The sequence below is a fragment of the Loxodonta africana genome, chromosome 20 (assembly GCF_030014295.1).
Source record: "Loxodonta africana isolate mLoxAfr1 chromosome 20, mLoxAfr1.hap2, whole genome shotgun sequence".
Taxonomy (NCBI): Eukaryota; Metazoa; Chordata; class Mammalia; order Proboscidea; family Elephantidae; genus Loxodonta; species Loxodonta africana.
In genome coordinates this window covers 55,981,353-56,048,943 of record NC_087361.1, presented here as the reverse complement: position 1 = coordinate 56,048,943, position 67,591 = coordinate 55,981,353, and the positions used below count along the sequence as shown (strand labels likewise).

The 67,591-nt window shown below is 45.0% G+C and overlaps 1 protein-coding gene across 2 annotated transcripts; it reads right to left on the bottom strand.

The window, feature by feature from the left end:
* Positions 1 to 34,621: 34,621 nt before the first annotated feature.
* On the bottom strand, positions 34,622 to 66,640 carry IL10RB (interleukin 10 receptor subunit beta). 2 transcript variants are annotated; one of them, XM_010590312.3, is made up of 7 exons: positions 66,511 to 66,640; positions 65,397 to 65,520; positions 56,946 to 57,103; positions 54,344 to 54,510; positions 51,257 to 51,404; positions 48,689 to 48,849; positions 34,622 to 40,015 (listed from the first exon to the last, which is right to left on the bottom strand). In XM_010590312.3, exons 1-7 carry the CDS (start codon positions 66,557 to 66,559, stop codon positions 39,695 to 39,697), a joined length of 1,128 nt encoding a protein of 375 aa, XP_010588614.1. In that variant the 5' UTR covers positions 66,560 to 66,640; the 3' UTR covers positions 34,622 to 39,694. The 2 variants fall into 2 exon arrangements, with proteins under 2 accessions (XP_010588614.1, XP_003410201.1); XM_003410153.4 differs by having other exon boundaries at positions 48,689 to 48,846.
* Between the last annotated feature and the right edge of the window lie 951 nt (positions 66,641 to 67,591).

The following is a 67,591-nucleotide window of genomic DNA, read 5'->3' as shown; positions in this document are numbered from 1 at the left end:
GTAGGCCGCCCAGTCCTCCCAGCCCCCCACCCCGCTAGCGGCGTCCCGAGGGCGCGTCCGAGGCTGGGTCTCAGCCACCGTGGGACAAGGAGGCGGCCCGCCTTCTTTGTGAGTGCTGTGAGCCAAGGCCAGGGGTTTCCAGTGAGCAGCACGCCTCGAGCGTCCGATTTAGGGCGACCTGGCCCAGAGGCACCAAAACCGAACTACCAAACCGGTTGCCGCGGGGTCAGTTCCGACTCATAGCGACCCTATAGGACAGAGTAGACCTGCCTATAGGGTTTCCAAGGAGCGCCTGGTGGATGCCAACTGCGGACCTTTTGGTTAGCAGCTTAGCTCTTAACCACTGCGCCACCAGGGCTCCCCGAGGGCACAGGGGCCCCTTATTTGTAAGTTTGAATGGTTTGTTTTGGTATTCAGTGCCTGCTGCTGAATATGCTGTTTAGTTCCTTGTTAGAGAAAAATTGAGTAAATGTCTTCAGTAAAAGAAAAATACGTATCTCATCTTTAAGTTGACAGCATTTGATTGGTACAAAAGATTGTCAAGGTCTTTCCCCATCTTATAATAAGAGTATTCTAAAAAGATTGGGCTGTGTTTTAATAGAATTTACCACAGGTGTGACAGACACCGTGTAGCACTTTGTGAACTTAGATTTCAACTTACCTTGCTGTAAGAGTTTGTCTATGGTGGTGCCGTTGGTTGCCATCGTGAGTGGGCTCCGACTCCCCAAGCCCCCCGGAGCAGGACAAAAGGTTGCCCAGTCCTGCACCATCCTCAGAGTCCTTGGTGTGTTGGGTTCATTGTTGAGGCCACTGAGCATTTTCAGTTTTTTTTTCCAACCTAGGGGACTCCTCTTCCAGCACTATTATCAGACAGTATTCTGTTGTGATCCATAGGGTTTTCATTGGCTAGTTTTTAGAAGTAGATTGCCAAGCCTTTCTTCCTAGCCTTAGTTTGAAAGTAGATGTCTAGGCCTTTCTTCCTGATCTGTCCTAGTTCTGGACGCCCTGCTGACACCTGCCCATCTTGGGTGACCCTGCTGGTTTTTGAAATACCAGTGGCATAGCTTCCCGCATCATAGCAACTTGTAAGCCACCACAGTAGGACAAACTGACAGATGGGTGGTGGTTGTCTGTGATGGAGAAGATAAATTCACTTTCCATGTGTGGGTGCTAGCTCTGTAACCTTAACTCAAGCCCTCGTTTTTTCCCCTTTGAGTCAAAACGATCCATCAGAGGTTACCCTTAGTTTTTCCATAAAATGTTTTTAAACTTTTTATTTTGATATAATTTCAAATTTTCAGAATAGCTGCAAGAACAGTGAGAGAATTCCTGCATACTCTTTGCCCAAATTTACCAAGTTGTTAACATTTTGCCACGTTTGTACCCACACTCACTCACTTTCTCTTGCTATAGGGACATATATAAACAAAAATCAACTGAACACTTTGCCGTCGAGTCGATTCCAACTCGTACCTACCCCACAGCATTTCCAAGGAGCAGAAATTCAAACTGCTGACCTTTTGGTTAGCAGCCAAACTCTTAACCAGTGTGCCATCGGGGCTCCAGAGAGATGTATGTAGATTATATATGTATATATATTTGTATATATGTATATATATTCCCCCCTCCCCATTTCTTTAATTTTCTTTAATCTGAGCAGTTCTGTGTCTTTCGTGATACTGACATTTTGGGGGAGAAAATACAGGCCAGTTGTTTTATGGAGTGCTTCTCTCTGTGGGCTTGTCTAGTGTTTCCTCATGATTAGATTCAGGTTATGCACTTCTGGCTGGAAGACTATGTAAATAATGTGAAGACCTCAGATATCCTATCTGGAGTGGCGTTGTCAGTCCTTCATCAGTGATGTTAATTTTGAGCACTTGGTCTTCACTGTACAGTTACTGTAGTTTCCCTTGAAACTGGCTGGTGAAGAGACATTCTGAGATCCTGCAAACACGCTGCCGTTAGTCAGACTTCTCCCTCCGGGATTAGTGTCCAACGGTGATTCTTGCCTGAATGAATCTACCACCATGGTTGTGAAATGGTAATTGCTAAGCTGGCTTCTCCTGCTACAAGTCTTAGTCGACATTGGAAGAAAGAGTTTTCCTTGCTTCCCATTTACTGTCAATGTCACTTCCCATTTATGGCAATCTAGAGGCCATACTCTTGGGGTTTCTTCAGTCTCTGTCAAACCAGCAAGCCTGGTCTTTTTTTTATTGTTCTTTAAATGAAGGTTTACAAAGCAAATTAGTTTCACATTAAACACATTAATACACATACTGTTTTGTGACATTGCTTGCCAACCCCGTGACATTGCTTGCCAACCCCGTGACATTGCTTGCCAACCCCGTGACATGTCAACACTCTCCTCTTCTTGACCTTGGGTTCTCAATTACCAGCTTTTCAATATGCTCTTTTAGATACCTATTTTATTGAATTGGTTATATTTCATCACTATCCTTATTTATTTTAATGCTCAAATTGTCCCATATTTGGCCAGTGGGAGCCATTTCAAGCTGGCTCCCTTTCCTTTTCATGTACCCCATAAATTTTTAGAGCTTTTCTTCACATTCTAGTACAAGGTGTTTGTGGCTCATACTTTTCCTGTCCTAGCCCTGAAGCCATTTCTCCAAGGGGCCCTGTTCCTTTTAATGGAGAATATGATTAAGAAACTGAGATCTGGGCACTAAAAACTTTTTTTTTTTTTTAATTAAAGAGGTAAATTACTGTCGAATGTATATTTTATCTTTTGTTCCTTAGTGGCTAACAAAGAAAAGTAGTTCTCATGTATTTCACTTTTGAAAGGGACATGTTAGAAACATCTGCGCTTCATGACACTTCACAAACTTCTCACCTGAAATTAAATTCTTGTCTCTTCAAATCTCCAACTATATTTTCTATATGTCTTCCAATAGGGTTTGCTGACAAAAGAATGTGTTTTAGCTTATCAGACTCTGGCAAGAGCACATGTGTTTCTCTATGACATTTGGGTTTTTATCTTTTGCTATTAAGTAAGGACATCAAAAGAGGCATCTAAATGTTGCCATCAGTTATGCTCAAATCTTGTAAAGGCCCAGAGTGAACAAGTATCTGACTTTAAATACACTTTAAAAGAATTGTAGAGGTTTGCATTTATGGACAATGTCTTCCTAATGTGACCATTTCATATGGTCATTAATTAGTATCTCAAGGCTCAGTATAACCTAGGGGGAGGCAAATGGTTAATGACAGTGGGTGTAAATGCATTTCACGAATTTTTTTTTTTTTTTTTTAACAACTGACTTCTTGAGGAGTCTGATCAGATTGTCATTGTTTTTATGTAGTAATGTGCCAAAGAAATAGCTCAAACAAGCACTAGCAGGAGGTTGAGTTCTGCATGGTGTCATACTCACTTGTGCTTTGATAGTATTACCTTTAATTCCCAATTTATTTGCAGGAATCTGGTCACATCCATTTTGTGAGCATTCGTTTGGTTAAAACTAGATAACACAATCTGTACGCATATTTCATCAGGCCACGTAGACTGCTGGACATAGTCACAAACTCCACAGGGAGCAAGCCGAAACATCCCTCTGCATTTCTTCCTTGGGGTGGGGGGCCCACTCTGCTGACTCTGACATGTGCTTCCCTGATGCTGGCATTAACTAAAGGTGCTAAATATAGGCCACGTGTCAAATGTCGTTGTTAGGTGCCGTCGAGTTGGTTTGACTCATGGAGACCCTATGTACAACAGAACAAAGCACTGCCCAGTCCTGCACCATCCTCACAATCATATTTATTCTTGAGCCCATTGTTGCAGCCACTGTGTCAATTCATCTCATTGAGGGTCTTCTTCATTTTCACTGACCCTCTACCTTACCAAGCTTGATGGCCTTCTCCAGGGACTGATCCCTCCTTATAACATGTCCAATGTATGTGAGATGCAGTCTCGCCATCCTTGCTTCTAAGGAGCATTCTGGCTGTACTTCTTCCAAGACAGATTTGTTCGTTCTTTTGGCAATCGGTGGTATATTCATGGACCATGTCAAATATTAGTAAAGCTTAACTTATTTCTTATTTAAAATGCAAATAGTTTCATTGCACCCCAGTAGACCCTTTATTTCAAAACAAATCCCAGGCTGGTTGCACCCTACTTTGGAAACCACTGTTCTAGAACCTTCCAGAAGAGTGCATTTACTTCTTTTTGGGCAGAGAGGTTGGTAGAGAGAGCTCAGAGTCAGTAGCTAAGCAGTGCAGACTTTGAGGGTGCACAGACACCAGCTCCAGGCTGGCCAGAGAGGGATCTGAGCAGCCCTGCTCCAGAGTCTCCAGAATCACTTTTCTCCTTGGTGCTTAGTCACTTCTTTTCTCACCCCAGCAGGCAGGCGATTAAGTAAAAAAACAATAAACCAAACAGCAAGAACACTCAACTAGTTTGCTGGTGGGGGGTGTGGATTGTGGCGCATGACCTGGACTAAGAGCTGTTTCTGCGGAGGCCTGCAGTATAAGCAGGAGGTAGCCAGGAGAAGAACCAGGGGAACCGTGTCCCAAGAAAACCCACTGCCAGGGAATCGATTCCGACACGCTATAGGACAGGGTAGAACTGTCCCCATAGGGCTTCCAAGGGCCTCCAAGGTTGTAATCTTTACAGAAGCAGACTGCCACATCTTTTTCCCAAGCAGCAGCTGGTGGATTCGAACCGCTCATCTTTCGGTTAGCAGTTGAGTGCTTAACCTCTGTGACAACAGGGCTCCTTGCTCCAAGCAACCAAAATCAAACCCACTGCCATCAAGTCGATTCTGACTTATAGCACCCCTACAGGACAGAGTAGAACTGCCCCCATAGGGTTTCCAAGGCTGTAAATCTTTACAGAAGCAGACTGCCACGTCTTTCTTCTGAAGAGTAGCTGGTGGATTTGAACTGCCAAACTTTCGGTTACTAGTCCAGTGCTTTAACCACCACACCACCAGGGCTCCTGCTCCAAGCAAAGGGGTCAGCATATTTGAAGTTCTGGGTTCAGTGTAGCTTGAGGGGAGAGTGAGACTTGGCTGCATGCTGACCTTGGACAGGGAAAGAAAGATGTCTGTTTTGAAGTGATGTTGTGGAGGTCAGCCATGGCCCTCCCCAACTGTCAACGAAGTACCTCAGAAACGGAAGGCTGGGTCTGCTGGTTAAAAGTGTGCGCTCTGAAGTTGGCTTGAACTATCCCACTTCCATCACTGTGGGATCTTGGACAAGCCCATCTATCTAATCTAGTTTCCTCATGGGGACCTCTGTAGTGAAAAATTAACCTCACCCAGAGGCCTGGCCTTCACCCTCTGCTACTGAGAGGTGATCTCTAGGCCCCTGGAATGTCCTGCCTGATAAGGGTACCTTTGCTTGCCTGGGGGCTTTGGCTACCAGATAGTCTTAAGGGTATGATTTAGGATGGGGACTTTGAGCCATGCCATATCAGCTCCAATCACTGGAGGAAATGGAAACTAACCGCTTTATTCGGACCTCTAAGAGGGAATAGAGACTAAAGGCCAGTCATGAGGCCAGTATGTGATCAAGCTTCAGTAAAAACTCAGGACACCAAAGGCTGAGTGAGCTTCCTTGGCTGTCACACATTATTGCAAGAAGGAGGTTGCTGTTAGGTGCCATCAAGTCAGTTCTGACTCACAGCAACCCTACGTAAAATAGAACCAAACTGTGCCCAGTCCTGCACCATCCTCATAATCATTGCTATGTTTGAGCCCGTTGTTGCAGCCACTGTGTCAATCCACCTTGTTGAGAGTTTTCCTGGTTTTTTGCCTACCCTCTACCTTACCAAGCATGATATCCTTCTTTAGCGACTGGTCTCTCCTGATAACAGGTCCAAATTTCGTGAGACCAAGTCTCGCCATCCTCACTTCTAAGGAGCATTCTAGCTGTACTTCTTCCAAGACAGATTTGTTTGTTCTTTTGGCAGTCCATGGTATATTCAATATTCTTCACCAACACCATAACTCGAAGGCGTCAATTCTCCTTTATTCGTCGTCCAGCTTTTACATACATAAGGAGGAGGTAATGCTGTCCAAAGTACCATGGGGAGAGGACAGCTAGAAGCTTTGTGTGTGGACTCCTCCATCTCTGAGTACCTCTGTGAATATACCTTATGAAACTCTTCCTTTGGCTGGGCTGGTTCTAATCTGTATGCTTTTACTGTGATCATAAGTGTAGCACTTGCGGTGAGTTCTGTGAGCCATTCTAGCAAATTATGGAACATGAGTGTGGTCCTAGAGACTCCTGACTTTGTAGCCAGCTGGTCTGAAGTAAGGGCAGCCCCAGGGATCCCTAACTTGTGGGTGGTGCCTGGAGCGAGGGCAATCTTATGGGGACTGTTCCCTCTAACTTTGCAGTTTGGCTAACTCATTCGCTGCAGAACCCTAACAGTATGTACCTCTTAGTGGTGTGATGAGCACGTTGTTGTTGATTACAACTCATAGCGACCTTATGTACAACAGAGCAAAAGGTGACATCTTTGCTTTTTAACACTTTAAAGAGGGCTTATGCAACAGATTTCCTCAATGCAGTATGTCAACTGTTTCTTGATTACTGCTTCCTAGGGCGTTGACTGTGGATCGAAATAAAATTAAATCTTTGACAACTTCAATCCTTTCCAGTCGTGAGGCTTTTTGTTTTCTTTATGTTGAGGTATAATGCATACTGAAGGCTGTGGTCTTTGATCTTCATTAGTAAGTGCTTCAAGTCCTCTTCACTTTCAGCAGACAAGGTCGTGTCATCTGCATAAGGCAGGTCTTTAATGAGTCTTCCTCCAATCCTGACGCCCCATTCTTCTTCATGTGGTCCCCCTTATTTGTTTATTTGCTCAGCATACAGGTTGAATATGTATGGTGAAAGGATATAACCCTGGCACACACTTTTCCTGACTTAAACCACAAAATATCCCCTGTTGTTGTTCTTAGGTGCCATCGAGTCGGTTACAACTCAAAGCGACCCTATGCACAACAGAATGAAACTCTGCCTGGTCGTGTGCCATCTTTACAATCCTTGTTATGCTTGAGCCCACTGTTGCAGCCACTGTGTTAACCCACCTTGTTGACCGTCTTCCTCTTTTCCGCTGACTCTGTACTTTACCAAGCATGATGTCCTTCTCCAGGGACTGATCCTTCCTGGCAATATGTCCAACCATCCTTGCTTCTAAGGAGCATTCTAGTTGTACTTCTTCCAAGACAGGCTTGTTTGTTCTTTTGTTTTGTTTTAATAAATATGTTTTTATTTTTGGACACTTTTTTGTCCAATGTTAGGACCATTATTTAATGGTAGCAACTGTTACCATTTACTATTTATTTAATGGTAACGAAGAAAAATTCTTTTTTTTTAAATAATTTTTATTGTGCTTTCAGTGAACGTTTACAAATCAAGTCAGTCTCTCACACGAAAACCCGTATACGCCTTGCTACACACTCCCAATTACTCTCCCCCTAATGAGACAGCCCGCTCTCTCCCTCCCCTCTCTCTTTTCGTGTCCATTTCGCCAGCTTCTAACCCCCTCCATCCTTCATCTCCCCTCCAGGTAGGAGATGCCAACATAGTCTCAAGTGTCCACCTGATCCAAGAAGCTCATTCCTCAACAACATCCCTCTCCAACCCATTGTCCAGTCCAATCCATGTGTGAAGAGCTGGCTTTGGGAATGGTTCCTGTCCTGGGCCAACAGAAGGTCTGGGGGCCATGACCACCGGGGTCCTTCAAGTCTCAGTCAGACCATTAAATCTGGTCTTATGAGAATTTGGGGTCTGCATCCCACTGCTCTCCTGCTCCCTCAGGGGTTCTCTGTTGTGTTTCCTGTCAGGGCAGTCATTGGTTGTAGCCGGGCACCATCTAGTTCTTGTTCGTTCTTTTGGCAGTCCATGGTATATTCAATATTCTTTGCCAACACCACAATTCGAAGGTATCAGTTCTTCAGTCTTCCTTATTCATTGTCCAGCTTTCACATGCATATGATGTGATTGAAAATACCACGGCTTGGGTCAGGCGTACCTTAGTCTTCAAGGTGACATCTTTGCTTTTCAACACTTTAAAGAGGTCCTTTGCAGCAGATTTGCCCAGTGCAATGCATCTTTTGATTTCTTGGCCGCTGCTTCCATGGGTGTTGGTTGTGGATCCAAGTAAAATAAAATCCTTGACAACTTCAATCTTTTCTCTATTTATCATGATGTGGCTTATTGGTCCAGTTGTGAGGATTTTTGTTTTCCTTATGTTGAGGTGCAATCCATACTGAAGGTTATGGTCTTTGATCTTCATTAGTGTTTCAAGTCCTCTTCACTTTCAGCAAGCAAGGTTGTGTCATCTGCATAACACAGGCTATTAGTCAGTCTTGTTCCAATCCTGATGCCCCGTTCTTCTTCGTATAGTCCAGCTTCTTGGGTTATTTACTCAGCATACAGATTGAATCGGTATGGTGAAAGGACACAACCCTCACGCATAACTTTCCCAACTTTAAACCACTCAGTATCCCCTTGTTCTGTCCGAACAACTGCCTCTCGATCTAGGTACAGGTTCCTCATGAGCACACTTAAGTGTTTCGGAATTCCCATTCTTCTCAATGTTATCCATAATTTGTTATGATCCACAAAGTTGAATGCCTTTCCATAGTCGATAAAACACAAATAAACATCCTTCTGGTATTCTTTGCTTTCAGCCGTGATCCATCTGACATCAGCAATGATATCCCTGTTTCCCCATCCTCTTCTGAATCTGCCCTGAATTTCTGGCAGTTCCCTGTCAATATACTGCTGTAGCCACTTTTGAATGATCTTCAGCAAAATTTTGCTTGCCTGTGACATTAATGATATTGTTCAATAATTTCTGCATTTGGTTGGATTACCTTTCTTGGGAATAGGCATAAATATGAATCTCTTCCAGTTGGTTGGCCAGGTAGCAGTCTTCCAAATTTCTTGGCATGGACAAATGAGTACTTCCAGCACTGCATCCATTGTCTCTGTCTCAATTGGTGTTCCGTCAATTGCTGGAACCTTGTTTTTGGCCAATGCCTTCAGTGCAGCTTGGACTTTTTCCTTCAGTACCATCGGTTCCTGATCACATGCTACCTTCTGAAACTGAGGAACATCGACCAGTTCTTTTTGGTACAGTGACTCTGTGTATTCTTTCTGGCTTCTTTTGGTCCATTCCATATGATGAGCATAGTGGTGTGATTAGTGCATGTGAGGAGCATAGTCCAGTGTCTGGCCCATGGTACTCAATAAATATTGGCTTTTTTTTTTTTTCTGACCCGTGTTGCTATTATTTTTTCTACTTCAGAAGGGCTGTAATTTTTTACAGGAATAAGAGATCTAGTTCTAGTTCGGCTAGAAAAAATCTAAAGGGTCACATAGCCCCAAAGATCATAATTTCATAGTCTCCACTACCCTGGTGGTGTAGTGGTTAAGAGCTATGGCTGTTAACCAAAAGATCGGTAGTTTGAATCCACCAGGCGCTCCTTGGAAACCACATGGGGCAGTTCTATTCTGTCCTATAGGGTCGCTCTAAGTTGGAATCAACTCGACGGCAATGGGCTTGGTTTTTGGTTTTAACCTCTACTGGACTGAAATTTAAGAACATCTTCACTCTCCAAATCTTTTCCCCACTACTTATTTTCAACAGATGTTCTCCCCCCCAACACCTGCTTTCTTGGAAAATGGAAGCAATCAACAGATCAGATTTCAGCTGCCTACCACCAAAACCTCAAACCCACCTATACCCATATCCATTTTCTTTTTCCATCTGTTTTTGGGAAAACATCCTTCTTTCTGTCAAAGGATAATCTTGTTATCTGGTCTGCAACCAACCCCTCTGCAGGAATGGCTTTCTATTGATTATTTTTCCACTCTCTTATGATTCATCTTCTCTCGTTGGCTCCTTTCCATTGAGAGTTGAACCTTCTCAAGTCTCGTCCATCTTAAATAAGCATATCCTTGACCCCTCTCCCTCCAGCTGCTACCTTTCATAGCCAAATTTAGGTATATTTATCCACACTTAGGAGCCCCCGTGGCATAGTGGTTAAGAACTTGGCTGCTAACCAAAAGGTTGGCAGTTCGAATCCTTCAGCTGCTCCTTGGAAACTCTATGGGGCAGTTCTTCTCTTTCCTGTAGGGTCGCTATGAGTAGGAATCAACTCAACAGCAATGGATATCCACACTTATCTTTGTCCATTTATTCCTCAGCCCACTAAATCTGAATTTCTGTCCCTCCAGTTGTGTTTAAGCTATTCTCTCCAAGATCACCACCTAATTTCTAGTATTCAGACCCATTAGAGTCTTTATCTTAGTTGATTTCTCAAGTATGCTTGGCACCTATCATTGCCTGTTCCCTTCTTCTCAGGGTCTCATGATTCCACACTAATTGGCTATTCCTTTCCTTTTCCTGGATAGTCCTCTCAATCTCCATTCCTCTGCTTGTGTCTTAAATATTAGTGTCTGTCATTACTTTATCTTAGTCCCCTTCTCTTATTGTTTTAAGTGATCTCCCTCAGTGGTTCCCCCCTGCCCCCCTTTTAAGAGTTCATTGACTGTTGCTTATGGTGATGACTCCTAAAGCTGTCTTGAGCCTGTATCGCTCTACTGATAACCAGACTTTACATCCACCAGGATATTGGAAAGGGGAAGGGACTTTTATTCCCCAGTTATTCTGCCCCCCAGTCAGTGGCTTCTTTCCATTTTAAACACTTGTGTCTCTCTTCAGTTGAAGGACATTGCCTTGTTTTTGAGCTTGGTGTTCTTTGGACTTCTTGCATCTGTGGATTTATAGCTTTCATCAAATTCGGAAAATTACCAAATATTTTTTTCTTTCTTACTCTCTCCTCTCCTTCCAAATGCACATATATTATGCCGCTTGAAGCTGTCCACAGATCACTGATGTTCCATTCATTTTTTTCCCGTCTTTCATTTTGGATGGTTTTTATTGCTATGTCTTAAAGTTCACTGACCTTTTCTTCTGCAGTGTCTAATCTGCTGTTGAACCTAATTCACCATTTTTTTTTTAAATCTCAGACATGGTATTTTTATCTCCAGAAATTCGATTTGTGAGTTTTTAAAATATCTTTAATGACTCTCCTTCACACACTCAGGCTTTCTTCTAACTTCTTGAACATATGAAATATGATTTTTTTTATAATGTTTTAATGTCCTAATCTACTATTTCTATCTACTCTTTGTATTTATTTTTCTTATTATGGTCATGTCATATTTTTCTGCCTTTTTGTATGCCTGGTAATTTTTGATTGGATGCTATTGTTGTTATTCTGTGCTGTTGAGTCAATTCTGACTCATAGCTACCTTATAGGACAAAGTAGAGCTGCCCCATAGGATTTCCTAGGCTGTAATCTTTACAGGAACACGTCACCAGGTATTTTCTCCCAGAAAGCCGCTGGTGGATTTGAACCTCTGACCTTTTGGTTAGCAGCCGAGTGCTTAACCATTGCATCACCAGAACTCCTTGATTGGATACTAGACATTGTAAATTTTATGTTGTTGGATGCTGGATATTTTTATATTCCTATAAACAATGCCGGAGATCACATGATTGAATTTTGTAAGAACGATGACTTCTTCATTGCAAATGCCTTTTTTCACCAACATAAATAGTGACTATACACATGGACCTCACCAGACAGAATACACAGAAATCAAATTGACTACATCTGTGGAAAGAGACGATGGAAAAGCTCAATATCATTGGTCAGAAAAAGGCCAGGGTCCGACTGTGGAACAGATCATCAATTGCTCATATGCAATTTCAAGTTGAAACTGAAGAAAATTAGAACAAGTCGATGAGAGCCAAAGTATGACCTTGAGTATATCCCACCTGAATTTAGAGACCATCTCAAGAAAAATTTGACATCTTGAACACTAATGATCGAAGACCAGACAAGTTGTGGAATAACATCAAGGGCATCACACATGAAGAAAGCAAGAGGTCATTAAAAAGACAGTAGAGAAAGAAAAGACCAAAATGGATGTCAGAAGAGACTCTGAAACTTGCTTTTGAATGTCGAGCAGCTAAGGCAACAGGAAGAAATGACGAAGTAAAAGAATTGAACAGAAGATTTCAAAGGGTATCTCGAGAAGACAAAGTAAGGTATTATAATGACATGTGCAAAGAGCTGGAGATAGAAAACCAAAAGGGAAGATCTCGCTCGGCATTTCTCAAGCTGAAAGAACTGAAGAAAAAATTCAAGCCTCGAGTTGCAATAGTGAAGGATTCTATGGGGAAAATATTGAATGACACAGGGAGCATCAAAAGAAAATGGAAGGAATACAGAGTCACTATACCAAAAAGAATTGGTCCACATTTAACCATTTCACGAGATAGCAAATGATCAGGAACTGATGGTACTGAAGGAAGAAGTCCAAGCTGCACTGAAGGCACTGGCGGAAAAACAAGCCTCCAGGGATTGATAGAATAACAATTGAAATTTTTCAACAAATGGATACAACACTGGAAATGCTCACTCGTCTATGCCAGGAAATTTGGAAGACAGCTACCTGGCCAACTGACTAGAAGAGATCCATATTTATGCCTTTCCCAAGCATGGGAATTATCTCAAATTCAGAAATTATTGAACAATATCATTAATATTACAGGCAAGCAAAATTTTGCTGAAGATCATTCAAAAGCGGCTGCAGCAGTACATCAACAGGGAACTGCCAGAAATTCAGGCTGGATTCAGAAGAGGACGTGAAACCAGGGACATGATTGCTGATGTCAGATGGATCACGGCTGAAAGCAGAGAATACCAGAAGGATGTTTATTTGTGTTTTATCGACTATGGAAAGGCATTCAACTTTGTGGATCATAACAAATTATGGATAACATTGAGAAGAATGGGAATTCCGAAACACTTAAGTGTGCTCATGAGGAACCTGTACCTAGATCAAGAGGCAGTTGTTCGGACAGAACAAGGGGATACTGAGTGGTTTAAAGTCAGGGAAGCTATGCATGAGGGTTGTGTCCTTTCACCATACCTATTCAATCTGTATGTTGAGCAAATAGTCCAAGAAGCTGGACTATACGAAGAAGAACGGGGCATCAGGATTGGAAGAAGACTGACTAATAGCCTGTGTGATGCAGATGACACAACCTTGCTTGCTGAAAGTGAAGAGGACTTGAAGCACTTACTGATGAAGATCAAAGACCACAGCCTTCAGTATGGATTGTACCTCAACATAAAGAAAACAAAAATTCTCACAACTGGACCCATAATTAACATCATGTTAAATGGAGAAAAGATTGAAGTTGTCAAGGATTTTATTTTACTTGGATCCACAATCACACCTGTGGAAGCAGCAGCCAAGAAATCAAAAGATGCATTGCACTGGGCAAATCTGCTGCAAAGGACCTCTTTAAAGTGTTGAAGAGCAAAGATGTCACCTTGAAGACTAAGGTGCACCTGACCCAAGCCATGGTATTTTCAATTGCATCATATGCATGTGAAAGCTGGACAATGAATAAGGAAGACTGAAGAAGAATTGATGCCTCCGAATTGTGGTGTTGGCGAAGAATACTGAATATACCATGGACTGCCAAAAGAATGAACAAATCTGCTTGGAAGAAGTACAACCAGAATGCACCTTAGAAGCAAGGATGGCGAGACTGTCATCATGTCAGGTGGGCCAGATTTTGTCTTAATTGTTTCCGTGATCTGCAGACCCCAGCCTCTAGTTTTTCTTATGTTGGACAGGAATTTGGCCAATTGCCTAAAAAACAGCAGGAGAAACCTCTTAGAAGAGGAGGTGGCTCAATTTGGGGGTTGTTAATGGTGCCCGGAGGCTGGGGTCTTGCGATGTGAATGCAGCGTACAGTAGAGGCAGCAACCTTGACGGGGCAGTTAGACTAAACTCTTACCCCATACATTTTAAGGAGTGCAGAAACCATGTATAAGCAACCCCCAAAGGCCTTGTTTAGAAGAGTAAAGCCGAAGGTGGAATTCCATGACTTTGATTTGAAGATAACGAATTTCATCACGTGCAGGTCAAAGGTTTTTTGGTTTTGTTTTTGCTTTCAAAGGGCACCTAAAATGATTCTTGAGTATCATAACTGATGTCTTATTTATCAGTGTAAGTTGTTTTCAAGGTTGGCGGTAATAAAAGGCTAGGAGCCCCCAGTAGTAAGCTCTCAGACAGCTGAGTGCAACTGCTGAGACCACAGAATTCTGGGCGTGCCTCGTGAGTCAGGAGGCCAAAAAAACAAACACCAAACCCAGTGCAGTCGAGTCAATTCTGACTCATAGCGACCCTATAGGACAGAGCAGAACTGCCCCATAGAGTTTCCAAGGAGCACCTGGCAGATCTGAACTGCCAACCCTTTGGTTAGCACTTAACCACTACACCACCAGGGTTTCCAAAGGTAGTGGAAATTACTGTTTACTCACTTGAGTCTTATCTCATTTTGGTCATTTGCAAAGCTTCTTTGCTGCTTCAGGAATAAACCAAAATAAAACACCCTGCTGGGCAGAGAATGAGCCCTCATTCTCACCAGTCCAAGACCAGGACCAGACATTGTCGTCTGCCCTGACTTATGCTGAGCCATCAGTGATCCATCCCTGATCTTTGGATCCCCTTTACAAGTCCTTGTGCGCCATCCGGCTTCTTCTAATGGCATCTTTGTTGGGTGCAGGCTGGATATGCTTGGGAAGTAGTGTTCCCCTGGGGCTAGCCCTTAACCAATGACTGTTGGCTAAAACAAACAAACCCCAAACCCCTTGCAGAGTTGATTCCCTATAAGACAGAGTAGAACTGCCCCATAGGGTTTCCAAGGAGCGGCTGGTAAATTTGAACTGCTGACCTTTTGGTGAGCAGCCGAGTTCTTAACCACTGGACTACCAGGGCTCCTGATTGATGGCTATAGGAGTACAAATACTCTAGGCCGCTCATCCCTTGGCCATGATAATTCTGAAACACATATTTTATATCATTTCTCAGAGCTTTTTCACGGGATTAAGATTTACCCACTCCCTTTGATAACTGGTTTATTGGATGTCTTCCCTTCCCTGTATCATCTCCTCTCTACTCAGCTGCTGTCCATGAAAACCAGTTGCCATGGAGTTAATTTCTACTCATGGTGACCCCGTGTGTGTCGAAGTAGAACTGTGCTCCATAGGGTTTTCGATGGCTGATTTTCGGAAGTAGATTGCCAGGCCTTTCCTCCAAGGTGTCTCTGGGTGGGCTTGAACTGCCAACCTTTCACTTAAGGAGCACATTTACCATTTATACCACCCAAGGTCCTGCTGTCCATGAACCACCCTGAAACACGACTTGCTGTAAATAATACTTTGAGGATCTCCTCCTTCAGTGGAGATAGATGATGATATGGGCCAAAAGCTGACGCTCCTATCCATATTCTCTTACACCAGAAGCCCCACTCTGCTCCTTCAAAAAGGCCATTAACAGACTCTGGTGATGAGGGGCAAAATTTAACCCCATGCTTTGCTATAATTTGCCCCCTTCTGCTTATGGCAGATTCCTTTCTAAGACTGTTAAACCACAGTGAACACAAACCTGCAAGACCAGTTGGCATGCAGCTTCCACCTGGCTTGAAGACTCTCTCCTGCTGATGTCAGGTTTTCACTTCCCTTTAACTCCACCACAATAGGGTACTTTTTCACTGCTGCAAAAATAGAGTTGCAGTAACACTAAAGCAAAAACCCACTGCCGTCGAGTGGACTCTGACTAACGGTGACCTTATAGGACAGAGTAGAACTGCCCCATAGGGTTTCTTTAGGGAAACAGGCTGTCACATCTTTCTCCCATGGAGTGACTGGTGGGTTCGAATCTTGATTAGCAGCCAAATGCTTAGCCACTGCACCACCAGGGCTATTCTGCAATAACACAGAAATCTGCAAATTTTATACTCAATTAACAAATTATCCATCCTTTAAAGCAGTAGTTCTCAGATTTTTAGAAGCCCTAATGGTGCAGTGGTTAAGGTGCTCAACTACTAACTGAAATGTTGGTGGTTCGAACCAACCAGCATCTCTATGGGAGAAAGATGTGGCAGTCTGCTTCTGTAGAGATTTGCAGCCTTGGAAACCCTATAGGGTCACTCTGAGTTGGAATCGACCCAACAGCAGTGGGTTGGTTGGGTTCTCAAACTTTAGTGGGCAACAGAGTCACCTAAGTTCTTGTTAAAATCATCCCGAGTTTCTGATTCAGTAGGTGTGGGTGGGGCCGGAGAGTTTGCACTTCTAACTAGCTTCCAGGTGCTGGGATGCTGTTGGTCCAGGGACTGTACTTTGAGAACCACAGCTTTAAGGGTGTTTGATGTTCTTCTCAGTCTAGCTTAGATGATCATATCTCTTGCATTCTCTGTTACTTCCACAAGGTCTTCTAATGTGATATACACAGTTTTCCACATCATCGTATTGTATCTAAGGAACCCTGCTAGTGCAAACAGCTAAGCCCCTGTCTGCTAACCGAAAGGTTGGCACTTTGAACCCACCCAGCTGCTCTTGGGGAGAAAGCCCTGGTAATCTGCTGCTGTAAAGATTACAGCCAACAAAACCCTATGGGGCAGTTCTTACTCCATCACATGGGGGTCACTATGAGTCAGAGTTGACTCGACAGCACCGAACTATAACAACAACGTGTTCTATCTAGTAGACTGCCACAGTTTATTAGTGACGGTAGGAGATTCAGAATTTTCTACATATGTAGTTGTACCCTGGCTGTCATACTCCACCTGAGCTGTTCTTTTTCCTAGCATTCAGGGCTGGATGCTGTCCCCACAAACTCCTGCTTACCTGGAGCCTGTGAGTTTGATCTCACACAGAAAGAAAGTCTTTGCAGGTGTGATTATTTATGACGAAAAAATCGTACTAATCCAATATAACAGGTGTCTTTATAAGAAGAGGGAAACTTGGACACAGAGACACAGTCACAGGGGAAGATGGCTGTGTGAAGACAGAAGCTGAGACTGGAGTGATGCTGCCTGCCGCAAGCTAAGGAATGCCTGGGGCCACTGGGAGCTGGGAGGGGCCGGGAAGGAACCTTCCTTATCAGCTTGCTGACACCTTGGTTTCTGACTTCTGGCCTCCAGAACTGTGAAAGAATATAGATTTCTTTTGTTGTAAGCTGCCCAGTTTGTTGTGGCAGCCCTTTGTGAGGGCAGCCCTGGGAAACCAACATACCTGGTGGTGAAATAGTCACTTTATTTAATTCCAAACAATGGTCAGTCTTTTCAGATACAACAATTAATATATCCGTATATACATTTTTTTAAATATATGTTGCATAGTAGTTAAAAGCTCTGATGCTAACCAAAAGGTCAGCAGTTCAAATCCACCAGCCACTCTTTGGAAACCCTATGGGGCAGTTCTACTCTGTCCTATAGGGTCCATAGGAGTCGGAACCGGCTGGATGGCAACGAGTTTGTTTCGGGTTTCTATATACTGCAAATGTATTGCAGCTTCTGTTGAAAGTTGTGCGGTTTGGAATCTTTCAAGCCCCTCCTCACACGTATAAAGCGATGTGCTTTGAAGGAAACATTCCCTTCTCTTTCCCTACTCCAATGCATTTGTGTCGTGTGTCCCAGAATAAAGAACAAGGTTCCCTGAGGTACACGTTGGAGTTCAAGGGCTGCAGTGTTTCTGGGAAGTGGAAAAACCAGTGCCAGACTAGAAAAAAGGGCACCAGGGAAACAAAAAAACCTCAGGGGAGAGGCCATGGCAGGGGTGGCAGGGAGTCCAAACCTTTACCACCTGGGTGGAGGGCCAGAAGGCCCCTGCAGGCCAGAGATGATGAACCTGTAAGCCAGCATGAAGGGGGGGGTGCTGGGGGGCGGCTGGAGAGGAAGGGGAAACTGGAAAGGAAGGGAGTGCTGGAGAGGAGGAGAGGGTGCTAGACAGGAGGGAGTGCTGGAGAGGAAGGGGTTGCTGCAGAGGAGGAGGGGGTGCTGGAGAGGAGGAGAGAGTGCTGGAGAGAAGTGGGTTCTGGAGAGGAGGGGGGTGCTGGAAAGAAGGGGAGTGCTGGAGAGTAGGAGGGGATGCTGGAGAGGAGGAGAGGGTGCTGGAGAGGAGGGGGTGCTGACAAGGAAGGGGGTACTGGAGAGCACACTGGCTTGGAGCAGGGGGTGGTGCTGGTCAGGAAGAGGGGAAAAGCACAAAAACTCACCCGGAGTTGGAAGCAGCAATGACCCAGATCCAGCAATACCTCAGGAACTGTGTCCTGAGCATATGCCACAATTTCATGTAATAAGAAACACTGTGACAGGTGAGGAACATCTCGTAGTTCCATCATGTATGCGAGACTAATGGGCACACCAGCCCAAAAGCAAGAAAGAAGGCCGGAAGGGACAGGAAAACGGGATGAATGGAAACAGGGAACCTGGGGTGGAGAAGGGGAGAGTGTTGACATATCGTGGGGTTGGCAACCAATGTCACAAAACAATTTGTGTATTAACTGTTTAATGAGAAACTAATTTGCTCTGTAAACTTTCACCTAAAGCACAATTAAAAAAAAAAAAGACACACTGTGGCATTCCATTGCTGTGTTTAAGAGCAAGATATGAGAGAAAGAAGATATGAAGAGAAAAACAGAGTGCCGTCAATTCCGAGTCATAGTGACCCTTATGAGCAGGGTAGAACTGCCCCATAGAATTTCCAAGGAGCACCTGGTGGATTCAAACTGCCGACCCTCCCCAAGAGCAGGGTAGAACTGCCCCATAGAATTTCCAAGGAGCACCTGGTGGATTCAAACTGCCGACCCTTTGGTTAGCAGCCGTAGCACTTAACCACTACGCCACCAGGGTTTCTGGTGAAGGATAGCTTATAATATTCTTGGGCCCCTGGAACACGGTTAGCCAAATAGGGCGAGAATCTTCCTAGCTGACACCGTGTAGGCTGTGTTCCGTGTTGTCTTTATTATAAATCATCTCTTTATAGTCACTAATGATTACAAAGAAAAAAATCAAGACTTTTTTGAGAAAAGTGATTCATTTGACACCATATACTTATAAAGGTTGTTTGTTCTAGGAAGATGAATTTGTAAAATATATTGTCAATGGACACACCTGTGATACCCAGCACAGCAACCTGTGCCATAACCTCACCAGTGTTGAGGTGCTTTGCTTAGAAAGCACTAGGATCTAGTCTTAGCTTTACCTTTACACGCCTGCTCAAAAGAATATTGCCTGAAGCAACCCAAATTTCCATCAATGGATGATTGGATTAAAAAAATGGAGTCCCTACACACAATGGAATACTGTTCAGCCACGAAGAGAAATGAAGTCCTGATACATGCTACAATGCAGATGAACCTCGAAAACATGCTAAGTGAAAGAGGCCATATATTGTATAAATTCATAGAGACAAAAAGCAGACCGATGATTGCCAGGAGCTGGGGGAAAGGGAGAATGGGGAGTGACTGTTTCATGGGAACAGGCTTTCCTTTTGGGGTGATGAAAATGGTCTGGGATTTGATACAGGAGGTGATGGCACAACCTTGTGAATGTGTTGTTAGCTGCCACTGAGTTGGCCCCTCACTCATGGTGACCCCATACACAACGGAGCAAAATACTACCATTGTGATTCACAGGGTTTTCATCAGCTGATTTTCAGCAGTAGATTGCCAGGCCTTTTTTCCTAGTCTATCTTAGCCTGGAAGCTCTGCTGAAACCTGTTCAGCGTCCTAGCAACATGCAAGCTTCCACTGACAGATGGGTGGTGGCCACACATGAGGTGCACTGGCTGGGAATTGAATGTGGGCCTACTGCATGGAAGGTGAGAATTCTTCCACTGAGCTACCAATGCCCCCCTAAATGTACTAGATACCATCGAATCGTACTTTAATTAAAATGTAATTTGACTTTAAAATGGTTATCTTATGTGAATTTCATTTCGATAATAAAAAAAAAAAATTGCCTGTGGCATATCAGATTGAAATATAATGTGAAGACTTGTTCTCCGTAGCGGGCCCCCCACTTCTCTGTTCTCAGAGCACCTGAGGATGAGTTAGTTACTCAGAGGTCTCTCCCAGCACAGCGAAGCTCATGATGCGGCGGGAAAGCTGCCTTGTGTAATAAGAACTCAAGTACAAGGCAGAAACTCAGGCGGACTGTCTTCTGATAAAGACAGAAGCAGAGGGACATGGAGGGAGAAAGGAAATGAATAAGGGGTGTAGAATTTCTTTGCCATAAATTCTGTGTTTTAGAATGAATGAGAGAGAATAAATGTGATAGTGCTTAAATTTCCACATGGGAAATAAGGATGCTGTGAAAGCTCTAGTTATGGTTACAGAAATCCACTGCCATGAGTCAGTTCTGACTCATAGCAACCACGTAGGATTTCTGAGGCTGTAACTCTCTACAGAAGCAGACTGCCACAACTTTCTCCATCGGAGCTGCTGGTGGTTTCAAACTGGCAAACTTTCAGTTAGCAGTTGATCGCTTTAACCACTGCACCACCAGGCTCCTTATAGGTACAGAAGGGGTGGTGCAAACGGTTACCACGTTTGGCTGTTAACTGAAAGGCTGGAGGTTTGAGTCCACCCAGAGGCACCTCGGAAGAAAGACTTGGAGATCTACTTCCAAAAGTTCAGCCACTGGAAACTCCTCTCTGGAGCACAGGTCTACTCTGACACGCATGGGGTTGCCATAAACTGGATTCAGCTCGATGGAACTGGTAATGTATTTCTCCCTCTCCATTGCAGGTGTTCAGGGCAGCCCACGGGGGTGGCCCCAGCACAGGGCAGGACCAGGCAGAAAGCAGATACAAGGGGGCTTGTGGCTGCCCAGTATCACCTGTTTTTGCAGTATTGTGCAATCCAGCTTACAGTTTGTCCTGCTCTTGATTTCTTCTGCTTACAGACATTATCCCCATAGGTTTAACCTTCTTGGCATATGTTTAGTCACAAACCAAGGCCAATAAGCCTTCCCATCTGTTTCTGTAGCTCATGAAGTTGTTAGGTGCCGTCGAGTCAGTCCTGACTTGTAGCAACCCCATGTACAATAGAAGGAAACACTGCCTGGTCCTGTGCCATGCTCACAATCTTTACGCTTGAGCCCATTTTTGCAGCCACTGTGTCAGTCCATCTCATTGAGGGTCTTCCTCTTTTTCACTGACCCTCTACTTTACCAAGCATGTTCTCCTCCAAGGACTGATCCCACCTGATAACATGTCCAAACTATGTGAGAGCCATCCTTGCTTCTAAGGAACATCGTGACTCATAAAATACCAGTCTATTACTGAAAAAAAAAAAAAAAAATTTTTTTTTTTTTTTAACTGAGTGGCTGTTTAATTAAGAGTTCTGACCTCAGTGAAAACAAAGGCATTGTTTGGTGTCTGCTTGGTCCAAACACAAGTGGTTTGAATAAGGCTGTGGTGCAGGCATGGGTGTGTGCGTGTGTGCATGTGTGCGTGTGTTAGTTTAGCTCCTGTAATCCGGCACAACCACTGGAGAAAAGATTCAGGGGCGAGCCCCAGGCAGCTAGAAGAAAAAACATGACCTTGACTCAGGGAGAACGCCATACTGAGTCTCTGTTGCATAAGCAGAGTTGTTTTTTTCTTTTGTTTTTCAAGGAAGTGGGTTGGCCTGTGCATTGTCTGAGCTAGAGAACTCAGGTAACAGGGTGGTGAGTCAGCACGCTCGGCCAATCTTTCAGGAAGGCCCCTTGCTGGGAGAAGATAGCATCAGGTTCCCAGACAATGGACTGGGGTAACCTCCTACCTCTTCTTCCTTCCCATTTTAAGCACTGAGAAGAGGGTGTAAGTAGCCAGGATAGAACAACAGAGTCTTTAACTGCTGCGTTCATTTCCTGTGACTGCTGCAACAAAGTACCACATGCTGGGTGACTTAAAACAGCAGAAATGTATCCTCTCACAGTTCTGGGGGCTAGAAGTCCGAAATTAAGGTGTTGACAGGGCCATGCTCTCTCTGAAGGCTCTAGAGGAGGATCTGTACCAGGACTTTCTGGCAGCTTCTGGTATTGCCAGCGATCCTTGGCTTGGAGATGGATTATGCCAATTTCTGCCTCCTTCACGTGGCGTTCTCTGTGTGTATCTGTGTGTGTCTTCTTTGAAGGACACCAGTCATTGGATTAGGACCCATGCTGATCTAGTATGACCTCATTTTAACTTACCTCACAGGTAAGAGGAGCCCTGGTGGTGCAGTGGTTAAGAGCTCAGCCGCTAATCAAAAGGTTGGCAGTTCAAATCCACCAGCCTCTCCTTGGAAACCCTATGGGGCAGCTCTGCTCTGTCCTAGAGGGTTGCTATGATTCAGAATCGACTCGACGGCAATGGGTTTTGTTGTTGTTGTTGTTAATTACATCTGCAAAGATCCTATTTTCAAATAAAGTCACCTTCTGAGGTTCTGGCTGGATATGATTTTTGGGGGACATTATTCAACCCAGTACAACTTGCCAAATATTTTCATATTCATTAGTTTCAAATCACTTATCATTATTGCTCTTTCTAAGGTCCAATAGATAGCTTATTGTGTTCCAGTTCTAGGATTTATTCTTTAAAAAAATTTTTTTTAATTGTGGTGAAAATATACATAACCTAACATGCTATTTCAACAATTTCTACACGTACAACTCAGTGACATTGATTACATCTTTCAAGTTGTGTAACCACCCTCACCCTCTTTTCTATATCATTGCAGCATTAACTCAAGGCACGAGCTCCCCCTCCCTGCTTCCTCTCCCACCCCAGGTAACCACTAGTCATCTTCGGTTTCTGTATATTTGCTTATTTCATGTAGGTGAGCTCATAAGAATATCTGTCCTTTTACAACTGACTTATTTTGCTCAGCGTGATGTTTTCAAGGTTCATCCATGTTGCGACTTGTGACGCGCGTCAGGACTTCATTTCTCTTTATGGCTGAGTAGGATTTATTCTTTGTTAGGACAACACTGGAGAATGGAGACTGCCTGTGTGCAAACAGCTGATGGCAGTGAGACAGGAGATCTGTATTTCTGCACTCTCTTAAGACAGAGGCCCCAGCCTGCAGAACTTCCCACCGCCTCAAGCAGCTTGCTTGGCATGCCCTGTAGCTTTACATTAAAATCCTGGTCCCCCACTTCTTAACTGCTGCCCCCAAACTAGAGGAAATTGGCTCAAGCTGTTTTAGGCACCATGTTGACATTCAGGATAACATTTTAGACCTCACACAGAATAACTTCCCTGCCTCTGGGTGGAGTTAACTGCCATTTTCTGAACACACCATGCCTGAAGTTATATGTAAATCCCATACACCTGGGCAGTGTGACTAAGAACGTTACTGCCATAACTTGCGTGAACTTCCTACGCGTAAACACCTTATTAAAAGTAACCTTCCCCATTGCCCTCGATGAGCAGTCTTGGCTGCAGTAGCCCCGACCGTCTCCTTTCCTTGTGGAACAAAATAAAGACACTTTTCTACTCTCCCACCTTGGTCTCTTGTTTATTGGCAGAGATGAGTCACGCTGAGCACAACCTGGTGCTTCTACCCAGCAACTTCTGAGCATTTTTTCCCCCAGATCCAATAAAACTATATTAATGATGAGCACTGGGCCCAATTTGGGCTGCAGTTTGCCGACCCCTGATCTAAGCCAAAGTTCAACCTCTGAGCATTTGAAACAGCTTTAACACCAAGTGTTAGGGCTGGAAGGCTTCTTAGACATTAAGACATCCAGGTCAAATTCCAACGTGGTCCAGAAATCTGCATCCCCCAATATGGTTTGCCAGCCCTGAATGATCAGCTTCATGAGGCAGAGACAACTAACCTGAGTCCCAAAAAATTGATGAAAACTTCTGTCCAGTGAGCTGCAGCCTGCCTACCTGAGCCGACCATGGCTGTGCTTGCTCTGCCTTCTCTTCAGCCTTCCACAAGACAGCCCACAGAATGGCACCCTGTCATATCATCGGTTCCTTTAACAACATCCCCCCGTTGTGACCCATAAGGTTAAAAAAAAAGAAAAAAAAATTCTGTTACCCTTTTCAGAATGTGATGCAGGTTTTTAGGATGTTTTTATGGCCTAAGAGGCCTTGGGTGGTGCAAATGGTCAAGGTGCTCGGCTGCTAACTGAAAGGTTAGAGGGTCAATTCCATCCAGAGGTGCCCTGGAAGAAAGTCCTCGTGATTTACTTCCAAAAGATCAGCCACTGAAAACCCTATGGAGCACAGTTCTACTCTGACACACATGGGGTCACCGTGAGTCAGAGGTAAGCTCAACAGCAAAGACTCGTGATGGTAAAGTCACCTTTAGGAAGAAAGACCTAGCAAGCTACTTCCAAAAATTAGCCAGTGAAAACCTATGAATCACACAGGTCCGATCCAAAACTGATCGTGGGGTTGGTGTAGAACCAGGCAGCATTTCATTCCATTGTGTATGGGGTTGTCATGAATTAGGGGCCAACTTGACATCGGTTGACAACAATAACAGGGATGTCTTGTTTGTTTTAATCCATCACTGCAGCTTGTCAAGGTCTTGCTGAGTGTCATTTTGTCATTTACCATGCTCATCACTCATTATGGGTGTGTCTTATCTGCAGACTTGAAAGGAATGGCTTCTGGACTGTTAGGGATTGAATCGTGTCCCCCCAAAAAGATATGTTTAAGTCCTAACCCCTGGTACCTGTGACGGTGACCTTGTTTGGAATAGGACATTTGAAGATGTTATAAGTTGAGTCAATGTAAGGTCGCATTGGAGCAGGGTGGGTCCTAATCCAGGCTGAGAAATGCCTTTATGAAAGAGGAAAGACACAGAGACACAGAGGGAAGACGGCCACGTGAAGATGAGGCCATGCTGCAGTACAAGCCAGGGGACACCTGGAGCTACCAGAAGCTGGAGGAGACATAAAATGATCCTCCCTCAAGGCATCAGAGAGAATGTGGCCCCACCAACACCCTGAATTCAGACTTCCAGCCTCCAGAACCAAGACAACACATTTCTGTTGTTGAAAGCCACCCACTTTGTGGTACTTTGTTCCAGTAGTCTTAGGAAGCTAATACATAGACCTTTATCCAGTTTGTTCATTAAATGATTGAAGTGCCCCTGGCACACCTTCCTTACACCAGGAGAAGTCATTAACCAGTTGCTCCTGTGGCCACAAATTCTTCTGACTATATTATTATCGAGGCTATATTTCCTCTTATCTTCCACATGGCCTACTGAAATCCAGATACCCAATTTCAATTGTAGCCTTTCCCAAGTTGTGTTCCTTAAAGAATGAGTGTGCTGTAACTGTTCATGGGTATTCTTCCAAACAAGAGTCTTATCACCAAATGCTTAAAAGTGATTCGAAGAACGAACAAATCTGTGTTGGAAGAAGTACAGCCAGAATGCTCCTTGGAAGAGACGATGGGAAAACTTTGTCTCACATACTTTGGACGTGTTATCAGGAGGAACCAGCCCCTGGAGAAGGACATCAGGCTTGGTAAAGTAGAGGGTCAGCGAAAGAGAGAAATGCCCTCAATGAGATGCATTGACACAGTGGCTGCAACAATGGGCTCAAGCATAACAATGATTGTGAGGATGGCTCAGGACCAAAAAATGTTTCACTCTGTTGTACACAGGGTTGATATGAGTCAGAACCGACTTGATTGCACCTAACAACAACAACAACATATGCCCTCTTTGAGAAAATTCACTACATGTGTTAACATGCTACGTGTTCTGAAAAGTCCTTCAATAACACTTTTTCAAATTAATATTATTTAACCAAGTGTTTCAAAAGATTCCTTGATAGATCAATCCCGTTTTTATAGTTACTGTCCAACTGAAAGCACTGGATAGAGGCTCCAACAGAAATTAAAGCAAAACTTTTATTGATGGAATAATTTCATTTTGCGAAATGAAGAAACATGGAGCATTCAGACAGACTACAGTGCCTGTTCTGCCTTTTGGGGGAAGAGCAGGGTGTTTGACAGGCAGAGTAAACAAAGGCAAGCGACTTGGCATCAAAGGCGGGTGCAGGGGAAGGAGGGAGAAATTTACGAGGGGCCGTCACACTGTAAACTTTCTTAACGCCAGTTTCTAGCCTAATACAAATCTCTTATTCCCGATACAACTTGACTAAGGCAATATGTACAGAGCAATTCGTGTGAATATTTCTAATGCGAGAGCTTAGTGATGGGTTGCAGGCCAGGTCGACCTAGCTGGAGTCCTTAAAATATAAAAGTTGACCCCTTGGTTAGGAAGGAGACTAAATCAGCTCTAACTTGAAACCTTTCGAAAAGTAAACATTGCCCATCTGGCTAGGAGGGAGTGCGTTAGGGCCTAGGCATTTACCTAGAGCAGTAAAGATAGCAAGATTATGTGTGATCTTTATTACTGCTATTTTAAAAAAGCCAAATTGCCTCATGCTTTGTGTTACAGTCAGGATTTTCACAGCTGTGATCTGTCTCCTTATTTTAACAAACTTAGCCTCTAAAAAGGTTACAAATTTACAAAGAACTAGCAGAAATACAGTGGAAAAATCCCAAACTCGTTGCTGTCGAGTGGATTCTGACTCATAGCCACCCTATAGGACAGTGTAGACCTGCCCCATAGGGCTTCTGAGGAATGGCTGGTGGATTCAAACTACCGACCTTTTGGTTAGCAGCCAGTCTCTTAACCACTGTGTCACCAGGCCTTCTGGAGAAATCCCAGCCAGTGTAAATTTAATCTGGGTGTCAGGATGTGAACCTAAGTCTTGATATATACCTATCTTGGCTATAAAGTTATTTATAGCTTCTAACTTCATTTAACATATGAGTTCTATCTTCTAACCTCCACTTGGCCAAGGCGCTTTCTCTGGGGCCAGCTGCAAAAGCAGTCTTAACAGGCACGGAGCAAATCTTTATCTAGGTTAGAAATTCTAGCTCCTGCCTTCTTTGTTTCTCAAGTAATAAAACTTGGACAAGAAGGTCAAAGTTTTAGAAGGGTAGAAATGAAGATCTTCGTTTAATTCAGGATGGATTTTTAAATTTAGATCTGAAGTCACTCAATTCAGATATGCTAGCACCTCAGTTTCTAAAATTCATATCCACTTTACCATTTTAAGGGACACTCATGTTACCAGAAACACTGTGAGGGAAAGCTAGTCTGTAATATTCCATTAACTTACTGCACAAATGACCCCATAAACGGAAAGAAATGATGTTACTCTGACATAGCATTTACAACTATCCATTGAATAATCAATTCTAGATTTTTTTTTTTTTTTTCTGGTGAAATCAGTACTAATGTTATCAGTTTATAGTCCTGAGTCTTGCTTTCTTCCTCTTTCTGAAAATGTGGCCACTCTCTGCCTAAGTTTATCATTTTATCATCTTTTCATTTCTCCAGCATTACTGACCAGATGTTAAAATTACTGTTGCAACTTCTGTTAGGCATGTCTTAGTGACCTATGGCTACTGTAACACAAGTACCACAGTGGGTGACCATGAAGAGCAGAAATTTATTTTCTCACAGGTCAGGAGGCTGAAGTCCAAATCCAGGATGTGGCCCAAGGGGAAGTCTTCTGAAGACTCAATGGCAGCTCACAACAACAACAGTAGCTGCCAGCGAGCCTTGGCGCCCCTGGGTTTGTAGTTGTATCTATCTTCCTCTTCTCCCTGGGTGTGTTTTTCTGTTTACTCTTTTTGTAACTCAGAAGTGATTAGGTTTAGGACACACCATGTTCTGGTATGACCTCATTAACATAACAAAAGAAAAGTCTATTTCCAAACAGGACCCTATTCATGGGTCTGGGGGTAGTCTGCTGTCTTAGTCCCATGCTGCTGTAACAAAAACATCACAAGTGGGTGGCATTAAAAAAAAAAGAAAAAAAAGGGAAACCCTGGTGGCACAGTGGTGAAGTGCTATGGCTGCTAACCAAAATGTTGGCAGTTCAAATCCACCAGGTGCTCCTTGGAAACTCTATGGGGCAGTTCTACCCTGACCTAAAGGGTTGCTATGAGTCAGAATCGACTCAGCAGCAATGGATTTGGCTTTTTTAGTTCATTTTCTCACAGTTTTTTTTTTTTTTTTTTTTTTTTTAGGAGGCTAGAAGTCTGAATTCAGGGCACCGGCTCTGGGGGAATTCTCTCTCCCTCTGTTGGCTCTGGGACTATCCTTGTCTCAGCTTCTCTAGCCAGCCATCCTTGGAGTTCCTGGGCTGCCTCCGTGATCTTCAGAGAGCACCTGTCTTCCCTCGGGTCTGCTTTCTTCTGTCTCTAATCTGCTCTTTTTCTATCTCAGAAATGATTGGCTTAAGACACACCCTACACTGGCATGGCCTCATTAAGAACACCCTATTCCCAAATGGGGTTACATCCACAGGTACAGGGGTAAAGATTTCCAACACGTACTTTAGGGGGACACCATTCAATCCATACAGCCTGTGAGGCACTATACAAGAGGCATGGCTTTCCTCTCTGGATGGGTCTCTGCGTGGCTCTTCTTGGCATTTCGCCGTTCTTGACTCAGTGCCTTGTACAACATAAGCTCCTTCCAAGTCCATGCAAGTCCCGTGGAAATCTGAGCTTGCTGAGCCTCTCAACAATGTCTTTAAATAAAAAAAGTTGTGGAGCCTTCTAGCCTACAAGTTATTTTCACAGACCCTTCTACGCTGTTTCATATTTTACTACTCTTGAACCATTTATATTTGTAGATGCAGAATTCCATACCTTGGAGCTTTTTATGGATTGAATTGTGTTCCCCGAAAATGTGTGTCAACTTGGTTAGGCTATGATTCCCAGTATTGTGTGGTTATCCTCCATTTCGTGATCTGATTTGATTATCCTGTTTGGAAACCCTGGTGGTGTAGTGGTTAAATGCTACGGCTACTAACCAAAACGTCAACAGTTCGAATCCTCCAGGCACTCCTTGGAAACTCTGTGGGGCAGCTCTACTCTGTCCTATAGGGTCACTATGAGTCAGAATTGACTCAACGGCACTGGGTTTTGTTTTGTTTTGTTTATTTTGTGTAAATCCTAACCCCTATGATGTTAATAAGACAGGATTAGAGGCAGTTATGTTAATGAAGCAGGACTCAATCAACAAGATTAGGTTGTATCTTGAGTCAATCTCTTCTGAGATATAAAAGAGAGAATCAAACAGAGAGGATGTGAACCTTATACCACCAAGAATGAAGCATCATGAGTGGAACGTGTCCTTTGGACCCGTGGTCCTTGTGCTGCGAAGCTCCTAGACCAGGGAAAGACTGATGACAAGGACTCTCCCCCAGAGCTGACAGAGAGAAAGCCTTCCCCTGGAGCTGGCACCCTGAATTTGGGTTTCTAGCCTCCTAGACTGTGAGAGAGTAAATTTCTGTTTGTTAAAGCCATCTACTTGTGGTATTTCTGTTATGGCAGCACTAGGTGACAAAGACATTGCTTGAATCACTAGAGTTCTTGTCCTTGGAATCACCCCTCTTTTCTCTTGTTGTTGTTGTTATGTGCCCTTGAATTGCTTCCAACTCATAGTGACCCTATGGGTCAGAGTAGAACTCCCCCCACAGGGTTTCCAAGGAGCAGCTGGTGGATTTGAACTGCCGACCTTTTGGTTAGCAGCTGAGCTCTTAACCACTGCACTACCAGGGCTCCCTCTTTTCTCTAAACATGTGCTTTTTCGCAGCTGGGAGTCCAGGCCTGGATTGCCCTGTCCTGCCCTTGCTCATGGTAAGCTCTCACATAATGCCTGACTTGGGGAAACTGCTCTGGGCCTCAGCCTTCTCCCCTGCAGAATGGGGTAATAAAGTGTTGTCCTCTGTAGGTGGTGGTTCGGAGGACATAGAACAGTGCCTACCTGGCACAGAGTAAGCCCTTAATATATATGTTAGCTGTTATTACTATTATTAACACCTATTGTCACAGTCTACTAAAAGTTCAGGCCATGCAACGTAGTATGAAACATAAAATTTGACCAAAAAAAAAACTTTACATTTCAAATATATTGTGACTATATATTTTCTCTGCTTATTTGACAAATGCAAAGTTGTTAGTTTTTTGTTTTTTTTAATTTCTATAAGAAAACACCGTGAAAAAACAATGCCAGGTATTATTTTCTGCATTTCCTACATTTAACCCTTACGTAAAGATGGGCATAGTTTTCATCACCTTCCAAATTTCCATTGCTGTCGAGTTGATTCCGACTCATAGTGACCCTATAGGACAGAGGAGCTCGGTCCCATAGTGTTTCCAAAGAGCAACTGGTAGACTTAAACTGGCAATCTTTTGGTTAGCAGCCGTAGTTCTTAACCACTGCGCCACCAGGGCTCTGATATAATGGCCCAGGTACGGAAAAGATGAGAGGTCCTGAAATTCTACTCTACAGGAAAGTCATTTCCAAAGGTTTTAGAACAAATAAAGACCGCCACAAGGCTAAGGTCAGCAGAGACAAGGGGCCCTGAGAATTGATTTATGACTACACGTCAACATGTGAAGACAAAAGCAGATGTCAGCTAGATAGAGTCATGTTTACCAGTCCAGGCTCAAAAAGGATCCAGAGGGAGCTAAGAACCCTCTAGAGGTCAGCTTTTGAAAAACCACATTTGCAGCAGGAAGAAAAAGGGTGTTATGGATTGAACTATGGCCCCCCAAGATGCGTGTCAACCTGGCTAGGCCACGATTCCCAGTATTGTGATTGTCCGCCATTTTGTCATCTGATGTGATTCTCCTATGTGTTGCGAATCCTACTGCTATGATGTTAATGAGGCAGGATTAGCAGCAGTTGTGTTAACGAGGCAGGACTCAATCTACAGGATTAGGTTATATCTTGAGTCAATCTTTTTTGAGATAAAAAAGAGAGAATTGAGCAGAGAGGGGAGGGACCTCATGTCACCAAGAAAGAAGTGCTGGGAGCAGAGTATGTCCTTTGGACCCAGGGTCCCTGTGCTGAGCAGCTCCCAGACCAGGGGAAGATTGATGACAAGGACCTTTCCCCAGAACTGACAAAGAAAGATAGCTCTCCCCTGAATTCAGACTTCTAGCCTCCTAGGCTGTCAGAGAATAAATTTCTGTTCCTTAAAGCTCCCACCTGTGGCATTTCTGTTACAGGAGCACTAGATGACTAAGACAGAGAGCCAGGCCCTTTGCTCTGGTTAGACAGTGTTTTGTTAACTGAGAACCAAGAGGAAACAAAGGCTGCTATTTTTGCTTCTCGCTGTAAAGAGGCCGATCAGACAGGAAATGACAGAGGAAACCAATGCGCTTCCGGAAAAATCACAGCCAGAGACAAGCGACAGTAAACGGCCTTTGAAATGAGCTCCGGCCACCAAGGCCAGGAGACTCAGCAGATACGACTGCAGAACCGGCTTCTGTAACATCTGAGGAAGCAGGGAGAGGGGGACAGAGGGGGGTGCTGGAGAAGGGACCGGAGAGTGAGGACGAAGGAAGCTTCCGGAAGCTACAGAGCAGTTCTGTCCTCACTTCACAGAATTCTCCAGTTTGACTTATAACATAGACTTTTCTAACCATGATGCAGAGAATCATTTTGAGCTCCAGGAGATTTTCTGCAGATGGAGGCATTGAGCTGAAAAACCAACAGGAGGTGTTTCTGGCATTGGGGTACTGAGATGGCTAGCCAGCCAGCAGCTCCTCTCTTTGAGTGTCTGTCCTCTGCCCTTTTCCCAGGAAATCAAGGGAACCTATCCCTTGACTCCACCAGATCTGAGAATTCCCTCCTTCCACCTCTTCCATTCTCCTTTCCCCAAGTGAGCCGAGACACAGATCTTGCCTGCACCCCTCTCCATCATTCTTCCCACTGACGCACACGAGGCAGGTGAGGACACAGAAGCTGAGGCAGGAGCTTCAGACAGCTCTGCACCAGCCAAAGGACTGGCAGCAGAGATGATAAGAAGAGCAAGTAAGCTAATTAATTAAAGGGTAACCAGGAGTTAGAAGTCCCTGGGTGGTGCAAACAGTTAATATGCTTGGCTGCTATCTGAAAGGATGGAGAGGTGCCTTGGAAGAAAGGCCTGGCAATCTAATTCCAAAAAATCAGCCACTGAAATATTTGTGGAGCACAGTTCCGATCTGACACTCATGGGGTTACCATGAATTGGAGTTGACTTGGTGGCAACTAGTATTGGATAACAAGGCGTTCACAGCATGGGGAGGGGGCAGTGTAACCAAATAAAGCTGCAAAAAGTGAGAATTAAGGTCATTGGTGGATAGAGGAAGGTGGGTGAGAAGAGTGGAGAACTTTAAATTGGCAGATGTCTCAGCAAGCAGCGATTAGACCTTTGTTGTCCTAAGTGAGGGGTAGAAAAGGAGAGGACTAGAACATGGTCCCTTTGTTTTCATAACTAACGGTGGGGATGGATGATGTCAAAAGTGTTAAAAAGTGTTGACCATCCATTGCTGGTGGGACTGTAAAATTGTGCATCTGATGTGGAAGACAGTTTGGTGGTTCCTCAAAAAGTTAAACATAGAATTACCATCTTACCCAGCAACTCCACTCCTAGGCATATACCCCAAAAGACTTGAAAGCAAGGACTCAAGTAGACTTACACGCAAGTGTTCCTTGCAGCACCATTTGCAACAGCCAAAAGGTGGAAATAGCCCAAGAGTCCAGCAACAGACAAGTGGATAAGTGTGGTATATCCATACAAGGCAATATCACTCAGCCATAAAGAACAATGGGGTTTGGTACATGCCACCACATGGATGAACCTTGAAAACATGATGCTGAGTGGAATAAGTCAGACACAAAAAGCCAAACATTGTATGATTCCACTTACATGAAATATCTAGAATAGGCAAACGCGTAGCCATCAAAGGTTACTGGGGGTGGGTGGGAGGGGAGGGGAGTGCCTCACTGATGAAGGGGTCCTGAGTTTCAGGTAAGGGTGATGAAATAATCTGGACATGGATAATGGTGATGGTTGTATAACATGGCGAACCCGATTAACATTACTGGGTTGTAGACGTACAGATGGTTGAAATGACAAATGTTTTGTTATATATTTTACCAAAAAAAAAAAAAGTTCTGAAATCGCAGCACACACAGGATGCTGGGACAGAAACCGGGAGGGCCACTGCTGTGGCTGGAAGGTTCTCAGAGGGCTTCCTGTGTTCTCTGTCCCGGCATCATTGATACCGCTCTGTGCTGAGCTTCCTGGAGCTACCCAGCATCGTGATCACCCTCAAAAGCTTCCTCTGTAATAAAATCTATTAAGAAAACATTCTGCATCCCACTTTGAAATGTGGCGTCTGGGGCCTTAAACACTAGCGAGCAGCCATCTAAGATGCATCAATTGGTCTCAACCCACCTGGATCAAAGGAGAATGAAGAACACCAAGGACACAAGGCGATTACGGGCCCAAGAGACAGAAAGGGCCACATGAACCAGAGACTTGCATCATCCTGAGACCAGAAGAACTAGATGGTGCCCGGCTACAACCAATGACTGCCCTGACAGGGAACACAACAGAGAGCCCCTGAGGGAGCAGGAGAGCAGTGGGATGCAGACCCCAAATTCTCGTAAGACCAGGCTTAATGGTCTGACTGAGATTAGAAGGACCCCGGTGGTCATGGCCCCCAGACCTTCTGTTGGCCCAGGACAGGAACCACTCCCGAAGCCAACTCTTCACACATGGATTGGACTGGACAATGGGTTGGAGAGGGGTGCTGGTGAGGAGTGAGCTTCTTGGATCAGGTGGACACTTGAGACTATGTTGGCATCTCCTGCCTGGAGGGGAGATGGGAGGGTGGAGCAGGTTAGAAGCTGGAGAAATGGACACAAAAAGAGAGAGTGGAGGGAGAGAGCGGGCCGTCTCATTAGGGGGAGAATAATTGGGAGTGTGGGTTTTTGTGTGAGAGACTGGCTTGATTTGTAAACTTTCACTGAAAGCACAATAAAAATTATTAAAAAAAAAAAAAAGCTTTCTCTGGCTTTAAAATAGGAACCATCCCAGTGTGGCAGTTCCCCGGTTTTATTTGGCAAATGCAATTTGTGTCATTTTTTAAAAACAGTATTTTTTTAGCCTTCAGTTCTACACAGAATTTCTGAAAGGCTAGAAAAAGAAAGGGAAAACATTGATTTTTTTTTTTTTAACTTTAGGTTTTCTTCGGCAGTATTTGGTCCACCCTTACCAAGCTCTCCAGTCTTGCTTCCTTACCTCTTGGTGGTAAGCGGGGTGGGGTGGTGCTGTGATGGTTCAGTGGTAGAGCCCTCGTCTTCCTTCCATACGGAGACGCAGGTTTGATTCCTGGCCAAGGCACCTCAAGCAGAGCCACTACCCATCTGTCAGTGGAGGCTTGTGTGTTGTGAGGATGCAGAACAGGTTTCAGCAGAGTTTCCACGCAAAGATGAACTAGGAAGAGAGGCCTGGCGATCTCTTTCTAAAAATTAGCCAAAGAAACCCCTATGGATCACAATCGTCCGATCCGCATCTGATCATGGGGATGGCAGGACCAGGCAGCATTTTCTTCTGTTGTTCATGGAGTCACCATGAGTCAGGGGCCAACTCCACAGCAGCTAACAACCACAACCTCCTTTTGGTGAGAATGAAGTTGTGACAAAGTAAATGACATTTCACATAACTCTGAAAGCAGCAAGCAAAACCCTGGGGGTGGCTATAGCCTCAGGACCCCATATTAGCAGGATCCCCTTGAATGAATCCCCTGGTCTTCTCTGAGAAGGAAACAAACTCGGGGCGGGGGGGTGACCCCCTAATTTTCATGTCTGCCTCTAAAGATGATCAGAGCATCAAACGAGAACCGAGAACATCTGTCCAAAAGCAGGCTCTAGAACTCTCCAACACTGGACTTGTCTAAACAGCCAGAGAGCTAAATTTTAAGAGTCCATTTGGCAAAAATGTTCCATCATTGGTCCTGTGCTCAAAGATAGTTTTTAATGTTAAAACAAAGTTTGCCACTGAGGGTATAATTTAAAATCTGTTCTCCATTAAACAAGGGCCACATTAAAATAAGGGCCACATTTTAGTAATAAGAAATAAAAATATTAAAAGTGGGGATAAGAACTGAGTTGCTATAAAATTCTGAGTGTCTTTTGATATCCTGCTTTAAAAAACTTCAATTCAACTTAAAAATAGCCAGATAACCTATGCAGAATATCATCCTCCCGCCCTTTTTTTTAAACTGCAATATTTTTACTGGGTTTGTTTTTTCGTCCATATATTTTGTTAATTTACATCTCTCTGTTTAATCTGCATATGTTAACGACTCTAGATTTGTGCAGTTGTCACATATTCAAGAAGGCTTCAGTTTACCATTTTTTATTATCCGTTAATTCAGCAGGTATTTCTTAGTCCTACCTACCCAGGTGCGACAGTAGATGCTGGGGACACAAAGATGAATCAAATTTCCGTTCTGTCCTGGGTACCTCCTGGTCTGGCTGGGAGGACAGACATGAAAATAAACCAGCCACAGTGTGGACTGAAAACATGAAGGCGAGCCAGCTCCCCAAAGCACAGCACCATTTATTACAGTGTGACTACTGGCAGGTGCTTTTATAAGCCTCCGTTTCTTCATCTGTAAGATGGGGTGAGAACGCATCATTTGAGGGACTATTATGAGGATATGGAGTCCCTGGATGTCGCAAAGCGTTAAGTGTTCCGCTGCTAATCGAAAAGTTGGTGGTTCAAACCCACCCAGAGACACCTTGGAAGAAAGGCCTGGAGGTCTGCTTCCATGAATTCAGCCAATTGAAAACCACGTGGAGCATTGTTCTACTCTAACACATGTGGGGTAGACATGAGTCAGCGTTGAGAGCAACTAGCTTTTGATTTATCATGAGGATTGAAGATGATACATAAAAAGTCCCTGGCACACTGCCTGGGACCTAACAGCCCTTAAGAAACGGCAGCTGTCATTGCTTAATAGTTGCTTGCCGTGGTTATGAGTTTCGCCTCCAAGTGTGAGGCTGGGTTCCCTAGGAGCAAACCCAGTGAAGTGTATATATATGTGTGTATATATATATATAACCAACCCACTGCTTTCGAGTCATAGCGACCCTATAGGACAGAGTAGAACTGCCCCAGAGAGTTTCCAAGGAGCACCTGGTGGATTCAAACTGCGGACCTTTTGGTTAGCAGCCATAGCACTTAACCACTATGCCACCAGGGTTTCCTCGCATACAGACTCACGCAGCTGTGGAGGCTGGCAAGTCCCAAATCCATGGGTCAGGTTTCAGGCTGGAGGCTTCTCCTTTCTCATGTGGTTGCAGGGGCTGATGGATCCAAAATGAGCAGGTCAGAGAGTCAGCTGCTGGCTCATGGGGCTGTGGGAGCTGGTGAATCCCCAAATCTGCATGTCTGGTGGCAGGCTGCTGGCTCATGTCCAAGAACTGGAAGTCAGAGAACGACAAGTCAGGTGCAGGATCCAGACAGAGTGAGCTTTGCCAAAACATCCCTATATATTGGAGGCAGGGCACACCCCCAAGGAAAGGTCCATTTCAACTGATTGGCTGCTCACATCAGATCACAAAATAGAGGATGATTACATAGTATCTGCCAAACCACTGAGAATCATGGCCTATGCATGTTGACACATTATTTTCTTTAAACCAAATGAATTTAGACTCTGGGTCCCATTCTGTTGTCACGGCAGAAAATCCAGTCTTTTATTTTGAGAGTGGGCTGATGGCCCTCCTCCCTGGTGTTGTTAGCTCCCAGACTCATGGAGACCCCCAGGCACGATGGAACGAAATGCTGCCTGGTCCTGCACCATCCCTGTGATCAGTTGTAGACTGGACCATTGTGATCCAGAGGGTTTTCACTGATTTTTAAGAGTAAATCACCAGGCCTTTCTTCCTAGTCTGTCTAGTCTGAAATCTGTTCTGCATCACAGCAACACACAGGCCTTCAGTGACAGACGGGCGGGGGCTGCACATGGAGTGCATTGGCTGGGAATTGAACCCCTGACTCCTGTGTGGAAGGTGAGAATTCTACCACTGAACCACCACTGCCCTCCTATTTCCTGGGGCCTGAAGTCTTCCAAGGCTACTCTGATACCTTAAAGTAAGCAGACAGCCCTCCAGTCTTCAGCCCAGCATGGTGGCCGATGAAACCCTCCTGTCTAAGCCCACTGGGGCCTTGAAGTCTGGGCCCACTGCCTGGGCCTTGCTGCACGAGGGAACCACACACCTTTTGCCCTGCAGGACTTGCTCCTTCCCGGGTTGCTGTGAGTGAAATGGCTAGGGTTCCTCTCTACTCATGAAACCCACAGGCCCCAACCAAACCCTTGCTTCAATATTGCAAACGCCTGAGACCTGGAAACCCAAAGGCTGCACGGCTTCCTCATTAAAAACAAAAAACCAAACCCATTGCCCTTGAGCTGATTCTGACTCAAGTCTACTCACGAGACAGAGTAGAACTGCTCCGTAGAGTTTTCTTGGCTGTAATCTTTACGGAAGCAGATCATCAGGCCTTTATTCCATGAAACTGCCAAGTGGGTTCAAACCTCCAATCTTTAGGTTAACAGCAGATCACAAACTGCTTGCACCACGCAGGGTCGAAGAGTTTTCTCATTTAAACAAACCAAAAACCCAAACCTGTTGCCATCGAGTGGATCCTGACTCATAGCGACCCTACAGAACAGAGTAGAACCACCCCGCAGGCTTTCCAAGGCTGTGATCCATAAGGAAGAAGACCGCCACATCTTTCTCTTGCAGAGAAGCTCGTTAGGTTCCAACTGCCAAACTTTTGGTTAGCAGCTAAGCGCTTAACCACTGTGCCACCAGATACCTCTTTCTTCTCTTTCAAATCAAATGTACCCACGCAGCGTAGTACTTAAGACAGCCCTCCCATCAACTCCACATCCAGGAAGGGAAAGCTTATCTGGAGAATAACCAAAAAAATCCAAACCGGTTGCCATTGGGTTGACTCTGACCCACGGTGGTGACCTGTGTGTGCACAGAACTATACTCCACAGAGTTTTCAAGGCTGTGATCTCTCAGAAGCAGATCACCAGGGTGGATTTAAACCTCCAACATTTTGGTTAGAAGTCAAGTGCTTAACCATTCACACCACCCAGGGTTTCCCTAACTGGGCAATAGAATTAGCTGATTTCTCTTTTGCCATACGACTAACCCCAGATCTCTGGATGTGCTAAGAACCAAAATATGCTGGTCACTCCTTTGCAGTACACTACTGAGAATAATTTTAAAATACTGAACTACAAAATGAGTGTAAGGTCAACAAAGTTCTGATTATTTTCCTCCATGATGTTTCATTTTAAAGTGTCAAACTGAAGCAGGCAGCCTCAGAGCCCAGCCCTTCTAAGAGACACCTGCCCTGGGTCATCCTCCTACACTGAGCAGAATAAGCTGCATTTTCTTCTGAAATTGTCGTTGACAAGGTAGCCACAGAATAGGCCACAGACACCCTCAACCCGCCTCTGGGTGGAGATTTAAATCTCATCCTAAGGAAGGAAAATCCACCCCTTCCTCCATCCTGGAGAATCGAAACTCTTGTCTAAAGAGAATGCAATAGTAGCCGCTCCCGCCCCCCTCCCCCCTCCCCCAGTGCCTGTGTGAAGGTCAGTCTTGAATATTCACGATGAATTTGCATTTCCTTGTCTGCTCTCCATAAAATCCCACCTCCCCAGGCTGCCTGCAAGCAGTCTCCAGGTGGGAGCCCTGATTGCTCCTTTCCTTGTGCAAGGAAGTACAGGCATCTTTCCGATCTCCCACCTCAGCCTCTTGTTTATTGGCTGTAATAAGTCATGCTGAGTAGAACCTGGGGTATTCACCTGATAACTAAACTATTTCAAAAAGTGTTCTTTCTATATTGGGAGGCTTTGATGGGCCTTTCTTGGGCAATCCGACACAGAGGACGGGATATTTCTTGCTGATCTCAGTCTGTGGTGTTAAAGTCACACCCAGAAGACTGTGTTGTTATTGACCAACTGACTACTCTTTGCCAGGCACCATGACAGGCACTTTTTATGTAATGTCATTCATCCTTAGGTCTTATCATTTCCATGTACAGATGGGGAAAACAGGAGGTCACAGGCTAGTACGTGCCTGAGTTGGAATTCAAAGCCCCGGGGACCTTCTATTCTTGGGAGTTGCTTAGCCTGGGATCTCCCAGAGGACTGTGTAGCTAACACAGTGCCTGGCTGACAGCAGGAAGGTACTAAGAAACACCTGTTGAGTGAATGGACACCACAGATGGAAAACAGAGCCTCATGAAATATCTGACAATTACTGAAATCTAGTGTCATGAACACATTCAGGTTAAATAGTCAAAATTTAATAGAGCACTAGCAGAGATATAAAACATACACAAGTAGAAAAATAAACTCGGGAATAGTATCTGTGAGAATCAAAGCAGCTGGAGTTCCTCACAGTACTGTGCTGACCGCTTCTGAGTTGAGGCTGTTGCTCGGATCAGTCCATTAGCAGTCTGGAAGGATTTTGCAGTGTCTCGGTTTCTATTCCTCATTTTAAATATTTCTGCTTCTCATAATTTAGACTTTGCCCGTATTTTAGTGAGCAGACCAGACCCGTTGCTGTAGAGTTAATTCCAACTCATGGCGACCCCATGTGTTGCACAGTAGAACTGTGCTCCATAGGGTTATCAATGGCTGAATTTTTGGAAGTAGATTGCCAGGCCTTTCTTCCAAGGTGCCTCTGGGTGGACTTGAACCGTCAACCTTTCAGGCAGCAGCTGAGCGCTTAACTGTTTGGCCACGTGGGACATAAAGGGCTGAAAATTAGACCCTCAGTGGCCAACTTTTTTTTTTTAATTAACAAATTCTTTATAAAGCAGCAAGTCCCTGGATAGAGTATTTTGTCCAGATAAGCCTTTAAAATACAGCTCTTTTGCTGTTTAGACGAGTCCAGTGTCTGAGAGTTCTAGAGCTGGGGTTTGCTCAGGGGGCCGAGGCCCTTGTTTGGTGCTCTGGTCCCCCTCAGAGGCAGCCGTGAGAAGTGGGAGGTCACTGTGCCCGGTGGCCTGCATTTCCTGCTCAGAAACTGGCTGTAGGGGTTCTTGCTGAGATGAGGCCCTGAGGCTGCACCTGTCGCCAGGGCTCTGCTTGCTGCTTTCTAAGTCTTCCATAATGACGCTTAGTTTGTCAAACACTTCATCCTCCTCAGGGGGCGGCGGGGAGAAAAACAGCAGGGCACTCTGATGGGGGCAGCTCAAAAACTGTGGGAGAAAAGACACGCCACGTTAATGATCACATCTTCCCACTCCTTTTTCTGGGTTCACAGAGGCATTAGACAGGCTACAAAACACAGCTTTATAATCCTTTGGTGACCCAGTTATTTTCTGCTTTGAATTTTTTGTTGATACCGTGTGTTTTCATTAGTGGATACATGTGGAATCATTGAGTGAGTATGAATTTTTGGTAGGTAGTATAGATTTTTTTCCTTGCCCCCTCTCACAAGCCTACCCTAAGTGTTTAGTGGTACATAGGACGCACCACTAGTTAAACCTCAGGGTTCTTACCAGGGTCTAATTGGTACATTTGTGTAGGATAAAAATTTTCAAAATTTCTATTCTTCCTACCCAAAATTCAGACACCCCATAAAATATCCTGTAAAAATAGTAATTGGTGGCACACACCTGTTTCTTTGGTCTCAAACAGTCATAAAGGCCCCGGCCTCACAGCAGCACGTACTGTCAATGGTACAACAGCTTCCCAGGAAACCCCAGAGGCTGGAGAATTACATGGTCACCATAGGTACCATTGGGCACGAAAGGATTATAAAACGCGACCATAAACCTGCACTTCATTTACTAAGCGAGTCTAGGTCACCCTCAGATGGTTCCCCTTTTAAACCAGGAGGAGATTTTTCGCTGATCAGATGCTGCAGGGCTGACAGGGTGCCATTTACCCCAGGAGCAGGGACTCTGCAGGCAGTACAGGAACGAACCTTGGAGTAACAAAGGGAATTTCCCGTGGGTCCGCAGGGGGAGTGAGGCGGCCCTCTCTGCGCCCCTGATTGCAGCCTGTGGCACCGCACTGCACAGTGTGGGCTGCGAACATGTGGCTACTGAGCACATGAAACAGCGCTAGTGAGAGCTGAGGTGTGCTTTAAGTGGGAAACAAACACTGGCTTCCCAAAACATTGTATGAAACAAAGAAGTTGGCATCTTGATAATTTTTAAAAACATTAATTACAGGTTGAAATGATATTTTGGATTGGGTTACACAAAATGTATTAATATTAATTTCATTCATTTCTTTTTACTTTTCTAAAAATGTGGCTACTAGCAAACTTAAAACATAGAGTTAGTTGTTACTCATGATTAGAAAATCTCATTGCTGTCCGGTCGATTCAGACTCAGCAACCACATGGGGTCTCCGAGGCTGTAAATCTCTCCAGAAGCGGATGGCCACATCTTTCTCCCCTGGAGCCGGTGGTGGTTTTGAACCGCTGACCTTTTGCTTAGCAGTCCAGCACTCTAACCACTTTGCCACCAGGGCTCCTGTTACTCGTGATAGTTATGTCTTATAAAGTTGCTGTGAACACTGAATCAGTGACTAGAGAACCACTCATCCTAGGGAGATGCAGGGTTAGGTTCCTAGAAGCCTGTGGTCACAACACTCTCATCACCAGATAGATACTGGACTTTGTTTTATGTGCATTTCTGCTTAAAGACACCCAATTCAATAAACACTGTTAATTTATGGCCACTGAACTCATGACGACAGCCCGACAGCTCCTGCCCTAACGAAGCCTGTCTAACACAAAGGCACATCACAGCCTTCCTATGCTTAGGAACCCAGATGAGCACTATGCTTGGGGGCGAGCTTAAACAGCAGAACCACCAACAAAAAGCACAAAAGGTGAAAAATGTGGCACTAAAGAGGCTGTGAGAAGGACATTCTCTCAGAGGAGAGCTGAAGCAGGAAGGCAGAGCAGTGCTGTGTTCCATCTCCGCGCCGTGTTTGACCTCAGCTGGAATGCGCGTGTGGGGTGGCCCGAAGTTTTCGCCACTCTGTGCGTGTCCACAAACGACCGGGAAAGTGCCACAAGAATTGATTTTGGAATCGCCAATACATTTTAGCAAGTAGGTAAGTTTGCAAATATGCCATCTACGAACAGTGAGGATCGACCATACGTGGCTCCTAATGTTTCTAGCACACAGTGCTGTCTTACGCCGACTCTTCACAGCTCATCTTTCCTAGTAGACTGGGCTATTTCAGGACAGGGACCATATTCCAATCATCCCTTTCTCTCCAATTAAAAAAAAAAAATTTGTGGTGAAAATATACACAGCAAAACACACAGCAGTTCAACAGTTTCTAGATGTATAACGCGGCGACACTGATCACATTCTTCAAGTCGTGCAACAGCTCTCCCTATCCTTTTCCAATATTCCACCACCATTAACATCAACGCAATGCCCCCTAAGCCGCAAACTCCCCCTTATGCCCTCTCTCCTACCCGTGGTAAAACTAATAATCTTTGGTTTCTACATATTTGATTATTTAATATAAGTGAGATAATCTAATATCGTTCTTTTGTGACTGACTTATTTCACTCAGCGTATTCTCCAGGTTCATCCATGTTGTGGCGTGCATCGGGGCTTCATCTCTCTTTAAGGCCGAGTAGTATTCCATTGTGTGTATACACCACATTTGTTTATCTGTTCATCTGCTGGTGGACAGTTTGGTCTCTCCAGCTTTTTGAACAATGATGATACCCACATATGTTTCCTGAAATACCTGCTGGTTTAAACATCTCCATTCTTCTGCCTCCTAGAGGCCCCCTCAATCCTTGGGATTGGATGGACAAATATTCTTTAAAGCTTTTCATTTTTAACCCCTTCCCTCTGGCTGTTGACTCTGTTCCACGTTTAACTGATCAGTCTGCTCCCCTCTTCACGTAACCTTCACACTCAGCCCCTTGATACGACTTAATTTGACTGAACTTAATTAATTAATTTATTTTTTTAAGCTGTACGCAGCTGTACTACCTGCTGGGGTGGAGCCTTCAGGACTTCCCCTCTTGGGTCTTTGCCATCGATGGAAGGGAGAGGGAGGGGGCAGGAAGACTGATGTCCAGACCTCTGACAGTCAGAGGTGGAAGCTGCGGGGAGGGGGAGCCTTCCTAAATCCTCAGATCCAACAGGTTCATGAGAATGGGCAAGAAACTACCCTTGATTCTCCTGGGAAAGGGGGAGGGAGGTACCAAGGAAGAGGGACTGAGCCTTAAGGAGCAAATAGCAGGTCACATCTCCTGGATGGACACACACAGGGCAACTTTGGTTGGTTAGGAAACAAGGAAGCTGGAGGACGTGGAAAAGGGTCCTCTCAAGGATTCTCAGATCCGGTGGAGTCAAGGGATAGGTTCCCTTGATTTCCTGGGAAAAGGGCAGAGGACAGACACTCAAAGAGGAGAGCTGCTGGTTAGCCGGCTCAGTACTCCAATGCCAGAAAAAGTTCCTGTTGCTTTTTCAGCTCAATGCCTCCATCTGCAGAAAATCTCCCAAAGCTCAAAATGATTCTCTGCGTCATGGTTAGAAGAGTCTATAAGTCAAACTGGGGAATTCTGTGATGTGAGGACAGAACTGCTCTGTAGTTTCCTGAAGCTTCCTTCACCCTCACTCTCCAGGCCCTTCTCCAGCACCCCCTCCCATACCCCCCCCCACCCCAGTTCCTCAGATGTTACAGAGGCCAATTCTGCAGTCCTATCTGCTGAGTCTCCTGGCCTTGGAGGACAGAGCTCATTTCAAAGGGCCCTTTACTATCGCTTGTCTCTGGCTGTGATTTGCCCAGAAGTGCACTGGTTTCCTCTGTCCTTTCCTAACTGATCGGCTTTTTTAAAGCCAGAAGCAAAAATTGCAGCCCTTTGTTTCCTCTTGGTTTATGGTTAACAAAACACCGTCTAACCAGAGCAAAGGGCCCGGCCCTCTTTGTTCTTCCTGCTGCAAATGTGCCTTCTCAAAAGCTCACCTCTAGAGGAGTCTTTGCTTAAGCTGGAGCTGCAGTCTCACTGGCACTCTTTTTAGAAGGTTCTTCTAGACTCTCTGAAACCCTTGTCTCAGCTGTGTCCCACTTTGTGTCCTCAGTGGATGCTGTGCTGTGCGGCCCAGATCCCTTATGGCGGAGACACTCACTCCTCCAACTCCTGGGAATACTGGCAGCTGGAATGGCCCAGTCTCTAGGAACTCACCTTCGCAGAGGGAGCTGCCTTGGCCAGGGCAGCCTGTATCAACCAACTGGTCAGTGTGGGGACAAAGTCCTGACTTTATTATCATCAACCAAAACCAGTTGCCATCGAGTTGATTGCAACTCATGCTGACCCTATTTGTGTCAGAGTAGAACCATGCTCCATAGGGTTCTCATGGCTGTGACCTTTTAGAAGCAGATCACCAGGGCTTTCTTCCGAGGCACCTCTAGGTGGGTTGAAACCACCAGCTTTTCAGTTAATAGTCAAGCACTTAACTGTTTGTGATACCCAAAACCAAACCAAACCCACTGCCATTGAGTCAATTCTGGTTCATAGTGACCCTATAGGACAGAGTAGAACTGCCCCATAGAATTTCCAAGGAGCACCTGGTAGATTGGAACTGCTGACCTTCTGGTTAGCAGCCGTAGCACGTGACCACTATACCACCAGGGTTTCCTTGCGATACTGAGGGGCTCCTTATAATCAACAGCAATATGCTGATAGGACCAGAAAAGTGAGAAGTGGCAAGTACCCTGCAGGCCCTGGTAAGACACATGTACTTCAGAGAGTGGAAAACTCACCCTGTGAAGATTCAGGGACCTGCCGCGTCAGTGAAGTTTTAGGGGTCTTGTGGTGTGGCGTATGCTGGGACATCTCCTCCAAAATAAGGGGCAAATGATCGTATCTTGCACTTTCCACCACTAAGAAAGAAGCACTGAGCCTTTAGGGCTCTTTGGGCCTAAAAATGCTTATTCCACATTTAGGAATATTACTCCTACATGTGTATCAAGTGACCAGAAGACTGCCTCTCTGAGTGGGGCCCAGAGCAGGGAAGGACCTGTAGCAGGTGTGGGATGTGGTACGAGCAGCACTACCCACACCTCCTGACTGGCCGATGGGGGGTTGAAGGCCCGGCATTTCCAGCAATGACAACACAATAATCAAACACGAGGAGCGTGAAGCAGGCCATGCGCACTGGCAGGTCCTTGAAGCATCTGTGGTAGGAAAAGACACTGGGCCCTTGGGTGATGCAAACAGTTTATGCTCAACTCCTGACCTAAAGGTTGCTTGTTCCCACCCAGTGGTATCACAGAAGGAAGGCCTGGCAATCTGCTTCTGTAAAGATTACAGCCAAGAAAACCCTATGGAGCAGTTCTACTCTGCAACACACGGGGTTGCCATGAGTCTCAATAGACTTGATGGCAATGAGTTTGGTTTTTTTTTTAGCTGATGGCAAGCCCCAAGAGGAGAATCACAATGCAGGCCCCTAGCGTTCTGGGCCCAGGCCATCTACAGCAGAGAATCATACCCCATTTGAAATACAGCTTCTGTAGAAACAGGGACCTGGTAGACACAGAATATCTGACTGCAGGGTGCCAGACGACCGTGCCACCGGAAGTACCCGACGTGAGGTCTGTCAGAACAACTGCACGCTATGAGTGGGTCAGAGGGCACATGTCAGCTGCAGAGGCAGGTGGCTCAGACTCCCACGCCACCCACTGCTGCTCCTGTGCCTCTTCCTCCGCTCACACCTATGACCAATTTTTGAGCGGGGGCCCCTATTACTGGCTGAAGATGGAGCGCAAAGACAACCTTGGTTCACAGGGAGGGTGGCGTAAGATGTGGGTGCAAACCAAAAATAGTCTGCTATTGCACAATAGCCCTGGCCTGGGTGCCATGGAAGGCTGAGGTGAGGGGAAAGGCTTTCAGTGGGCAGAGCTCGGGCTGGGCATCTGGTCGCCCCCTTTATATGGAAAAAGAAGTGGCCAGAGATTAAGCTGCCCATGGAACCAGAGGCAGGGCTAATAGCCAGGCTGGTTGGTCAGGGGCCTAGAGAAGGAAGATTGGATGATCAAGGACAAGGAAGTCTGGGGAAGAAGCATGTGGATGGACCTATGGGGGCAGACTGGAGAGCTGAGATCTTTGTATCACTTATTTATTAACTTCTACCTGAGAGCATGCACCCGGAAGGGGAACTAAACCACCAAGTAGACCAGATGACTTGGCCAATTGACATCAGCCAGCTTCTGTCATAGGTCACCCCTGTGTGAACCAATAGTGGTGGCAAGGATGGAGGCTCTGCATGGTACAAGAGTGGGGGCTCCCACTCATCAAGGCTGATGTAGCTACTGTGGCTGCAACAGAGACTGTTCCTGAGCCCCCGGATACGACACCACTCCCCAAGGAGACCTACTAGCCACCTGGAAGCAAGTTGGTCCTATCACACCTCTTGCACGCTGGAAAGGGCAGTGATGCATCTTGACTGGCGCTGACATTGAGGTGACGGTTTGCCATTCCTGTCCTGCAAGGCTTTGGCCAGCACAAATTGGGACTCACAGAGTGCCTGCTCCATTGGCATAGGGCCCCACGTAACATCACATCAGGCCGAGGGACCCACTGGTAGCAAAGGAGGTCAGGAGCAGGCACACCCCCACAGGATCCATTGACCATGTCACACACTGCCCCACCCAGCCTGGTAGGACAATGGAATCACCTGTTGAAGGTGCCAGGGATTGGGAGGGAGTGCTGGCTTGGAGATGACACCCTATGCGTATACAGTGCTGTCCTCCAGCACCTGAAATGTACCTGAATCAACGGCCATTATATGACGCTGTGTCCCTAACAGGTAGAGTACATGGGTTCAAGCACCAAGGGACGGAAGTAGGAGTGGCCCTGCTTACCATCACTCCCGGTGACCCACTTGGGCAATTTGTGCTTCGTGTCCATGTAATTTTAGGCTCTAGGAGTCTATAGCAGGCATTGGCAAACTATAACCCATGGGCCAAATCCAGCCTACTGCCTGTTTTTGTATGGACCATGACCTAATAATAGTTTCCAGACTTTTAAATAGGTAAATTTTAAAAGGTTATATAAGTACCCACATAAATATCTTGATGTTGCCTCTCGGTCTGCAAAGCCTAAAATACTTAGCATCTGGCCTTTTAAGAAAATGTGTACTGATCCCTGGTCTAGAGGGGTGCAGAGGAGGAGTGTTTCCACCAAGTGACACAGTAAGGGTCCCATTAAACTTTAAACTGTGACTGCTACCTCCCACTTTTAGACTTCTTGTGCCAATAAACTAACAGGCAAGGAAAAGAGTTGCCACACTAGCAGAAGTCATTGACGTGATCATCAGGTGGAGACAGGCTGTTGTTACATAATATTGGGTGCCCTCATGAGCCACTGGGGAGACTCGTGGTATTATTCCCCTACCCAGCTATGATGGGAAAATGGACAAGTACAGCAGCCATCGCCTGAGAAGGGCATGGTGGTGGCCAAAGGCTCAGACCCCTCAGATACGAGGGTCTGGGCCACCCAATCTGGTAAGAAGCTTATGTCAACAGAGGCCAGCCATGGAAGAGGAGAAAGGAGACTCTAGAAGGGATAGCAGAGGAGGGGGGCCGTGAGCGTTAACTGGAGACCAGCTGTAATGGTGGGGCTGGGGGTGGAGTTTGTTCCACTAACTCTCCTCTTGTAACTTTCCCCAGCAAAAGAAATCAACTCAAATCCTGGAGCAGCTGCTCCCAGTGGATCCAAGTGGAACAAGGGGTGGACTGTAGTGGATGCTGTGGTGTGTCACCCAGATTTCACTCCAGGAATGAGGCACTCACTCTTCCAGTTGCCGGGAGGGTTGGCTGCTGATAGCTCACACTGTCTCTCTCCAGGAATCTCCCTTGGCTGAAGGGAGCTGCCTCACCTAGTATACACCTCTTTCCTGGCAGTGTAGGATTCAAAGGCCCTGCTTCTTCACCTCACCTTGGGACACCTCTGAAGAAGGGGCATCCCAGCTCTAGATCACCCATGAGACTGACTGTCCTTATTCCCTTGCAGATTTGATCCCAGGTGTGACTCCCTCACAGGTATTACCCTCCACTCAGCCTTTTGAGTGCAAAGCTCTGCCTTAGAGTCTGTTTCCTAGGGAACCAGGCTGAAGACAGGTCCGTTTTGGGTCTGGCTTTGGCATATTTTCATTTTCCAGTGTTAGTGTATATACAGAATTTCATTTCGCATGGGTCTCTTCAGTCCTAGCCTCTAGCCACGTGCATTCTTTCTTCTTTCTAAACTTTTTAAAAATTGTAAAATATACATAGCAGAATTTGCCATTTTCACCCGCACAATTTAGCGGCATTAATTACATCCCCAATGTTGGGCAACTGCCACCACTATCAATTTCCAAAATTTTTTCATCACCCTTTCTAAACTTTTTTAAACTAGCGCTCCTCAAGTCTAGGGTACACGTCTAGCTGTTCCGGAATTTCAATCACTCTCAGAAATTCAAAATGGAAACTTCCTCTTCCCACCCTCTCTCCCTGGCTTGTTACTGGCAGGTAGCCTACAGTTTCTTCTTTTTCATCTTCTCCACCTCAAGCTCTGGTTTTTCCCTTCCTGTCCCAGAACCACCACCTTTGTTCCCTGGGGACGGGGTGGGGGGGGCGGGGGCTTTGGACAGGGAAGGCGGGAGGAGGACTCACGTCCAGGTGGGAGGGATGGCTTCTGGAATAAGCCTTTGCCTCCTTCTTTAGGGCTGTTCCTTGGCCTCAGGCTTCCCTGAAGTGGGCACACTCACCCAAGGCAATGGACCAGTGTGCAAAACATGTCATCCCCCAGGGAGACAGGAACCAGGCACCCTTGACTCAAAAAGAAAACTCTCTGCCATCAGGGTTTTCTCATCCACATCCCACTACACCTTACGTACCTCTTTCAGGTGCTGTGGAAGAGAATTCCCAGGGGCGAAGGTGTACTTTGCCTTCTTGTAAATGTACCACATCAAGGCAAAGCAGCCGAGGAGCAGGAGGAAGACAGTGAAAACCGAGGCTATGAGGATGATGGTAATAATCCAGGAGGGTGTTGTTTCTGCTGGAGATAAGGTGGTGGGTTAGCCAGGTGTGTCACATTCTTGTTACCTACAGGTTCAGTTACAACAACTATTTTAACCATCACATCCAATGGCAATGACTGGACTGCCTGAACTCCCATCTTGGAAGGCATTCAGGAGGAAACAGCAGCTGGTTCAAGGATGCAGAGCTGTTTCCAACAAGTTTCACCCTTTTCCTATGTCCTCTTCAAGCCTGGTTTCTGGCATTGTTGATATACACAAAAAGAATAATAAGCAAGAACTCTGATCCACTTTGCCTACTTGCAGTATAGCCATGAGTCTCCCTGTTCTGGATAAACCTCTTCTGCCTGGAAGTCAGAGAAGGAACTCCCCTGGACCCACAGCACTGAACACATGCACCACAATAGTTTGTATCCAGGATGTTGCCCTGGTCTCCTCGTGGTCCTAGCTCCCTTTATTCAGCATGAGGCCCTCCTCCTCCTGCCCTGGCTACCTAACCTCCCTTAATTCAACCTGCCAACCACCTCCACTCTCGTGACCAAAGCCCAAAGCATCTGGTCCTGAAAGAGGCAAAGAGAAGAGACTCTGCCCTTTAAAATCAAGTTTCTCTCTTTTTTATTGTGGCAAAATATATGTAATATAAAATTTGCCATTTTCACCATCTTTAAATGTACCATTCGATGGCACTAATTACATGTACAATGTTGTACAACCATCACCATCATCAATTTCCTTTTTCATTATCTCAAAGAGAAACTATGCACCCATCAAGTGATAGCTCACCATTCCTCTTCCCCAGTCCCTCTTCTGTCTTTATGAAATCGCCTATTCTTGATATTTTGTGTCTGGCTCATTTCACTCAGCATGATGTTTTTAAAGTTCATCCATGTCATAGCATGTATCAGAACTTCATTTCTCTTTATGACTGAGTAATAAATATTCCAGCGCACGGATACACCATATTTTGTTTATCCATTTATATATTGAAACAGATTGTCTCCACATTGTGGCTATTGGGAATAATGGTGTCATGAACGTTGGTAAGAGCAAGTCATTTTAAAGGGATTGTTTGTGGGGGAACTGTCGATTCACACTTACACAAGACAAGTCAAAGAACCCTGAAACAGTAAGTTGACCCTGGAGCTACATTGATAGTTACCTGCTGGCTTCTCAAAGCACTTGTCACAGCATGTGGCACACAACTGTTAGCTGCTGTCGAGCTGGCGCCTACTCATGGTGACTTCATATGTAAGCAAAGGAAACATTACCCGGTCCTGCGCCATCTTCATGATGGTTGGTATGAGGTTTGAGCCCACTGTTGCAGTCACCGTGTCAATCCATCTCATGGGGCGTTTCCATCATTTTCACTGACCCTCTACTTTATGAAACATGGTGTTCTTTTCTAGCGACTGATCCTTCCTGACGATGGATCTAAAGTAAGCAAGATAAAGTCTCGCCACCCTGGCTTCTAAGGAGTATTCTGGTTGTATTTCCTGTGACCTGCTGGTATCTGAAATATCAGTGGTATAGCTTCCAGCATCATAGCAACGTGCAAACCACCACAGTAGGACAAACAGATGGCTGGTGGTGGCACACAGTAGATACCCCTTAAACATCTGATGAATGGATATAGCCCTTCCTCCTTTGTCCTTCTCGGTTTTAATTCATGTTGGCAGTGACCTCATGATCTTTCCAGCTCGTGTCTTTGCAGGTTCAGAGCAACTCTTTATCCCACCTTCCCAATAAATTCTTATTTCTTTTACTAGAATCAAGGAGTGCTGCCTTCTAACGCACACTTTGAGCATGTTCAACTTAAACATGTCTTTCTTCCTGGTGAAGGTGGGGTCAGGGAGCCAGTGAGCTATGGAATGGCCCCCAGGCCACATCTTGGCTAATAATACCTGTGGTCAGCTTGGAATCTGACATGCTAGCTCTTGAGGAAGTTCCAGGATTTGACTCATCCAACCAGCTTCCATTTAATATTCCAGTAGTCTTAGGAAAAATACAACTGGAATGCTCCTTAGAAGCCAGGATGGTGAGGCTTCATCTTGCTTACTTTGGACAGGCCACCAGAAAAGATCAATTACTAGAGAAGGGCATTATGATTGGTAAAGTAGAGGGTCAGCGAAAATTAAGAAAATCTTCAACTGAGATGGATTGACACAATAGTCTCAACAGTGGGCTCAAATGTATCAAAGATCATGGAGATGGCATAGGATCAAATGTTTTGTTCTGTTATACACAAGGTTGCCATGAGTTAGAGCCAATTAACAGCAACCAACAACAAGAGTTCTCAAATTGGAGTTTGAGCTGAACACAATGATGTCTAAAGAGTCTTTTGACCCTCTAAAGTCTGTAAAGTATCTATAAAGCTATTTAAAACGCTCAGAGAAGGCCAAGATACAGATTGTAGCTCTCACGACTCACCGTCGTTGGTTGTTTGCTCACAGACAGGCTGACTCCATTCCCCAGTTTTGTTCCTATCAGGAAGAAATCCTTGAACTTGAACACAGTAAGTTGTCCACGGCTCCAGATTTTGGAGGACCTCAAAATCATATGGAGCAGTAATTTGAAACTAGGGACAAAGATGAGAATAAGAAAATGGCTCAGCAGTCAAGGGACACCATTGTCTTGCTTCTTACTCACCAGACATAATCTCTTCTCAGGCTCAAAATGGGAAGGAGCAGGAGGCTGCAGCTCCTCCTATTCACTGCAGGGGACCCTGACACCATTCTACGGGGTGGGTCGAGGGTGTACTGCGATGTGACAAACCATCTCCTTTCCTGAATTCTCTAGGGAACATAACACAAAAACCATCCCACTTCCTTTTTCAAAAGACGAGCAAGTCATATACAGCAAGACTCAATGGGAGATTTTCCTCCTAGGTCAAGAGCACACTTCTCATCCTGGCTGCCTGGGTTTTCCTCTGAATCACTGCTCTAGTTGTGGCACCTGGGTTGACCTCCATGGGGCTTCCCAAACACAACTCAGGGCACAGACCCAGGCTACCTCTGGAGGCTGGTATCACTGGTTCATCTTAGTTTACTCTGAGTATAAGAGACCATAATTGATAACAAATTCCTGAATTAGAGAAACTAAAATAGTTCCTGTCAAAACAATTAAAAGAGTGTACAAAAAGCAAAACTAAACAAAACAAACTAGTTGCTGTCGAATCGATTCTGACTCATGGCAACCCCATGTGTGCAGAGCAGAACTGCTCTATAGGGTTTTTAAGGCTGTGGTTTTTCTGAAGCAGATCACCAGGCCTGTCTTCCAACGTGCCTTTGGGTGGGTTTGAACCACCAGCCTTTTGTTGGTAGTCAAGCACTGTACTGTTTAGGCCACCCAGAGGATCCTAAAAGTCACACTAACCATATTTCCATCATGGTTACAATTTTTTTTTTTATGTAAGAGTCCTATGAAAAATGCATTTCATGAATGAATAGAAACTTCAACAGAAAGTGATCACAGAATGTTTACCTTTACTTTCTGTAATTATTTGTCTTTTGTGCTTGGGGTTGTTGACGTCTTGCCTATATGCCTTTATTGCATGAGAATCTAAGGGCAAAAATTGGATTCTACTTATTGAATACAGGAAGAATAAATTATAACTTCTAAGAAATTAAAAAACAAAAGAAAAAAAACTCACAGCCAAACTCTGGCTTTCATTTCAAGAAAGCCAATATTTCCAAAACTTTACAGTGTTATTTTTATTCAAAAACTAAACTCAGAGGCCAATGTATAAATGGCCAGGCGGGAAGAAAGCAGCGGAGAAGAGAAGAGACAGATCCTCAAGTCCCCTCTCCAACCCTTCTTCACTCTGGGCACCTTCTGGTCTTATCTTATCACTGTCTTCCATCAGGAAAAGCCAGACTTTCCAGAGGCCTTCCATGCCATTAGTTTACAGATCTAAGGTGGTGCCCTCTCAGGAATATTTGCATTCTACAAGGGGACCACATACACGAGTAATGGCAACACCACAGGCACCAGTGGAGCAACCGTGGAGCAGCAGGCCTTCCCAGCACTCTGCAGCTCACACCAAAGGCTCCCACACAGTTGAGGCTAAAGCAACAGAACAAATGTGGAACCAGATGCCCGGGCTGTGGGTGTATTCTAGATAAAAAAGAAAATAAGAGGCTAAATATAAAATGGGCTTTGCAATCCACGCTTGGTCCAGGAGACGCCCAGGCATGATGACTGCAGAGTCAGACCTTCGGTCAGAGAGGACTGCTAGCCCCTTGAGGGGACAAACCCCATCTTATCTTTGCACCTCGGGGGTTAGTAGAGACATCTGCATTTGATATGTGATTACGAAACTAATTATCCTGGAATGCTTCCCAGGCACATATTTCCTGGGGTTTTACTACAGAAAAGTCTTCGTTTTTGTGAGGAACACAGATATCCCACATCATTTAATGGAGCCTTTTTGGGGGAAAAAAAAAAAAAAAATGACATTTTTTTAGGTCACATAGTGTGTGTATATAAATCTAATTCTATCATTCCTAAGAAAATAAACATGGGTGACTCCTTCCTCCCAAACTGTTGAGAATTAAGTGATAAAATCAACATTCAATGTGGAGGAGAACATACATGAAATGTAATATATATCAATCAGTTTAGGACCATGAATGGTTTTCAGCTCAGAAGCACTAAGTATAAGGATAAAATCTGACCACAGATGAATGATAACAGCTTTAATATGTCTACATAAAGGGAAAGGACTCTCACATATTGATCATGTACATTGTTCCAAGCAACCGGACGTATTTCTTTTATTATGTCATTAAATTATTCCCACAATGATCCTATGAAGTAGGTTGCTGTCCCCATCTTATTAATGAAGTAGGTTATTATGCCCATTTTGCAGACCCTAGGAAGCAGCGGTCAAGAATGTGATCAGAGTCACACGGTGACCAAACCAGCCCTCTAGCTGCACCTTTTCATTCCAACCTTACGTTAAAAAAAAAAAAAAAAAAAATTCTGTCCCCTGTAGAGGAGAAGAGCAATGGGGGAAAAGTGGGGTCCAAGAGGTCAAAGGTGACACTGTTCATCCAGTGTCCAGATGTGAGGCTGCCCTGACCATGGCCTTGACTGACCTGTGGTCTTCTTAGGGCATCAGGGTTGGTGCCATGAAATAGAAGTCACCCAGCTGATTCCTGCTCTGATTCTAAGCTCCTTCCCCTAACTGCTAACTCTGCTCTGCTTTCTCCTGCAACTTTTCTTCAGGGAGAGAAAGCCCTGCTCTCACTGGGCACTAGCACCCTGGAAGTTTGCTCCACATATTTTCCCTGGGAATTTGAGAAGCCTGAGCCACAGATACTGGCCATCCCTCAGACGGGGGCGCTCCTGGCTTTCAGGAAGCCAGGTCTTCAGTCTTCTGAGCCACAAGGTGCTGCCACTTCACAAGATCCTACTTGGAATGGCCTCCTCTGTCCATCATCATGGCCTCAGACCAAAGCTTACCAAGGAACACGGGACCCTGCATCTAAAATGCACATGATTAACTGAGCTTACCTTTTCATCAGTGCCATTTTTCCAATACTGTACGTTATAAACCCACGAGGTATAAAAATTCTTCATGGTCCACGTTTCAGGTTCATCCACAACTTTGGGGGCTAAGAATCGCATATGTAAAGAATCAGCAAGTGCTTCTACTTGTATTCCAGGAGGTCCGATAATGGCTACGCATGGGAACAAAGCAAGATGACAATCAAAAATCACATTGAAAAATTTTCACTTCAACATTTGTTTTTCCTAACTGTGCAGAACAATTAATCTACTTAACATGGCACTATGATATAGCAATGCTGTGACACTGATTTATGGGCTGAGAAGGATAGCTGGATTTTGTTTCTTAAGAACAATCTGAAAATCTTTGTCTTTATTAATTGAGTTTAGTTCATTTATGTTTACTGTGATTTCTGATATATTGGGAATTTTTCTAACCACATGGTTTTGTTTTCTGTTAAAAACTGCCTTTTTTTTTTTTTTTTTTTGAGGGGGGCTTCTTCCCCTCCTCTGCTGCTTCCTATTAGACTGAATTTTCTTTCTTTCCTTTTTTTTTTTTTGCTGGGTTGGAAGTTATAGATGGTATTTTATTACATATGCTTAACATATATAATTAACCGTACACATTTTTCTAACAAAATCTAAAGCTGTCCTCCTCCTGAATGCCCTTTCCCCAGATATTCATGTGGCTGACCCCTTCAGTTCACCCGAGTCCTCAGAGACACCGTCTCTCCAGACAAGCTTCCACCACTTTCTGCCCATTACCTTGCTTTATTTTTCTTGGGAGCCACAGTTACTACCTGTCATAAAATATGTATTTATTTATTTATTATTGGTCTTTCCCATTGGAGCGTACACCTGTGAGGGCAGAGATTTTGTCTTGTTCACTGTTGTAGCTTCAGCACTAAGAACAGTGCCTGGCACATAGTGGGTAGTGATTAATAATAATTGTTGAATGAATAATAAATGACTGTAGGCAACTGTGCTGTTTGAGTTACGTCCTGTATTCTTCTCTGGCTGCTGTTATTTTTCTGAGGGTGCTTATGGCTCTGCCTCTAGCATTGCACTCCATCTCTAATCTGCGGCTGGTGGCAGATCATTTAAGAAAACTTACTAGATTTTTTCCGAAGCAAGTATAAATAGGTTCAGTGTAAGGTCTTGAAGCACTTCCCTCTCACTAATATGTATGAACTGAAAGAGAAAATATGGGGCAGCAGGGGCTAAGAGCATGGACACAGGACCTGGGTCTGAATCCCACCTCTGCCACTCATTACCTGTGTGACCTTTGGGTAAGCTGCTTAACCATTTTGTACCTCAGTTTCTAAAGTGAACTTCCCTAGAGGGAACCTCAAATAGGATTTAGAACTAGTCAGAACCCGGTAAGTCAATTAGCAATTACAGGATTAGAAACCCGTACTGTGTTTTGGAGACTTGACTGTTATGCTGTGTTTTTTATGTTCATTTTTTTGGTTAGTTTTTATAACGATACCTTTGATGATATAACTTTGATAATTTCTAACTCCTAAAATAAGGTTTTTTGCCCAAGCTTGGGACAGAATTGGGAAAGGGAAGCAGGGCAAGCTGGTTTCATTCTCTACCAGGGAGCTACAAGGGTCTAGTGCAGGGGACTTTGTGTATAAAGACCCTCTGCCAGATAGATGGAGCCCTTGGGTGGTGCGAACAGTTAATGCACTCAGCTGCTAACCAAGAGGTTGGAGGTTTGAGCTTATCCAGAGGCACGTCAGGAGGAGGGCCTGGCGATCTATTCCAAAAAATCAGCCATTGAAAACCTTATGGAGCTCACTTCTACTCTAACACACACTGGGCCGCCATGAGTTGGAATCAACTTGACAGCGACTTGTCTTCCCACACAGACACGCTCGTTCTCGTGCTTCTATCTGCTCATCCCTTGGAGGGCTGTACCTGAGCTTTGTTAATGAGGTTCTTGCAATTCCTGACCCTCTTTACTTTCTCAACGGCTCTATGGTGGTTTAATTAATTTTAATTCTTGGTGTTCTAATTACGTCTGCCTCATGACTTCTGGTAGTCCTCATGACCCTCCAGATCTAATGTGGGATGCTTACCAGCCAACCTGACTTAAACGATCTTCCATCCACTCATGCTGTATCCAATCCCTTCTGTCCTCTGTTCTGGGCAAACTGGCTCTCTGCATCTGGTCTTTCTATCCCTAAACCATTATCCAAGGTGTCCACCTGCCTAGAATAACCTTTACTCTTCTGCCTAAGATGCCATGTGTCTTTGTTTAAGTCATAATTCCAAGCAGAATTCCTCCCATGAAATGTGCTGTATTAATTCTTCCAGTTTTTCCATTAACGGTGCTGGCTGCAACTCATTCTCATTTTGAGGCATTAAAGTTATTATGTTTATGTTTAATTTAATTATTTTATTGATGATATTCCTTTTCCTTCCTGCCTCTCCCACAAACTGCTTAAAGGCCAAAGCCCTCTTTTTTATATTCCCTAAGCTCCTTATATAAGCCCATTCACTTTGTGGGTACTCAAAGAATTCCTGGTGATGGACCAACCAGTGGGGAAAAACCAAGGAAAGATGATGATGTTATAATGAAACGGAAAACAAAATTACTTACTGTCATCCACAGGACAAAAGGTAATGTTTACCCAGTCTGAATGCTCATCTGCAAATTCAGTCCTGACTCGCAAGGTGTGGTCACCATACTTGGAAAGACTTGAGAAATCACATTCCGTCAAGGTAGTACACTTGCATTTATCTTGGAAGCTGTTATAACTAGAAAAGCAGAAAAACAAAATTATGGGGGTTCTAACTCTCTGAGGATGTTGTTGTTAGGTGCCATCGAGTCAGTTTCAACTCACAGTGATCCTATGTACAACAGAATGAAACATTGTCCAGTCCTGCACCATCTTCACAATGGTTGCCATGTTTGAGCCCACTGTTGCAGCCATTGTGTCAATCCATCTCATTGAGGGTCTTCCTCTTTCTTGCTGACCCTCTACCTTAGCCAGCATGCTGTCCTTCTCCAGGGACTGGGTCCACCCTGATAACGTGTCCAAAGTATGTGAAACGAAGTCTTGCCATCCTCGCTTCCAAGGAGCACTCTGGCTGTATTTCTTCCAAGACAGACTTCTTTGTTCTTCTGGTAGTCCATGGTATATTCAATATTCTTTGCCAACACCATAATTCAAAGGCATCAGTTCTTCAGTCTTCCTTATTCATTGTCCAGCTTTGGCATGCCTCCGAGGATGACTGGTCCTTTATTTCCATTTCTACCAAAGGCTGATGGAGAATAATAAGAGAAAATAACGCCAATTCTGAATCATTAATTCAAAGAATAGTATGTATATACAAATCAGTCTTGGAGGAAGAACAGCCAGAATGCTCCTTAGAAGTAGGGATGGCGAGATTTTGACTTGCTGACTTTGGACATGTCATTAGGAAAGACCAATCATTAGAAAAGGACATCACGTTTGATAGAGTGGAGAGCCAGTGAAAACAAGGGAAACCCTCCATGAGATTGACTGACATGGTGGCTGCAACAATGGGCCCAAACATACCAATAATTCTGACCATGGCACAGGACTGGGCAATATTTCATTCTGTAATACATAAGGCTGCTGTGAGTCAGAGTCAACTCAATGGCAACTAACAACAATGTCTATATTTATATTTTTCAAACTGTGCTCCATAGAACCCTAATAACCCTTGGGATATTACCAAGCATTTCAAAAATAATCCATTGTATGGTTAAATAGTTTTGGGGGGAAGATTGTGCTAAACATAGTTTAACAGGTTTCTTTACAACGGGACTTCTCAAGAGACTTTAATATCCTAGCGAGCGTGAGTTTCTCCATAAAGAGGTTGGGTGCTCAACATATTTAACCAAGAAACTTTTCTTTGATTATGTATCTCTGAGGCAGTGGAATACAGCCTGGGAAATATTAATAACCACAGATTAACCAAAATAGTATTACAATGATTTCAAATAATGTCCTATAAACAACTACAGTTGTAATTACTCTGGAAAAAAACTGTAAAATGATTCACTGATCTCAGATCTCTAGCTCCCCTCTCATACCCCGACCAACCACAGAAGGGAGAGTGGCAGCAGCTTGCAGTAGGACAGGAAAAGGTTTGGCTTTCAGAATACCTTCTGGGTTTAACAACAAATGCCGTCTTACATAATTTCACAACAGCCTTAGGTGGTATAGTTAGCTACACATGACCTAAGGAAACCATGGTTCTCATCCTATAAAAAGTAAGGTGTCTGATTTCCCACTATGCTTTTCTCTCTTGGTGCCAAAATCACCTCCAAATTTAGCTGCCCTCGGTGGTGATGATGAAGATGATGGTGATAAAAATAATAATAGCTAACATTTATTGAGCACTTATGTGTCAGGCAGCACAACAATACTGATACTGACTAGTGCTTTATCAGCATTAGCTCATCACCTCCTCAAAATAACCCCAGGAAGAAGGAACCACAGTAGGTGCCCAGGTTAGGAATATCCTATCCCACTCGCTCCAACTTGTACTTGCCTTTAATTTTACATAAATTTGCCCTCACTTTGAAATGACTGAACCAACCCCTATGGCAACAAATTATTCATCACAATTGCCTTCACTTGCTGCATGTGCAGCTTATACATCACTGACACATGCCTTTTCTCGCACTAAAAAAAAACAAAACCAAAATCGTTGCCATTGAGTTGATTCTGGTGAGCTCTTAACCACTGTGCCACCAGGGCTCCTTAAAACCAACAAGTATGAGAAAATGTGCCTTAGGGAAAAAATAAGTAGTAGAATGACCTTTCCTAAATCCTCTAATACTCTTGCCAAGTGGTGTAGGAGCTTCACTGGAGCCCTACTCTACTAGTGAAAACATCTGGGCAGGCAGATGTTGAATACACTGACACACACACTCGATGGACTACCATGCAGCTGTAAAAACAGAACAAGGATGTTCTCTGTGAACTGATAAGGGCTGATTTCCAGGATATATCGATAAGTGAAAAAATGCAAGATAAAAAAGAGTGTATTTATTATGCTACCTTCTGAGTAAGAAAGAAGAGCAAACACGAAAACATACATTCAGCTGCTTAGCTTTCAAAGCACACACACACGGACACACATACACACACGGACACATACAGACACACACACACCCACCACACAGAAAGGACAAACCAAAAACTAATGAATTGATTACTGGTTACGTACAGGGTGTTTGGGTGTAGGGAAATGGGGTGGAAGGGGTGACATTTTCCTAAGTATACCTTTGTGCATAATTTTGACTTTGGAATTATGTTAATGTTCTATATAGTAAAAATAATAATAATAAAATTAACAAGGGTGGGGGAAAACCCTTAAAACTGCGTAAGATAGAAACAAATGAATCGGCTATTTCAAATGAATAGAATAAATTTCACTACATGGAAAAAGAAAAGAACTTACCTAAAGTATTACAGTACATTGAACCTAAGCCCCCAGTCTAAAGAAAGAAAGTTGTAAACAAACTGTGAACCTTTTAGCAGGTTTGTTTTTCACAGCAGTACAGGAAGAAGAATTCTGAAACTGTGCTGTTGTTGAGCAAATAAGTCAATGTACAGATGGTGTTGGGAGCCTGGGTTGTTCTTGCTGTGGGAGACACGAGATACAGTACAGAAGGGGAGAAGGCCAGGAAGAACCCCTGGGCCTACAAGTTGTGATACCCCAGGAGCAATGTCAAAAGAATACAGGAGTCAGCTTGAAGGTGTTTGCATCAGCCAAATCTGTAACAATTTGAACATCAAAATAAACAAGGACAGGAATGGATCCACTGACAAAAGAAAGAATCCATGAGTCCCTGTTGTTGATAAATAGCTACATAAATAAGTGAGAGAGAAGGGAAGTACTTCCTTTCAGCAGGATGCTAACAAAAAATGAAAGAATGATGGCATTAGGAAATCATTACTTTGTAACCACGACAGTAAAAACTGATTTAGGTAAAAATCATCAATGGGTGCTAAATATAAGATAAGAAAGTCTGATCAAGAACAGGATATTCCGGGGGAGGGTGGATGGAAAAACTCTAAACAGATGATAGATAAGTGGTAACTTTGGTGAAGGGTAAGACAGTACACAATACTGGGGAAGCCCGCACAACTTGTCCAAGGCAAGGTCATGGGGGCGCCACACATCCAAACTCCCTGAGGGACCGAATTGCTGGGCTGAGGGCTGTGGGGACCGTGCTCTTGGAGAACATCTAGCTCAACTGGCATAACAGAGTTTATAAGGAAATTGTCTACATTCCACTTTGGTGAGTAGCATCTGGGGTGTTAAAAGCTTGTGAGCCACCATCTAAGATACTCCACTGGTCTCACCCTTCTGGAGCAAGGGAGAATGAAGGGAAAGATTAGTCCAAAAGACTAATGGACCACAAGTACTACGGCCTCCACCAGACTGAGTCAGTCCAGCACGACTAGATGGTACCTGGCTACCACCAACTCCTCTGACAGGGATCACAATAGAGGGTCCCGAACAGAGCTGGAGAAAAATGTAGAACAAAATTCTAGCTTACAAAAAAGAAAAAAAAAAGCCCAGACTTACTGGTATGACAAAAACTGGAGAAACCCTGAGAGTACGGCCTCCGAACACACTTCAGCCAAAGATAAAACAGGCCCATAAAACAAATCGAGACTAAATGGGGGCACCAGCCCAGGAAAAAGGATTAGAAGGCAGGAGAGGACAGGAAAGCTGGTAATGGGGAAGCCAAGGTCAAGAAGGGGAGAGTGCTGACATATCGTGGGGTTGGCAACCGATGTCACAAAACAATATGTGTACTAATTGTTTGATGAGAAGCTAGTTTCTTCTGTAAACCTTCATCTAAAGTACAATAAAAAAAAAAAAGAATAGGATATACCTCCAGTATCTCCCCACAAATCACATAATTCCAAAAGAAAAAATAAAAATATGCAGTGAAGAAACTGGACAATCCTTAACCAAGTGATCAAAATTAACATCGCCATTACGGGGCAAATAACCATCAGCTGCCTGCACATGCAATACCCCAGGAAGGGCCGGATATTTTTGGCGTGGCATCAGACTAAAAAGAGGGCAGTGGTGGTGCGGTGGCAGAATTCCTGCCTTCCACACAAGAGACCCGGGTTTGATTCCCAGTGGGTACACCTTGTGTGCAAGCACCACTTGTCCGTGAGTGGAGGCTTGTGTTGCTATGACACTGAACAGGTTACAGTGGAGCTTTCAGACTAGGAGGGACTAGGAAGAAAGGCTTGGCAATATACTTCTGCAAATCAGCCAGTGAAAACCCTGTGGATCACAATGGTCCAACCCCATTGTTCAGAGGGTCGCCATGAGTTGGGATTCACCAGACAACAGCTAACAACAACAAACTAAAAAATGTATCTCCTGATCTTATCTCATTATGAAAAAGCATTAGAGAAAACCAAATTGAGACATTTTTCTATAAAATAATGGGCCTGTATTTTTCAAAAATATTCATGTATTCATGTCAAGAAAAAAAAAAAAGACAAGGACATGTTCCAGATGAAAGGACACGAAAGGCATGACAACAAACATGATATGTGATCCTGGACTGGGTCCTCAGGACAACTGACAAAACTGGAATATGGGCTACAGATCATACGAAAGCATTACATAAATGTTAATGTTCCCGAACTTGATAACTTTACTGTGGGGATGTAAAGGGTTGTCCTTATTCTTATGAAATATACTAGGGGTAAAGGGCATTTGGTGGCTAGCATGTTGCTAGGAAGCTGGAAGCTATGCACCAGTATTTCAAATTCTACCAGGGTCACCCATGGTGGACAGGTTTCAGCAGAGCTTCCAGACTAAGACAGGCTAGGAAGAAAGGCCTGGTAACCTACTTCTAAAAATTAGCCAGTGAGAACCCTATGGATCACAATAGAATATTGCCAGATATAGTGCTGGAAAGGAGCCCTGGTGGCACAGTGGTTAAAATGATCAACTGCTAACCAAAAGGTCAGCGCGTCAAAGCCACCAGCAGCTCTGAGGGAGAAATACGTGGCAGTCTGCTTCGTGGAGATTTACAGCCTTGGAAACCCTATGAGGTCACTATGTGCTGGAATCGACCTGATGGTAGTGGGTTTCACTTAGGTTTGGTGCTAGAAATAGTGATGTCATGGGGGGGCGGGGATGGGAAGTGCAGGCCATACTGGGTGACACTGTCAGAGGGGTGAAGCCAAAATGACCGTCTATAAAATTTCTGTATGGTGTTTCAGCAGAAATTTTTTTTTTTTTAATAAAAATACCCCTGTAGTTAGTTATAACAATAAAAACATTTTTCATAAGCCCAGCTTCCATGTATCAATATACGTACAAGGCTAAAACTCCGTGCTAATTTGCTTTTTGACCCTTCTAATGCGCTCGGTCAGTGCTGTCATTATTACCAATTACAACGATGTTTAGAATCACATGGTTTCATCCACACTCAATATAAGCATACGCGGCTGTTTTCATTACTGCCAGTGTTTTTACAGTGGCTGATTTTGTCAAAGTTTTTAGTGTTTTAGCTACAATATTGTGGTAATTAGTATCTGTGAACCTATATCAATAATTTTTTTGAGAACGAAGTAGTAATTAAAGGAAAAGAAGGAGTGATATACAGGAATTATGATTTACAAGTAATGTCAGAACAAAAAGCATTACTAATGATTCTGTATGGCCTGGTACAGGAAGGAGGTCCATGGGGATTGATATCATGAGTGACACCCACCCTAGTGATGCCACTGGCGGGAAGATGAGCTCCCTAGGTTGGAAAAATAGAACCAAACCCACGGCCATAGAGTTGATTCCAACTCATAGTGACCCTATAGGACAGAGTAGAATTGCCTCATAGAGTTTCCAAGGAGCGCCTGGTGGATTTGAACTGCCGACCTTTTGGTTAAGAGCTGCGGCTGATCTTAACCATTACGCCACCAGGATTTCCCCCTAGGTTGGAAGGCACTCAAAATGCACAGCGGCTGCAATAATGGACTCACACATGCTAACAATTGTGAAGATGGCACAGGACCGGACAACGTTTCGTTCCATGGTACGTGGGGTCGCCTTGAGTTGGAGCTGAGTCCGCGGCAGCCAACAATAACAACACCAACAAAGGGCAAGACAGAGTGAAGGGGAGACAGGGGGAACAGGAGGGAGAGAAAATGAAGCAAATGTGGCACATGGTAAAAACTGGTAAATCCAGTATGGGCTATTTGGAATTCCTTTGAACCACACCTGAAATTTTGAAATTTTCAGTTAGCTTGGAATGATTTCAAATCAAAAAGTTAAAAAAAAAGGAAAACAAAAAGCCAAAGGGACAAGATTATCTTATTTATCTTTCTATTTCTTCTCTGAGGTCCCTAGATAGCACAGACAGTCTGCATTCGACTGCCAACCTGGAGGCTGGAGGTTTAAACCCACCCACTGGTGCCACGGGAGAAAGGTCGGCCTGGATATGTTTGCAGAGTGGAAGCTGAATGACGAGTGTGGGGATCCTGGTCTTCCATTTCCTCCTGTCCGCCTGGAGGAGTTGTGTGTCTCTGCATGTTGATGAGTCACACAGGGAGCAGAGGTTTCGGCTCCTCAGCCTGTGGCCTCCTCTGTTGTCGTACCTGGTTACCTGACATAAATATAGGTGTATCACCTGCAGACTGTGTGTACAGTGGCAGGCTGCCAAGGGAGGGTTGACATGGACTTCCATCACAAGGCACAGGAAGTGCTGGCAGGCAGGACAGGTACGGGGAGGCAGACCGGCACCGAGAGCACTGTTTCTGGTGACACCCCTCCTTTGTAAGCCTTGGCTGTATTCTGAGACCTGGGTATGTAACAGCCAATCGCTGTCTCGCTTTCAATCTCAGGAGACAGCCTCAGGGACTGAGGGGAAATCCAATATGTGTGGCTGTCTCTAGCAACCCATGGAAGGGCAAACGACCAACACGAAAAATTCTACATGGCCACAGAGTAACTGAGCATCCACTATGCAATGACCTGTACCCCCTCTGTACTGGAGCCAGCGTTACAATCTGCTGGAGGTGGCTGGGTGGTCAGACAGCCGAGGTCTTCCTGATCACTTTGCATACCTCAGTTTTCTCGGAAGCTTCCAGTTGCAAACTGTTTACTTTTAGCAACACGACTCTAATAACCGGAGATGCTGACAGTGGCACTTTTCTCTGAAAAACCATGCTGTTAGCTGTTAGGTATTGTCCAATCAATTCTGACTCATAGAGACCCCATGTGACAGAGTAGAACTGCCCCACAGGGTTTCCTAGGCTGTAATCTTTACAGGGAGCCCTGGTGGTACAGTGATTAAGAGCCAGGCTGCCAACCAAGAGGTCAGCAGTTTGAATCCATCAGCTGCTCCTTGGAAACCCTACGGGGCAGTTCTACTCTCTCCTATCGGGCTGCTATGTGTTGGAGTCGACTTGACAGGAACAGGGTTTTTTTTTTTTTTTATCTTTACAGAAGCAGGTCGCCAGGTTTTTCTTCCACAGAGCTGCTGGGTAGTTCCGAGCAACCAATCTCTCAGTTAGCAGCTGAGCGCTTAGCCGTTGTGCCACCAGGGCTCCTTAACCAAAACCAAACCAAACCCATTGTCGTCAAGTTGATTCCGACTCATAGTGACCCTATAGGACAGAGCAGAACTGCCCCATAGAGTTTCCAAGGAGCACCTGGTAGATTTGAACTGCTGACCTTTTGGTTTGCACCTGCAGCTTTTAACCACTACGCCACCAGGGTTTCCCCAGGGCTCCTTACATGGTGACAAATGAGCTATGTTCTGTGTAGCACCAGGCTCACTGTGGCTCATGACCTTTACATCCACAGCAGCCTGGAAATAGTCAAACCGTGAACCACCACCAGAAGATAAAATGAAAAGAAAAAGCAGACCACAAGAATTTCCCAAACAGAAGGGAAAAGTCCAAGAGGGCGGCTCTGTTTTGTTGTGGCCATGCGGTCGGCAGTAGTCAGAACCTTCCTGTGGCCCCACCCAGTGACAAGGCCACGGACTTCGGTGCCTTCCCACCTCCAGCGCCTCCAGACCCACCTTTGGAACTGAGCTGTGTAAGTCAGATTCCCTTTGGGGAAGGCAGGAGGCTCCCACTGAAGAACGTTCTTGAGATTAACTGAATTCATTTTGACGTTTTCCGGAGGAGGCACCATTCCCAACCCTGGAAAAATAGAGAAAAACATTTGCAACTTTTTCTTCAAAAAGGTTGCCCGAGAAAATGACTGCACCCAAACTTTGGCCTCCCCTACTACTCCATGTCTTAAAATGCGAGGTGGGTTACGGAGAGAGAGAGACACACACACACATGAAGGAATATTGGAGAGGCAGATGGGTCAGATCACACCAGACCTTGCCAGCTGTGCTAAGGAGTTTGGATTTTATCTGAAGAACCACAAGAAACTGCTGCGCAGCAAGAGCCAAGTGGGGCAGACGGGGTTACTTGCATTTGAGTGGTGGTGGAAAGGCGTGGATTTTGGATATATTTTCAGAGGTATGAACTCTAGACTTCCTGACACATTTGATGTGGAGAACTAGAGGTTAATATCCACTCGTGGCTTAAGCACCTGGTCCCGTTCTAGCCCTGTGGTCTGAGATGCTGGAGAAAGATTGGAGCAGGGATGTTAGACAGCTGACTGAACGCATGTGGAGCCCAGAGGAAAGAATTAACAATTCTTACAGTGATGTCTGGGATGTACCAAACCTGCACCTCCTGTGGCAGGGAGTGAGGCCGGGAATGGGAGGTTGGAGCGGGAATGGGAGATGGCGGCGGGAAGACAGATAATGTTAAATAGTTGTTAACCAGTGTTTAAACTAGTTGGAGATGTGGTGGCGCGGTGGTTAAGCGCTACGCTGCGAACCGAAAGGTCAGCAGTTGGAACCCACTGGCTGCTCCCTAGAAACCCTATGGGGCAGTTCTAGCCTGGCCTACAGGGTCGCTAAGAGTCGAATCGACTCCACGGCAGTGTTTTTTTTTTTTGTTATGTGATGAACAGGGGTGTTCCCTGCGGCGATCACCGCAGGCGTTTGTAGCAAAGCGGGTCCCGTCGACCCGATCCCCAGAGCAACTGGGGTCGGGTGGCCCGGGGCAGGCAGCCCGGCTGGGGAGGCGCAGCGCCCGGACAAGCCCGCGCCCCTCCGCAGACCCCCTCACCTGTCACTAGCAAGCAGCCGCCCAGCCACGTCCCGAGAGTCCGCGCCATGTCCTCGCCGCTGCCGGGGGGGCGATCGGGCCGCACCGGCCACCGCCGGGCTCTGGCCCAGCGGGTTCCGGGAAGAAGACACGGAGGGCGCGGCCCGGGCCCCGCCCCTTGGCCCCGCCCCACCGGTCCCCGTCCCCGTCCCCGCCGGGCTCCGCCCCATGTGGGCCCCGCCCCCGCCGGCTCAGTCCCCGTCCCATCTGCCCCATATGGGCCCAGCCCTCCGGGCCCCGCCCCTCCGGGCTCCGCCCCCTCCGGGCTCCGCCCCCTCCGGGCTCCGCCCATGCGCCGGTCCCGCGCGGCTCCCCGGCAGAGGCCGAGTGCTCAAAGGCTTGGCAGGGAAGGCGGGGGAGTAAGGAGGCCTGGCCTCTCCCCCTCCGTGAGTCGCAAACACTGATACGCAGAAGAGGTTGCAAAACAGGATGCACTGTATCTCGACTTGGGGGAAAAACCTGAACGTTATTAAACCTGTGCTTTGAAAGGAACGCACAGTCAGGGCGGATTATCCAATAAGCAGGGTACCCACGTGTGTAATTGTGTTTATTTACTAAACTGTAGTGCACAGTAACGCCCATGTTAAATTGTTCACTCCAGATTAGTAAGTAGACACAATTAAACCCGTGCTTACCTTGCTCACTGTAAACCCAGCTGCATCCCTGGTTTTCTGGTTAATCTGCCCCTGCGCAGTGGATGGAAACCCCGGTGGCGCAGTGGTCAAGACCTTGGCTGCTAACCAAAATGTCGGCAGTTTGAATCCATTCCTTGGAAACTCTGTGGGGCAGTTCTGCTCTGTCCTATGAGTCAGAATCGACTCCATGGCAATGGGTTTGTTTGTTTTTTTTTGTGTGTGGTGGCTTTTTTTTTTAAACCATTCAGTATTCCCCAAGTTTTCTCCAGTGAACCGCCTAGCTTCTATAACCCCCACCCCAATATAAAATGATTTAAAAGCACTCCACTGATGAACCCATAGGTCTGTGAATGCAAATTTGAGAATCTGAGTTACTGGCGTATCTCAATTAGGCAGCTTTAGAGCTA

What these genes read in the sequence shown, in the direction of transcription:
- IL10RB (XM_010590312.3), bottom strand. Translation starts at nt 66,559, where the DNA reads ATGGCGCGGACTCTCGGGACGTGGCTGGGCGGCTGCTTGCTAGTGACA. An exon ending in CTTTTGTCCTGTGGATGACA is followed by an intron (nt 54,511 to 56,945) that starts GTAAGTAATTTT and finishes TCCCATGCGTAG; the next exon opens with CCATTATCGGACCTCCTGGA. An exon ending in TTCCACAGCACCTGAAAGAG is followed by an intron (nt 40,016 to 48,688) that starts GTACGTAAGGTG and finishes TTTCTCCCACAG; the next exon opens with TTTTTGAGCTGCCCCCATCA.